This window comes from Oncorhynchus kisutch, linkage group LG20, assembly GCF_002021735.2.
Source record: "Oncorhynchus kisutch isolate 150728-3 linkage group LG20, Okis_V2, whole genome shotgun sequence".
NCBI classification, from domain to species: Eukaryota; Metazoa; Chordata; class Actinopteri; order Salmoniformes; family Salmonidae; genus Oncorhynchus; species Oncorhynchus kisutch.
This window is the reverse complement of record NC_034193.2, coordinates 35,901,504-35,973,592: the sequence shown is the minus strand read 5'-3', so window position 1 is coordinate 35,973,592 and position 72,089 is coordinate 35,901,504. Positions and strand designations below refer to the sequence as shown.

General features: G+C 41.4%; 2 protein-coding genes across 2 annotated transcripts; one reads left to right on the top strand and one right to left on the bottom strand.

Moving 5' to 3' along the window:
* The first annotated feature begins 16,106 nt into the window (after positions 1 to 16,106).
* Positions 16,107 to 23,009, top strand: LOC109875503 (zinc finger protein 664-like). The gene is made up of 2 exons (XM_031798754.1): positions 16,107 to 16,686; positions 21,665 to 23,009. Exons 1-2 carry the CDS (start codon positions 16,389 to 16,391, stop codon positions 22,720 to 22,722), a joined length of 1,356 nt encoding a protein of 451 aa, XP_031654614.1. The 5' UTR covers positions 16,107 to 16,388; the 3' UTR covers positions 22,723 to 23,009.
* A 24,279-nt stretch (positions 23,010 to 47,288) lies between these two features.
* LOC109875484 (zinc finger protein 271-like) lies at positions 47,289 to 64,325 on the bottom strand. Its single transcript, XM_031798736.1, has 2 exons — positions 64,147 to 64,325; positions 47,289 to 49,637 (listed from the first exon to the last, which is right to left on the bottom strand). The coding sequence occupies exons 1-2, from the start codon at positions 64,295 to 64,297 to the stop codon at positions 47,995 to 47,997; spliced, it is 1,794 nt and encodes a 597-aa protein (XP_031654596.1). The 5' UTR covers positions 64,298 to 64,325; the 3' UTR covers positions 47,289 to 47,994.
* Between the last annotated feature and the right edge of the window lie 7,764 nt (positions 64,326 to 72,089).

Below are 72,089 nucleotides of genomic sequence, written 5' to 3'. Positions count from 1 at the left end.
GTGCTTTCTGGGCGATTTATCGAAATTCTTTTGATTTTATTTTGTCAATTAATCATGTGTAAGAACTGTATGAATATACATTTGTCAAATTTTAATATAATATTTTTTTTTAACTTGTGCATAAGTTTTGTCCATTTGCAATATGATTTCATAGGAAGTCAAAATATGAAAGATTTGAAAATGCGAAATCAGGATGTTATGTCCATTTGCCATGTACCATCACGAATTTGACATGCTCAAAAATCTTGCAGAAATGCAAAATTGACTGGCCTGATGAACACAGGATGGCCGGGCAGTGATAGTGGTTCCTCTCCATCGCTCGTTGTGTTGATTTCATCATGTCCATTTGGTGATGTTTTTTCACTGCTGCAAATGCACTGTGCATTTGCAATATGGTTCAATGGGCATTTACCATCATGGATTTGGCATGCTCAAAAATCCTGCAGGAATGCGAAATTGACTGGCCCGATGAACTCAGGATGGCTGGGCAGTGATTCTAGTTTCTCTCCATCGCTCGATGGGATTGATTTCAGAATGTCACTTTGGTGATGGTACCTCACTGTTTAAACATATTGCAAAGGTACAAAAGTCACCAGCAAGTCATCGTCCATCAGTCAATTAGATATCATTCTGACACCAAACTGATACAAACTGACACCACACCCACTTTTTCCAACTCGTTTAGAAGCCAACTATCACATACTTCAGAGCTGGCCCAAAATTCACAACGCCTTCTGTTCAAGCCCCCAAAAAACGTACAACACGTAGTTACATTCTAGCTGTGGGTTCTGACATTATGTGTAGGCCTAGCTGAGGCGACCCCGAATCCCAAGTTTCGGCTCAATAGGTCATTTGGTGCCCAAGCAAGACCTTAATTGGTGCTGAAAATCCACTTTTTTCCATGACATGCTACGGGGTCCTTGAATGAGCTATCGGACAGAAACGTTGGGGTCCGTCTATATGGGCCGAGGCGGTCGCAATGCACCTAGTCTTGCGACTCTGAGACATTTCTAAATGTCAGCATTTTCGTGATGTAAAAAACAAAAGTTATTGCAAATGTAGGAGGCTGTTTCTCGGTCCGAGAACCATCTAGAGCCACATAACTCACCACGCACTATCGACCTGAGCTCTATAACAGGTTTCTAAAGTTTCAGAACTCTAGCTCTGACGGTTCTTTAATAGTTCGAACAAAGTTAACTATTGCAGGCACTGTCTGTCTACCCCCATCCAATGTGTCCCTCCTTCCTTGCTGTGTGTGTGTGTGTGTGTGTGTGAGAGAGAGCTTTTCTTTGAAATCTGTTGGGAAAAATGATTGATTTACAGTTCATGAGGGTTGCCTAATCACACATATGAAGTTTTAAAAAGATCTGACCTTTTAAACCCTTCGAAACAGCACCTATGACACCATTTAAGGAACTTTCGGTTGGCACAGGAAGCTATAAGTAAACACATATTTTGCTTCGGGTATGCTCTTACAGAATCCTGAGTTTTAAGTCTTTATGTTAAGAATTGACTGATCGACACAGGGTTGAATGCAGTGATTATCATAATTGCTGGTTATGTCTTTCAAAACACTTTTAGGGTGAATTTAATCACTTGTGGTTGCTTCAGGAAGCTTAGAATCAACACAGGTAGACCTTATATTGGCCTGATGGATTGTCATCGAACACAGATTATTAACCCACATAGGCTCTCGGTTGAATTTAGGGGAGCAGGCAATGTATTCCTATTGGGAGAGATGTCATTGTAATCTGTGAGATCAAAAAACCCTGTTTTACTGTTAAGGGTTAATGCCACACGGTCAAGGTTAGGTTTGCACGGATCGGGATGACCTCAGGAACGCTCCTGAAGTCAAATTGTGCTTCTCACCCTAAAGGTTCTCCCACTGTCACCCAAAAGCAAATGAAAATTAGGGCCAGGCTTCATTATGGGCCTACTTTTTCTCATGGTCGCTGCGCTTAGACCGAGCGAGCTACGGTCAAGCGGGGCATCTCGTTGAACTCGGCACAGCCTAGAGATTATGGTAATGCCATTGCAGGCTCTGAGTGTCTTTAAGCACTGCACTTTGTCACTCCATCCTTGCTGTGTGTGTGTGTGTGTGAGAGCTTTTCTTTGACAACTGTTGGGAGAAATTACTGATTTACACTTCATGGGGGTTGCCTAATAACACATATGAAGTTTTGAAAAGATCAGACCTTTTTAAACCTTCAAAACAGCACCTATGACACCCTTTTAGGGCACTTCCGGTTTACACAGGAAGCTGAAAGTGAACAGATATCCTCCTTGGGGTAGGCACTTATTGAATTTTGAGTTAAGTCTTTACGTTAAGAACTGACTTATTTACGGAGGGTTGAATAAGTGTGTGTTATTTCAGAAAATCACAGATATCTCGCAGAGCTTCGAAGCACACTTTAAAAAGATTCGTATGAACACACTGCAACTGGATCTGTAACTTTTCAACAAATAAACCCACCTATTTTTGAACATCACCAATTTGACATTGTACGATTTCTCTTATATGACGATAGATAAATGGCTGGTTCTTTTTTTATTGACACCGTAGGTTCACTTACTTTGAGGTGAAGCGGTCAAATTATTTGTCTATTTTCATTTTTGACCTTTAATCCCAGAAAAATGGTCATAACTCAATAACCATTGAGGCCTAGACTCCATCTTGTTCGGGGCCAACTGCCCATTATGCCAAACCTATGCTCACCAAGTTTCGTCTTCGAAGTCTTTTCCGTTTAGGAGATAAGGCCATGTCGTGATTCGTGATGTTTTGTACATTTGCAATATGATTCCATTCGCCCTCTTGTGGGATTTACCGGGACAGCGGAAAAATGACCAAAATGTGAATATTTTATAAAACGGAAACCGAATGTCCGAGAGAGTTCGTTTGATGACTTCCTGGAAGATCCGGCCCCTTCCGCACGGCCCGACTCGATCCGTGAATTTTAGAAACATTTTCGGACGTCTAGTAAGGGACCGTACATTTGCAATATGGACTTTCTCACTAACCATATGGCAAGCGTCAAAATGTTCCCTTAAGGTATGAAAATTAACTTTTGGTTCCTCAACTGTGTTACCCACTCCAGTCAGCAGATGGCGATGTGCGTATTTTAGGTTCAGGCAATGCTGCCAGTGTGACGTATAATCTAGTGGACGGGACGCTCCTTCAACAACAACAGCTAGTCAGACACCTCGGTAGCTTTCTAGCAAACATAGCTACAACATTCATGCTCTTTACACTGTTTTGGTGTATATTAGTCGCTGTGTATTAAACACACGTCTTCGTATGTACCTGTTGGCCCATTTAATTATATATTTACATTGTTTGTCAGCTAGCTGGTTTGCTAAGTTAGTATAGAACTAGGCTAGTCGCTAATGCTAGCTAGCTAACATCTCCGAACATGAGTTTACTAAGCTACTCTCCTCCTGCTAAGGAAGAGAAGGTCTGCTGGACGGAGGAAGAAGCTCTCATTTCAATACAAAAACAAGTGGAGGGTGAAGCTGTTACCGTGAAAGAAGAAGAGAAAGATGTTTCAGTGAAAGAAGAGGAAGAAGGGTTCAGAGTGAAAGAGGAGGATGTTACAGTAAAAGAAGAGGAGGCAGAGAAAGAAGAGGATGCAGTTTTGGGAGTGAAAGAGGAGGAGGGGGAGATTACTGTCACATTGGAGGAAGAAGAGGAGGTTGGAGATCTGTTTAACACCAGTAAGTACCATCTCTGCAGTCATTGAACCAATATGCAGTAAAGGGGTTCTACGCTTTAATGTTGTTCTGTAGGAACGGCTGAAGCTACACTGTAACGTGTAGAACATCAAGAGTGGACCATCAACAAAACGTTAACAATTGATCAAATGCATCCAATGACAATTTCTGAAATACTGTAGTCCTCAATATCTCCTATTAGATTAGCCCAATACAGTGGGGCATGGAGAAATAGGCCAAAATACCAGCAACAGTGTGTGAAAACCTTGTGAAGACTTACAGAAAACGTTTGACCTCTGTCATTGCCAACAAAGGGTATATAACAAAGTATTGAGATAAACTTTTGTTATTGACCAAATACTTATTTTCCACCATAATTTGCAAATAAATTCATTAAAAATCCTACAATGTGATTTTCTGGATTTTTTCCCCCTCATTTTGTCTGTCATAGTTGAAGTGTACCTATGATGAAAATTACAGGCCTCTCACATCTTTTTAAGTGGGAGAACTTGCACAATTGGTGGCTGACTAAATACTTTTTTGCCCCACTGTATATACAGGGGGCACCGGTACCGAGTCAGTGTGGAGGCTATATACAGGGAGCACTGGTATCGAATCAGTGTGGAGGCTATATACAGGGGGCACCGGTACTGAGTCAGTGTGGAGGCTATATACAGGGGGCACCGGTACCGAGTCAGTGTGCGGGGGTACAGGCTAGTTGAGGTAATCTGTACGTGAAGGTGGGGGCGTAGTGACTATGCATAGGTAACAAACAACCAGTAGGTAGTAGCAGTGCACAAAAGGGAGGGGGGTGGGGAGGTCAATGTAAATTGTCCGGTGGTGATTTTATGAATTTTTCAGCAGTCTTATGGCTTGGGGGTAGAAGCTGTTGAGGAGGCTTTTGGTCCTAGACTTGGCACTCCGGTACCGCTTGCCGTGCGTTAGCAGAGAAAACGGTCTATGACAGGGTGACTGGAGTCTCTGACAATTTTGTTGTCTTTCCTCTGACACCGCCTATTATATAGGTCCTGGATGGCAGGAAGCTTGGCCACAGTGATGTACTGGGCAGTAAGCACTACAATCTGTAGTGCCTTAGGGTCAGATGCCGAGCAGTTGCCATACCAGGCGGTGATGCAACCGGTCAGGATGCTCTCGATGGTGGAGCTGTATTACCTTTTGAGGATCTGGGGACCCACGCAAAATCTTTTCAGTCTCCTGAGGGGGAAAAGGTTTTGTTGTGCCCTCTTCCCAACTGTCTTGGTATATACCCACGTGGCTGATTAAAAGATGAACTGAGGTCCACACTCCAGTCCAGATGATAGTGGTAATGCACCTTAAAGTTGGTTGCCAACCTCCATATAAAGTCCAAAGTTGAAAAAGAAGCCCGAAGGAAGGAGAAATTACGAGAAACTAATTTGGTTTACCGTTTGGGGCATCACGACTGGTTACCTATTTTGATGTGATATGAAAGTATTATTTGAAATGATTTTGATGTGATATGAAAGTACAGCGATTTATGTTTCTAGAAACGTATCGCAATTGAGAATCAATTCACATTTAGATGTTATATTGGACTATTTTAGTTGCCAGAGCCAGTCTATCTCTGAAAATAACATACAGTCCTCGGACCTAGAGGAGTAACGGGGGCAGCAATCAGCAGTAGAAACAATAACAAAGCGTACTTCATGCCCGTTTTGGTAAAAAGCTGAGGGATGGTGCTGGAGAAATTCAACCATCCATGATATCAACATTATAGCTTTAACCATGTTTTGAGGATATACAGTGTTTGTTAATATGTTCTCAAAAACATTGGAGTAAAAAAAAGCTTATATTTTGGTTTCTGGTGGGGTACGACAGTTGAACAAATCTCATGAGGCATTTATAAGGGATTTCTTCAAGAAACAATGGGTTCATATCATTAATGTATAAGTCCCAAAATGGACGTAACAACTGCTGATTGCCCCTTTAAGACTACATATTGGGCTAATCTAAAAAGAGATATTGAGGATTAGAGTATTTCAGGTATTGTCATTGGATGCATTTGATCAATTGTTAATGTTTTGGTGATGGTCCACTCTTGATGTTCTACACGTTACAGTGTAGCTTCAGCCATTCCTACAGAACAACATTAAAGTGTAGAACCCCTTTACTGCATATTGGTTCAACGACTGCAGAGACGGTACTTACTGGTGTTAAACAGATCTCCAACCTCCTCTTCTTCCTCCTTCTCCTCTTTCAATGTGACAGTCATCTCCCCCTCTTTCACTCCAAAAACTGCATCCTCTTCCTCCTCTTTCACTCTGAACGAGTCTTCCTCTTCTTTCACTGAAACGTCCTCTTCTTTCACGGTAACAGCCTCACCCTCTACTTGTTTTTATATTGTAACATCCTTCTCTCTCCCCTCCTCTTTCAAAAAAGCTTCTTTCTCCGTCCAGCAGACCACCTCTTTGTAGTATCTGGAATCTACATCTGTTTATATTAGTTACTGTGCTGTTACTAAGCAGTAATGCATTACGGCAGTGTTACGTTACTACACCTAATAGGAAATGCACATGTGCACTGGGGTGCCGGGAACTGTAGAGCATGAGGGGTTTTGACTAAACGAAAACTAACTGTACTCCCGTCTCCTGGATTACAGTGGCGACGAGGTGATTAAACTACATAAACGGACATTGCTTGAAGGGAAGAATGTTGCGTGAGTATTGAAACTTAAAATAATTATGTAATTCGTCAGTTATTTTTTATTTTCTTTCGCCAGTATAAAAGGCTAACCACTGCTAGCACTGCTAGTACAGTATTCAGGAGCTGCCAAGTAGCAAGACTATTGGAGTCCAGAATAGCGACACTGCCCTCTGGTGGTTAAATTTAAAAAACTCTCATTGAACCCATTGAAATTAGGTGATCTCAGTGGAGAAATATTGGCAAGAAAAAAAAAGGAAGAAGGAACGTAACACGGTGTGTACATTATTACAAATGAGTGCAGTGAATGAAGTAATTGCAGAAACTTCTGAAGTGAAGAATTAGATGAAAATGAAGGAATAAGGAAACTGAACAATTAACTGTGAAAATGGCAACCATTGGTCGAGTACCAGAGTTTGAGGCTACAAAAGAGGATTTTGATTCCTATTTGGAGCGTTTTGAGCGTTGGCTGGCTGCAAATTAAATCAAAGATGGAAAGAAAGCAGACGTATTTCTCAGTGTTTTGGGTCCAACTGAGTATGAATTGCTGAAAGGTCTCATTGAACCAATGAAAGCAGTGGAGTTGAACTATGCAGAACTGACTGAAACTCTTTCAAGGTATTTCAAGCCTAAGCCAATTCTCATTGCAGAACGTTTCAGATTTTACCAACGTCACCAGAGTCAAGGGGAAACCGTGGCTGACTACATCCTTGCTTTGAAAAGGCTGGCAAGTACATGTGAGTTTGCACGATTTCTTGATGATGCTCTCCGAGACAAGTTTGTATGTGGTCTCACAGGTGAAGCATATCACAAAAGGCTCCTGTCAGAGAAGGACCTGACCTTTAAGAAAGCCTGTGATATAGCACTTGGACTCGAGCTTGCCCACAGGGATACTATTGAGCTATCGGGACATGCAGAACGTCAGAAAGGTGTTCACAAGGTCAGTGATGCACGTGGTGAAAAAAGCTCACAAAAGTCACACTTTTTTCAGTCCCGTCCTCAAGATTACACAAGAACAAAGCAGCCCACATCTCAAAGGTTTAAGCCAAGTTGTGTCAGATGTGGGGGAGATAATCATCAGCACAGTGAATGTCGATTCCAAAAGGAAAAGTGCCACAATTGTGGAAAGGTTGGACATTTACAGAGTGTGTGTAAAGCCTCAAAACGCACAGCAAGAGCGCACAAAGTGTCAGACGCAGCACAAGAAGAGGAAGGTACAACTGAAACAGTATTGGAACTGTTCACAGTGTACACAGCTCAACAACTAAAAGATGGAATCTATCTCAACATGGAGTTAGCGGGAAAACCAGTAAAAATGCAGCTGGACACCGGAGTGTCTGTATCTCTGGTTCCAGAGAGACTCTACAAAGCCCGCGTCCATCCGCCTTTCTTCATACACTGGTGACACTATTCCTGTGTTAGGGCAGATCCAGGTACCAGTCCGGTATGAGGGAAAGGAGTGGACGCTACCGCTTGTCATTGTTAAAGGAGAAAAATCAGCCTTGCTTGGCAGAAACTGGCTACAAAAGATCAAGTTGAACTGGGGAGAAATCTTCAGTCTCAGAAATGACAAACCAGTGAGTCAGGCTACACTCACTAACATGCTGGAGACGTACAAAGAACTTTTCAAAGATGGCTACGGTGAAATACAAGACTTCACAGCAAAAGTCAGAGTGCAAGAAGGAACCAAGCCTATCTTTCACAAACCATGTCCGGTTCCCTATGCTCTTAAGGAAGCAGTAGAGAAGGAACTGGAACACCTACAGAAGAATAACATAATCACGAAAGTAGCGAGGAGCGACTGGGCCGCTCCGATTGTTGTAGTCCCAAAGAAAGACAAGACCGTCAGAATGTGCGGTGACTACAAGGTCACAGTAAATCGCTGCATACTACCAGAGGAATATCCACTACCAAACGCTGAAGATCTGTTTGCCACTCTAGCTGGTGGGAAGGTTTTCAGTAAGCTGGACCTGGCATTCGCTTATCAGCAACTGAAACTGGATCCGGAGTCAGAACAGTATCTGACCATCAATACACACAAGGGGCTATTCAGATTCAATCGCTTGGCCTATGGAATTTCGACAGCTCCAGCGATATTCCAACAAACAATGGATCAGATCTTGGACGGTATAGACCATGTTGTGTGCTTCATGGACGACATCCTCGTGTCAGCACCAACCATTAGAGAGCACCTTGTAGTGCTGGACAAAGTGATGTCAAGACTGAAGAAATACGGAGTGAGAATGAAACGCAGCAAGTGTGAGTTCCTCCAGGACTCAGTGGAGTATCTCGGATACAAGATTGATGACCAAGGCCTGCACCCAACCAACAGCAAGGTGGAAGCAATCGTAAACGCACCAGCACCCACAAATATCTCAGAGCTGAGGTCATTTTTGGGGCTCCTGAACTATTACGGAAAGTTTGTGTCAAACATGTCCACATTGTTGCATCCGCTTCACCAACTGCTGCAGGCCAATACAAAGTGGAATTGGTCCCCACAATGCGAAGAAGCATTCAAGACTTGCAACCAGCGTCTGCTAAAGAGCAAGTGGCTTGCCCACTATAACACAGAGATGAAGCTGAGACTCGCGTGTGATGCATCACATGTTCTACCGTCAGGTGAAGAACACCCTATTGCATTTGCATCACGGACTCTGTCACCAAGTGAGAAAAATTATGCTCAAATTGAGAAGGAAGCCCTGAGCATAATATTCGGAGTGAAGAAGTTTCACAAATACCTCTATGGAAGGAAGTTCCAACTGCTGACAGATCACAAGCCTCTGTTGGCCATCCTTGGACCAAAATCAGCTATACCAACCCTTGCTGCACTTCGAATGCAACGTAGGGCTCTGATATTGTTAGCCTACGACTACGAGATTGAGTACAGACAATCCAGAGATCACGCAAATGCCGATGCACTATCAAGACTACCATGCAATAGTGACTCCGACAGTGAAGATGATAGAGCAGTCTTCCAGATCTCTCTCATTGATGAACTGCCCATATCTGCTTCTGACATAGCAGAGGAAACAAGGAAAGACCCAGTGCTTTCCAAAGTCTTGGACTTAACATCAGGCGGTTGGCCAACCTTCGTAAATGACGATAACCTTTGTCCATTCATCGACAAGAAAGACCAGTTGTCCACTGATCAAGGGTGTGTTCTGTGGGGATCAAGGGTGGTGGTACCTCACAAATTCAAAGAGGAAGAGAGGGTGATGGTACGTGATTTCAGACACCCTAAGCGCCTGTGGAACTCAGGTGTGATCTTGCAACGCAGAGGACCTTTAACTTACCAAGTCCAAATTGGTCACCGCCAAATGTGGATCATCTGCTACGGTCCAACGCCCCAGCAGAGACATGCCAAGAGAACAAGAACAATAACGACCCCCAGGACTATTCTCTTGACTGTCGACGTACGGGAGGGACAGAGCCTGACCTTCCACCCGAACCTGGCCCACCACAGGAAGCCCAGGAGGAGCGGAGATATCCTATTCGACAGCGAAGGGCACCTCAAAAGCTTGACCTGTGAGTTGAGCTGGTTAAGGAGGTAACAGACAGTAAAACAAACACTTGAATATGTCCTAGATAAAAGGAAAGAAAAAGGACATTACCTGGGTTAGTTATTAGGACACAAACTCCATCTTTGGGGCAGAATAATCCCCTGGATTTGTGCTGGGCTATGAAAAGTCTGCTTCAACCCAGTAGTTGAAAAATGTTTAAGAATGCATTGTGCAGATATTGCATTAGTAGTTACCTAACATATTTACCATGTTCTCTGGGAGTTAAACACTATGGGGGAGGAGTGTATTTTGTACATAAATAAGCTGCACATGTATATAAGCCACAGGTGCCTACCGGTACATTGAAACAAATGAACTTGGTCACTATCTTCCTCCTCCTGTCCACTGAAACCACTGAAGTCATCTCCTTCGGTGTCGGAGTTGAATAGCCTCAGAATTGCTTCATCTGATGTTGGATCGTTTTCATTGTCGCTCTCGTCACTTTCATCCGGAGGCAAATACCCCGCTGAGCTCATGCTGCCCCTTCAACACGCAGCAGTCCAGCCTTTCGAAACCCGTTGATGATAGTGGATTTTTTGACAATGCTCCACGCTGTCAGGACCCACTGGCAGACTTGACCATAAGTTGCTCTTCGCATGCGGCCCGTTTTAGTGAAGGATTTCTCCCCACTTGTCATCCAAGTCTCCCACTGAACAAGGAGTGCCACCTTAAATGCACGATTTACACTGATGTCGAGTGGCTGCAAATACTTTGGGCCATCTGCTTTTCTTTCCTCTGAAAGCTTTTTGAGTCAGTTCCTCACGCTGCTGTTTCCAACGTCTTATCATCGACTCATTTAGGTCAAGCTCCCGTGCAGCAGCTCTATTTCCTTTTCCAACAGCCAGATCGATCGCCTTCAACTTGAAAGCTGCATCATATGCATTTCTCAGTGTCTTTGCCATGATGAGGGTGACAAAATTACTACCGTAATCAGAATGATGGAAAGTTTGAGCGCGCTCGATTTACGTCACATTATGTGACGGTGCTCAGATTTTTGGCGGCATGAATCTTGTGAAAGCGGGAAAAATCCATAAATTAGCCGCGTCATTGTATAAACCGCGAGGTTCAATGCGTGGGAATAAAGTAGCGGTTTATAGTCCGGAAATTACGGTAGTTACTGTGCTGTTACTAAGCAGTAATGCATTACGGCAGTGTTACGTTACTACACCTAATAGGAAATGCACATGCGCACTGGGGTGCTGGGAACTGTAGAGCACGAGGGGTTTTGACTAAACGAAAACTAACTGTACTCCCGTCTCCTGCCTGGTCATTTCTCCACAACACAAATGTTATACTCTTCTTTATCAGGATGAGAGTAGCTTAGTGAACTCACAGGCGGGGTCGTTAGCTAGCTAGCATTAGCGACTAGCCTAGCTCTAAGCTAACTTAGCAAACCAGCTAGCTGACAAAGTAAATATATAATTAAATGGGTCAACAAGTACATATGACAGAAGTGCGTTTAATACACAGCGACTAATATACACCAAAAACAGTGTAAAGAGCGTGAATGTTGTAGCTGTGTTTGCTAGAAAGCTACCGAGGTGTCTGACTCGCTGTTGTTGTTGATGGAGCGTCCCGTCCACTAGATTATACGTCACACTGGCAGCGTCGCCGGAACCTAAAAGAAGCACATTTTTCATTTATTTCATAAAAGTTTATTATATTAAGTCGTTCAAAAATAAGCATGTGTTGCTTGATTCGTGTTTAATGAGTGATAATCTAAAACAAATTTTACACACCACTATATATTTGAATTGAACCATACTTCTGACATGAATAATTTTGACCCCAAAAGGCATATCTTTTATCATAGTCATGGTTTATTAAAATCTTCAAATGTTTAATTACTTTGTCAATCAACTTGTTCTTAATAAATCTAAATCATGGTTTAGTGTTTCTGTACCAATATGGACTTTTAACAAATTCAAATCCTTTGGAGTCATTTTGACCCCAGCCAAAAGCACCTTTGATAAATAGGAAATTTATTTCAAATCAAAATCTCATTTTATTGGTCACATACACGTGTTTAGCAGATGTTATTGAGGGTGTTGTGAAATGCTTGTGGTTCTACCTCCGACAGTGCAGTAATATCTAACAAGTAATATCTAACAATTTCACAACATATACCCAATACACACAAATCTAAGTATTCAAATCTAGGTTTCTCTGTAGACATGATCCATCCCACCATAGGGTGGATGGGCACCTGTAACAGTGGTTTTGAACAAATAGACACCTGAATATATAGTGCCTCCCATGTACTCTCCCAAGATTGGATTTTTCTATACCACGGACACAAAACTGCCAATTGTAGAAAACTCTGCCAGCGGTAGAAAACTCTGCCAACACTCTGCCAACAGTATAAAACTCTCCCAGTGGTAGAAAAGTCTACCAGGAGTATACAGTGCATTCGTAATGTATTCAGACCCCTTCACATTTTCCACATTTTGTTACGTTACAGCCTTATTCTAAAATGGAAGATTTTTCCCCTCATCAATCTACACACAATACCCCATGATGACATCATAATACCCCATAATGGCATCACAATACCCCATAATGACATCACAATACCCCATAATGACAAACCAAAAATAGGGTTTTTAGACATTTTTGCACATTTATTTACTTTTACTATGAGACTCGAAATTGAGCTCAGATGCGTCCTGATTCCATTGATCATCCATGAGATGTTTCTACAACTTGATTGGAGTCAACCTGTGGTAAATTCAATTGATTGGACATGATTTGCAAAGGCACACACCTGTCTATATAAAGTCCCACAGGTAACCAAGCAAGGAATTGTCCGTAGAGCTCTGAGACAGGATTGTGTAGAGTTCCCCAAGAACACAGTTGCCTCCATCATACGTAACGGAATAATTTTATTATTATTTGTAGTCTTGCATGTCATCTACTTTGATGCTAATAAGCATGTTTAAATAAGGTTTATCAAGGATCCCCATTAGTTCCTGCCAAGGCAGCAGCTACTCTTCCTGGGATTTATGAAACCCGACCTTCCACCAGACCGACCACTCAAGAAAATGAAGTACTCCAACTGAACACGCAATTCAGTTTTGACCATTATTGCAATGTTTTATTTCAATTGTACTACTTCTCCTCTGGGCCATGGATGGGCCTTTGTCGTTGGTCAAGGGTTTCATTGCCTTTGTCTGTGTGGTGCGTTGTTTCTAAACAAAAGTCTAATTTCAGTACTATTATATATATATTTTTGTACTTTTACCCCTTTTCGTGATTACCACTCCCCTACGGACTCGGGGGCGAAGGTCAAGAGCCATGCGTCCACTGAAACACGACCATGCCAAGCCACACTTTACTTCTTGACACACTTAACCTGGAAGCGTGTCAGAGAAAACAGTCCAGCTGGCCACGGAAGTCAGCGTGCATGCACCTGGTAAAAACATGTCACAGTTAAGCAATAAGGCCAGAGGAAGTGTGATATATGGCCAATAGAGCAGTAAAAATACATGTTTTGTCATACACATGGTACACAGCCTGATATACCACGGCTGTCAGCCAATCCGCATTCAGGGCTTTAACCATCCATTTTAAAATGTAGCTTTAACATTATAATATAACAAATTCGTATAGTACAGAACAAAAATGTAAGTATAGAATTTCAGTAGCATGCTGCTTAAAAACGACACATTCGTTCAAAACATTTGGAAAGTTAGTGCCCGTTATTAAGACAGTACTTACTGGTGGTAATCAGATCTCCTGACTCCTCTGTCATTATGACCGTTCTCTCCCTCTTTCTCCTTCACTCCAAAAACTGCACCCTCCTCTTTCTCTTCCTCTTCTTTTACTGTAACATCCTCCTCCTCTTTCACTCTGAACGCGTCTTCCTCTTCTTTCACTGTAACGTATTTTTCTTATTTCACGGTAACAGCCTCACCCTCTACTTATTTGAACAGTGACATCCACCTCCTCTTTCACGACAATGTTCAGCCCAAGAGCTTCTTTCTCCGTCCAGCAGACCTCTTTAACATCAGTGAGCTCATGGTCGGGGATGTTAGCCAGTTAGCATGAGCGACTAGTTTAGTGCTAGGCAAACTTATGAAGCCAGCTAGTTGACTAACAATGTACCTATAACATTTAAATGGGAGCAATTAACTAGATGTCAGACGCATATTTAAAACACAGAGGCAAATATGCACAGAAACAGCCTAAATGTTTTGGCTTTGTTGGCTACAAAGGTGGCTGACTCGTTGTTGATCCATTCCGTCCACTAGATTATACATTACGCTCGCAGCATCGCCTGAAAGACGCACATCGCTGTCTGCTGATTGGTGTGGGAAACGCAGTTAAGATACTTTTTTTGTTGCACACAAATGTATTTTTCATTCCTTTCATGAAATATTATATTGAGATGTTCAAATTGAGCAGTGCATATTTTGAGTGAGAATTTAAAACGTACTGTCCTTCACATCTGTATTTAAGGCAGTTTCATATTCACACACTGGTTGATTTATCTGTCAAACTAGGAATGCTCTGCAGCCTAGTTTAACAGTGATCTATGATCTATGAAAGCAGCTGGGAGCAAACTGGAGAATAGTTAGAGAAAAAGAAACCTAACTGCATCCCCAGTTCCTGGTATATCATCAGACTGCATACAAACCTAACTACATCACCAGTCCCTGGTATATCACCAGACTGCATACAAACCTAACTGCATCACCAGGCCCTGGTTTGTCATCAGACTGCATACAAACCTAACTGCATGCATAGTCCCTGGTATATCATCAAACTGCTGTGACGACCCTCCCACTCTGTCTGCCGAATTCTTTCTCTTTGCTCTTGTTTTCCTTAATAGGATGTCAGTGGGCGGAGCCGGGAGGGTAATCAGTGAAATGCCATTTTTTTGTTGCAATTTTGGTTGTTTGCGTTGGCACCTTTCAACACCCCTCATTATCACATGTATACACGCGACCACTTACACTACTGACTAAACACACACCAGTGTTAATTGTATTTACTTGACTTCCGTTAATAAATATATTTTGTTCTTCTTTATCTCCACGTTGTCTCACTTTTTGTTACGGTCTTCGAATGGAGACCAGTTAGAACCCAACTAAAACATGACTGCAGATCAGAAGAGCAGAGATATACAGAATGATGGCAGAGAAAATCCCCAACATCCAAAATAGATAAGATTCCATGATGGGTAAACAAAGATTCCTGAAGCATTGACGCGTTACAGCCAATTGTCTCAAAAATAGGTTCATTACTCAAGGCTTTGGGCAACACAGAATTTAGAACAGCCAAATTATTTTAAATGACACCCCACACCGTAGCACGTAGCAGCATAGCCTTTGTGACATTATTATAGATGACATCCCACACCGTAGCAGCATAGCCTTTGTGACATTATTATAGATGACATCCCACACCGTAGTACGTAGCAGCATAGCCTTTGTATCATTATTATAGATGACATCCCACACCGTAGCAGCATAGCCTTTATGTCATTATTATAGATGACATCACACACCGTAGCAGCATAGCCTTTATGTCATTATTATAGATGACATCCCACACCGTAGCACGTAGCAGCATAGCCTTTATGTCATTATTATAGATGACATCCCACACCGTAGCACGTAGCAGCATAGCCTTTATGTCATTATTAGAGATGACATCCCACACCGTAGCACATAGCAGCATAGCCTTTATGTCATTATTATAGATGAGATCCCACACCGTAGCAGCATAGCCTTTATGTCATTTACTAAACCACTGGCCGTGTTCGAGAGCATCAAATCCATGCTGCATTGTGGGTAAATGGTGACTGGCTGACTGATTTATAAATCATAATGAGTGGTTATTTATCATGCGAGGTGATTTGTAGATCAATCAGTCGCCTGCAGTGTCGAACCAGCCCAATACCAAACCAATCAGGTGGTTGTTCGATTAAATGAATCTTCAGACGTCGTTGATGACGTGCTGCTGATAAAGTGATACAGGCATCAGCACACTGCTTTGAAGTTTACTGCTTAGAGATTTGGACGCATGCCTCGTAGCTCCAGTATCAAACGTAACATCCCTACCGAAACGTTGACAAAACAAAAAGGAGCAAGCTGGTATGATTTTCAAAACTCATCTGAAAATTAAATATACTTTTTACTCAACTGCGTTACACACTCCAGTCAGCAGATGGCGGTTTGGGAATTTAAGGTTGTGGACGGAACGCTTCTTTCAGCAGCAGCAACAGTTAGTCAGCCACCTCGGTAGCTTGCTAGACAAAATAGCCGAACCAATAAAGCTCTTCAGACGCTTTAGTGTATATTAGCCACTGTGTTTTAAACCCATTTCTGTCGTCTAGTTAGTTATCCGCTTTAATTTCATATTTACGGTGTTGTTGTTATTAGTCAGCTAGCGGGCTGGTTAAGTTCGCATTAGCCTAGCTAGCTAACATCTCCGACCATGTGGCCAGTAAGCTACTCTCCTAATGAAGAGGAGGATATCACAATAAAACAAGAAGTAGAGGGTGAGGCCGTTATTGTGAAAGAAGAGAAAGACGCGTTCAGAGTGAAAGAGGAGGAGGATGCAGTTTATGGATTGAAAGAGGAGGAGGGGGAGTTGACTGTCCCGTCCAAAAAGGACGAGGAGGACCCTGGATATCTGGGTCCGGTTTCCCAAACGCATCTTAAGGTGTCCGATGGTTCTAACGGTGCAGTTAGCCATAAGATGGTTTTGAGAAACCGTTCCCTGATTAACACTAGTAAGTGCTGTCTTAAAAACAGAGGCTCAAACTCTGCAGTTGAACTGATGTTTGGTGTTAAAGTGGAAATCTGCATTTGCTACATCCATATTGTGACTTTTAAATTATTTATTTATAGCTATTGATTCTTGAAGAGTATAACATGCCTCATGAGCTTAGGTCAACTGTTGTACTCCATCAGATCCCCAAATAAGCTTTTTTTTTACTCTAATGTTTAGAAACAATGTAAATCAACACTGTATAGCCTCAACATGTTTAAAACTATAATGTTGATGGTCAGTCCTTGCATCCATAGGTCTGTCTATGAATTTTGAAAGTAGTTATATTTCTCCAACCCCATAATCATTTTATTACCAAAACAGTGGTGGAATGACAGATTTGTTATTGTTTGAACTGCAGATTGCTGGGTTGTGTGGGTTTTTTAAAAGCAACAAAATGGCTGTCCAGAGGCTTGGTTTGGTAAACAGCTGAGGGATGGGGGAAGGAGAAGTGTAACCACTCTCAAATTCATAGAGATCGATATTGTAGCAACCGTAACCTAACACTAAGCGACCTCGTCAATAAGTTCAGAAATCTTGGCGTAACAGTTATAAGTTGTTGGCTTGACAGTCACTGGACCCTGGTTTGAGTTCAGCTCGGGGCTACCCCCAGAATTCACAACACGATGAATACAGTGACTGGCCATCCACGAGGTCAAAATTATTGTTTTAAACAGATTGCGGCTATATAGTATATTCTATAATTGCCAGTGTAGATTTCCTGTGGGGGCAAATTATTAGCGCTGTTAAGTCATTGTGTAATATTCAGCCAATTTTTTTCATGCCATTACATTAAAGGCAAGACATACCTAGATTCAATTACATTCATGAATTGGCTTGAAACCTTTGTTTTAAACCTTCCTCAAAGTTGGTGCCTTGACAGATTTGTAAAAAATGGTTGGTCATTAAACACTTTTTTTATTTATTTAAATGTAACCTTTATTTAACTAAGCAAGTCCGTTAAGAACAACATCTTATTTACAATGACTACCTACCCCGGACGACGCTGGGCCAATTGTGCGCCACCCTATGGGACTACAAATCACTGCCGGTTGTGATACATCCTGGATTTGATCCAGGGTGTCTGTAGTGACTCCTCAAGCACTGATATGCAGTGTCCGCTGCGCCACTCGGGAGCCCCAAAATCGTGTTCTAGTGTTGTCCCCAACTAAAATACATCTTGGTCAACCAAGAGTCATCTGTAATTTCTACCAATCGCCCCATGTGTTTTTATAAAATCTATATGTACTGAACGTATGATGCTTTAAGCACGCTGTTTGATTAAATAAATAAGACACACAAATGACTAGAGGGAGCCAGTCATCAATATAACCTGACTAGGTGGAGCCGGCTAAGAACACATTCTTATTTTCAATGACGGCTTAGGAACAGTGGGTTAACTGCCTTGTTCAGGGGCAGAACGACAGATTTGTACTTTGTCAGCTCGGGGATCCGATCTTGAAACCTTTCGGTTACTAGTCCAACGCTCTAACCACTAGGCTACGCTGCCACCCCAACCTAACCAGAATAACTCCCTCTCCCCCCCCCCCCCCCCCCCCCCCCCCCCCCCCCCTATGCTGGACTTTGTCAATTCTGCCGTTCTTGTGGGGTCCTCCTCTAACGTATCTTGTAGGGTCAGGTCTGGGTGGTCTGCCAGGGGCCGTTTCATTTAGTATCCGTTTAGGTCTGCATGGGGAATGATTGTATTTTCCCATAGTATGTTTTACTGAAGTTGACCAACTGAAAGGGGGTGTAACTTTATGACTGTTGGATTCTAAACTTTGAAAATTGAGATATTAAAGACATGATAGGTCAGACGCAGAGTATATAAAGGAGTGAGATCTGTGGAATGTGCTGGGTGGACAGGAGGAGATCACAGGATTGCTATAGGGGAAGCGGATGGACATCTGTGGATTAGGCGAAGGAGGGATTGAGGTCAGGTCAGATCCCCTGAATGGATCTGTAACGACCCTTAGGGATGAACTAAAGTTGTTTAAACACTTCTGCAAGCAGGCCTTTCTAATCGACCTGGCCCGGGTATCCTGGAAGGATATTGACCTCATCCCGTAAGTAGAGGATGCCTGGTTGTTCTTTAAAAGTAATTTCCTCTCCACCTTAAATAAGCATGCCCCTTTCAAAAAATGTAGAACTAAGAACAGATATAGCCCCTGGTTCACTCCAGACCTGACTGCCCTTGACCAGCACAAAAACATCCTGTGGCATACTGCACTAGAATCGAATAGTCCCCGCGATATGCAATTTTTCAGAGAAGTCAGGAACCAATACACACACTCAGTTAGGAAAGCAAAGGCTAGGTTTTTCACACAGAAATGTGCATCCTGTAGCTCTAACTCCAAAAAGTTTTGGGACACTGTAAAGTCTATGGAGAATAAGAGCACCTCCTCCCAGCTGCCCACTGCACTGAGGCTAGGAAACACTAACACCACCGATAAATCCATGATAATCGATAATTTCAATAAGCTTTTCTCTACGGCTGGCCATGCTTTCCTCCTGGCTACCCCAACCCTGGCCAACAGCTCTGCACCCCCCGCAGCTACTTGCCCAAGCCTCCAAGGGTCTCCTTCACCCAAATCCAGATAGCTGATGTTCTGGAAGAGCTGCAAAACCTTGACCCGTACAAATCAGCTGGGCTAGACAATCTGGGCCCTCTCTTTCTAAAATTATCCGCAACCATTGTTGCAACCCCTATTACTAGTCTGTTCAACCTCTTTCGTATCGTCCAAGATTGTTGAAGATTGGAAAGCTTCAAACGGGGTGACACTCTAGACCCAAACTGTTAGACCTATATCCATCCTGTCCTTCCTTTCTAAAGTCTTCGAAAGCCAAGTTAATAAAGAGATCACCATTTCGAATCCCACCGTAACTTCTCTGCTGTGCAATCCGGTTTCTGAGCTGGTCATGGGTGCACCTCAGCCACGCTCCAGGTACTAAACGATATCATAACTGCCATCGATAAAAGACAGTACTGTGCAGCCGTCTTCATCGACCTGGCCTGTTGTCCAGACCTCTTGCAGTCTCTATGGGGGTACCACTGGGTTCAATTCTCGGGCCAACTCTTTTCTCTGTATATATCAGCAATGTCGCTCTTGCTGCGGATAATTTCTTGATCCACCTCTACGCAGACGACACCATTCTGTATACATCTGGCCCTTCGTTGGACACTGTGTTAACAAACCTCCAAATGAGCTTCAATGCCATACAACACTCTTTCGGGGGCCTCCAACTGCTCTTAAACACAAGAAAAACTAAATGCATGCTCTTCAACCTATCGCTGCCCGTCCAGCACCACTACTCTGGAAGGTTCTGACAGAATATGTGAACAACTTAAATAACTAGGTGTCTGGTTAGACTGTAAACTCTCCTTCCAGACTCAAATAAAGCATCTCCAATCCAAAATGAAATCTAGAATCGGCTTCCTATTTTGCAACAAAGCCTCCTTCGCTCACGCTGCCAAACATACCCTTGTAAAACTGACTATCCTACCGATCCTTAACTTCGGCGATGTCAAATACAATATAGCCTCCAACACTCTACTCAGCAAACTGGATGCAGTTTATCACAGTGCAATCCGTTTTCTCACCAATACCCCATATACCACCCACCACTGCGACCTGTATGCTCTCATTGGCTGGCCCTCGCTAAATATTCTTCACCAACCCACTGGCTCCAGGTCATCTATAAGTCTTTGCTAGGTAAAGCTCCACCTTAACTCAGCTCACTGGTCAGCATAACAACACCCACGCGTAGCACGAGCTCCAGCAGGTATATCTCACTGGTCATCCCCAAAGCCAACACCTCCTTTGGCCGCCTTTCTTTCCAGTTCTCTGCTGCCAAGGACTGGAACGAATTGCAAAAATCGCTGAAGTTGGAGACATTTATCTCCCTCACTAACTTTAAGCATCAGCTATCTGAGCAGCTTACCGATCGCTGCAGTTGGTACACAGCCCATCTGTAAATTGCCCACCCAATCTACCTACCTCATCCCCATGTTTTATTTACTTTTTTTGCTCTTTTGCACACCAGTATTTCTACTTGCACATCATCATCTGCACATCCATCATTCCAGTGTTCATTTGCTAATTTGTAATTACTTCGCTACTATGGCCTATTTATTGCCTTTCCTCCTTACTCCATTTGCACACACTGTATATAGATTTTTATATTGTGTTATTGACTGTACGTTTGTTTATCCCACGTGTAACTCTGTTGTTTTTTTGTCACACTGCTTTGCTTTGTCTTGGCAAGGTCGCAGTTGTAAATGAGAACTTGTTCTCGACTGGCCTACCTGGTTAAATAAAATTTAAAAAATAAATATCTTAACTTTATTGACAACACCCAAATGGATACTGTCATTAACGCGGTTTTTCAATAATTACACATCTTAATACTGTAAGCAAACAGGACATTCAAACTAGCCTTACAATTATAATCCAATGTGAAATGTACTCATAAGCAACCTGGAAATGGAGGTTACCCCCCTGAGTTTTCCCACATTCACATTCAGAATACATTGTAAAAAAGTCAAATCTTTGCTCACCATTTTTGCTCCAGGCAGATATAGTACATCCATAACTATCGGTTTCCTCAATAGCAGGGAGAGGTTTCTGCAATCAAATTGCCATCGTGCCGCAATTTTAGCAAACACAAAGGGGCCTATATTGGAGACCAAAAGACTTCTGGCACACTGCTTAGTTTCAACAACATGAATATCTTACTTCTAGCCTACAATCTTCGATGTCACTACTTATGTGAAAACAAGACAAAATATGACTATTCTTGCTCATTTTGTCAAATAATTTTAACATCCATTACAGACTTCAATTGTTGTCGAACATTATGGCTACGCTGTTGGCATCATCTTTTACAGTGGATTACCGCTGTTGTGGGCCTTTAATCATCCATCTTTGTTGTTCACACAGGAGAGATACAGGACTATCGTGGATCCTCTGGGGAGCCTGAACAACCTCATGATGCTGATGAGGCAGAGAAGAGTCTCTCCACATCAGGACATGTCAAGAAACACCTGCAGAGACCCACTGGGAAGAGAACTCACTGCTGCTCTGACTGTGGGAAGAGATTCACCTCCTCATCAGGCATTAAAATTCATCATAGAACACACACAGGAGAGAAACCTTATAGCTGTGACCAATGTGGGAAGAGTTTTACTTCATCTATCAGTCTTATTGTACACCAGAGAACACACACAGGAGAGAAATCTTACAGTTGTGATCAATGTGGGAAGAGTTTTACTTCATCTAGTGGTCTTATTGTACACCAGAGAACACACACAGGAGAGAAATGTTATAGCTGTGATCAATGTGGGAAGAGTTTTAATTCATCTAGCAGTCTTATTGTACACCAGAGAACACACACAGGAGAGAAACCTTACAGTTGTGATCAATGTGGGAAGAGTTTTACTTCATCTAGTGGTCTTATTGTACACCAGAGAACACACACAGGAGAGAAACCTTATAGCTGTGGTCAATGTGGGAAGAGTTTTGCTAGATCAAACATTCTGACATTCCACCAGAGAATACACACAGGAGAGAAACCTTATAGCTGTGACCAATGTGGGAAGAGTTTTACTTCATCTAGCAGTCTTATTGTACACCAGAGAACACACACAGGAGAGAAATCTTACAGTTGTGATCAATGTGGGAAGAGTTTTACTTCATCTAGTGGTCTTATTGTACACCAGAGAACACACACAGGAGAGAAACCTTATAGCTGTGATCAATGTGGGAAGAGTTTTAATTCATCTAGCTGTCTTACTGTACACCAGAGAACACACACAGGAGAGAAACCTTTTAGCTGTGGTCAATGTGGGAATAGATTTACGACATCTGGTTCTCTGACTGTACACCAAAGAACACACACAGGAGAGAAACCTCATAGCTGTAATCAATGTGGGAAGAGATACTCTGATAAAAGATCTCTGATTAAACATCAGAAAATACATGAAGGAGTTGTTTCATGATATCAATGAATTAATGTCACAATGTAGATTGTTTTAACATTGTAGGAGTATTTTTATGATGTCACAATGAAGCTTAAATATTTTCCCCCTTATCAATTGATTTTAACATGATATGGATATTAGCCCCAGGGGCTAAATACAGGCTCTGAAATGAAATAGTTACTATTTATGAGATTTAATAAAAAGTGACTAACAAAAAAAAAGTTTGTTAGCACGTATAGCTCGTTAGTCAGTATGTGTTACACCTGTGCTGGCTTGTCCATCTCGTTAGTGGGAACGTGTTTCACCTGAGCTGGTCCAGGTTCTATTTAAGAGTGTCTGGCCCAGTGCTCCAGTTGTCTTGATAGATGTGGAGAGTCAACACCTTTAGCTGCTCAACTTTTTTGGTTTGCTTCCTGTCTTTCAATTTGTTTTGGGTTTTTCTTTTGTTTGCCTCTTGGGCAGATTTAGTGGGTCTCATAGTGGGTGTCTTTTAGGTCCCAGTTGTTGTTAGTAGTCAACTTTCAGTGAACACCATAGTGTCTATCGGAACCCCTCCTAAAAAACAAGTTATGTTTTGGGTTGGATGTAAGCATCATATTGTTCATATTTTAATCAATGGCATTTCCTTACAATGCTCATTAGTCTTTCAGTTGTTAGTCTCCTGTTTTTATTCTCAATATTTCTGTTTATTTTCATTGTTTTTCCCTGTGAAGCCATTGTGTTGCATCCATGTCTGAAATGTGCTGTATAAATAAAGCTTGATATGATTTGAACATATTGCAAAACAAATGAACCCAATGAATGATCAATCAACAGACTCTTGGTCCATCTTAGTATGAAAAACAGTATATTCCCACTTTTCCAGCCTGCTAACGGCGAGGTTGAGTGGTAAGCATGAGGTGGTTGCCCACAGCTCTGCTTATGTCATGTTCTGTGGCTTTGCCGTTCCATTTCTTGACTGCAGCTGCAACACGGAGAGAAACACATTTAGTCATATTAAATAAAACAAGTTATGGATATGGAGCATCTATGGCCTCAGTTACCCCTGGCACCTAAATGTGACTTCTGTCATCTGATCATTCCAAGCTGCATTAGGTCTGGATGCACAAAAGTCACAATATGCTGCATTAGGTTTAGATCAGCCAGGATGGGCATTGTGTTCCAAATTTGAGTCTGGCCACCAAATATGCATTAACAATGTAAAAGATGGGGGGAATGAGTGGGGAAAAGTATATTTTACACAAATTACCTTCATAATATCAAAGTACAAATGCATGTGCCTGACGGTAAATTAACTTTCATACAGCCGAAAGGGGTGAGAAATTACACCAATATCAGTGGACAATTTGCACAAATGTAAATAAACATGGATGATGGAACATATTACCTTTTGCTTACGTGATGAACCGCTAATGGGACATAAATATTTACCATCTAAATGTGTGAATGGTTAAGGTAGGGGTTATGGTCAGGGTTTAGGGTAGAGATTTCCCAAGGATCCCTGATAGCATTGACCATTATGCATTCTTCTGTCTCTTTTACATAGCAGGTGTAAAATAAACAGACACGGCAAGTAGACACGCAGTGCATTATGGTCATTGTAGTGTAAAAATAGCATCTAATTTTGCCAATTTGTTTGTGGGGTTGTTTGAGAATAATGTGATTGTCAGCCCTAACAACCATTCTATCACCTCACCAGGCTCTGTAAATGGCTTCCTTTGATGAAGTGTTCCTTCTATTCCAGGGGACTGCAGAGGAACTTCATTAATTCCACTCCTTCATCACTACAAGCAATGAACATCTGAAATTCACCCTTACCTTTGATGGCATGAAACAAGTTATCTGGACAATTTGATTAAAAGGGAGGGGGGTGGCTTTAGCACAGACTATTACAGGAAGCCGACGGGCATAAATTCCCTGTTACGCCGGGACAGCTTCCACCCTAAACCCCTAAAAAAGATCCTCCCCATCAGCCAATACAGTCGCATACACAGGATTTGTAGTACACATCGTGACTATGACAAACAAGCCGACTGTCTGGATGAGTGTTTCAGTCAGTTGGGTTACCCAGAGGAATGGCTGGATGAGTGTTTCAGATACCGGGGTTACCCAGAGGAATGGCTGGATGAGTGTTTCAGACAGCGGGGTTACCTAGAGGAATGGCAGGAGGAGTGTTTCAGACAGCGGGGTTACCCAGAGGAATGGCTGGATGAGTGTTTCAGACAGCGGGGTTACTCAGAGGAATGGCTGCATGACGCAAGTGATCGTTATAAAAATACAGTGGTGGAAAAAGTACCCAATTCTCAAACTTGTCATTTTAATTTTGTAAGTATTAAACAAAAACATAACTGTTTGTACTCATATGTAACCAAATCGTGGCTACGACTAAGTTAATAGGTCTTTAACCACACTGTGTTGTTACACTGGTGAGTAAAAACTCATGCTTCCTACACTTTAACTTTTTGTCTGAAAATAAAATATACATTTTACTCACCTGCGTCCAGTCAGCAGATGGACTTTAGGCCGCCCGTTGTGACTCCTTCAAGAATTCAGCAGAGCAAGTTTGTATGAAGGTCTGGTTATTAAACGGGTACATAGTTCAATAGTAATATCCTCTAAAACGCTCTGGTGACAAACTTTGCTGCCCTGTTTCCAGTTGTCCACATTGCTGGGAGAACCTATTCAAGTAACTAAGTAAATAGATTTTGGAAATGTAAAAAAAAAAAAACACGATGTATTATTAGCTAACTAGCTACCGTCCGGGCTAACTCAAATGAGCTGCTAAATTAGCTATCTAGACAACTTCACATACTGTATAGATAGATAGCTAGCTAAGTGAATTAAATATCAGCAACTACCTAACTTCATATTAGCTAGCTATCTATTTATCACTGTAAAATACAAACTCCAAATGCATTTGTAGGTAGCTAGCTAACAGCCATGGAGGAGGGTGAAAGGATAGCAGCCCCAACTGTCAGTGAGAGAGGAGGCTATTCTGGATAGGGCAGGTACTTTTGTTTTGTTCCTGTCCCTAGAAGTAAGGACGGAGATAATAGTAACATAATATTCCGTGTGGTGTAATTTGACTATAATGAAGTCTGTTTCTTGTGAGGTTTTCTGTCCTCAGATAAAGAGCGCTATGAAAGCCAATCTACATATGAAGAGGTCCCAATGAAGAGCAGAGGTTCTCAGTCCTGGGGACTCAAAGAGGCACATTGTTGTTTTTGCCTCAGCACTGCACAGCTGATTCAAATGATTAACTCATTATCAAGCTTCAAGTGGTATTTATGTATTTATTTGTGATGCCATCCTTGATATGATCCTCTTATTGTCAAATGCTACACATGCATATATGTGTGCTCATGTGTCTATCAATCCAATGTCATGATTTGTTTGTACACCATAGACTACACTATGCACAACCAGAGGCTCTTTTAAGAGCCATTCACATTGCAATAAGAGTTTTCTTCCATTTACTTAGCTATGCCAACTGCAGTTATTCAATTCCCAATTTCTCTCCCTTTGATTTCTACGTCTCATGTGAGGTTGCTGTTCAGGTAAGGGTGTGATGTCTGTGCAAAAACAATACAGGCTATTTTAAATCACCCATATTGAAAATATGTAGAACAATTAGACACCCTATAACCCACACCTACACACTCATGTATCAATCTGATTGATGGATTGTGTTGTGCATTAAGCAGGTACAGTAAGCAGGATTGTGTGGCCCCTTCCACCTTCAAAGAATAGGCAAGAGGGCCAACCATGGAGAATAGTAAGACACTTCATTATTTCTATAACTACGCTATATTGTTTGTCCGTTCATGTTTTTCAGCATAAAGTCCTCTGCAGCCACTTAGTGTGGTGTGGACACCAGGTGAGGCCACACACAGATTCCTGTTGAACACTGTCACTTTAACTACCTTATTTTCTCAATAACAGTCTCTCTCCTTCACTTCATCCCTCTCTCCCCTTCTTCCTAAATCCTCTAGGTTATATCAGCTGTGTCGGTGAACCCCTCCTGCATCTGAACTGGCTACATAGAGGACACAGCATGATCAGAGGTGAGAGGTCACTTGGTCAGGTAAACAGGAAGTATTATTAAAGAGATGCTTTACATTGAAATACAGATAGAGATGCAGTAGTCCCAGAGTTAATGATCCAAGGTCAGTTTTGGATTTCACCTCCTGATTGATGACTAACAATGTCAGAATAAAAAATTAAAACACAAGGCTCTTTCTCATCTGCAGATATGTTTTGATGTGAGAGGATGCCAACCCCCAGTCCCATCATCACCACCTCATCTGCTTTTAAGATAACCTTTGGGCCGACTAGAGACACTATTATGTAATTGTGATGAACTGAGAGACTATTTAGGTAGCACTGTGATTCATTAATCATGTGCTGCCTTCCCTGCTCCTATGTGCTTACCTCTTTCTTTTACACCTCTCTCTCCGCCTCCTCTTTCTTCCTCTGTTTTTATAATGCACAACAGATGTGCATTGAAGGACATATTGAACTTGTATTTTTTTACACTTTTTAATTGTTTTATTTTACTAGGCAAGTCAGTTAAGAACAAATTCTTATTTTCAATGTCAGCCTAGGAACAGTGGGTTAACTCCGTGTTCAGGGGCAGAACGACAGATTTGTACCTTGTCAGCTCAGGGATTCGAACTTGCAACCTTTCGGTTACTAGTCCAACGCTCTAACCACTAGGCTACCCTGCCGCCCCACACTTGGATAATGAACTTTTCAATAAAGCGTTTCACATTCTCTACTGGTTGAAATGAAGTGTAATGTGATGAAATACTCCACCTATCCTGTGTTTATCAGATCAATGCAGATGAAGGGCATTAGATGTTGCGATGAACCGGTGTTAGAGTATTTACATGATACATAGGAAGTGTAGTGTTTTTTTAACATTACATTTCTGTATATATGAATTAACTAGTTAAATCCTGTTTTTAGTCTATTAGTTACAATGTGTAACCATTGATGTCCCAGAACCAAGATTGGTAAAGTGTATAATTGTAATACATACATGCAGGAATTTGATGCTCCTGGTATTGGATATGACTGAAAAATAATCTCAAAGACATTCAAACCTAAACTGCACATTAATTTTCCAAGGTAGAGTACATGATCAGTGAATATGTTAAATGTACAGGCTACAATGTGGGGATCTCATGGTAATAACTCCATGTATATACGACTTGAATCCTTGGCACAACATGATATTATATTCTACTCAATCCATAGGTTTAATTAATGTCATTCAGGCTGTTTTGAAGTTGATACAACTGGTTATGATAGCTGAGGTTCATAGCTAGGTTCTGAACTAATATATATATATATCAAATGTTTGGGTCCATACATCGATTGGCTAGATAGCTAGCTACACATCCATAGGCATACAGGGATTTTAATCATCCACTCCACACAATAAGCAAGAACATAGCTAGCTACGTTATTTCATCTATCTGCATGGCAAATATCAGCAAGGCAAGCTTACAAAAATGTACATTTAATTTGCTGTAAATTCTTCAGCTAGCTAGATTCTATACATCCACTGTTTAAAAATGACAGCCTGGTTTGCTGGTTGTTTCAGGAGTTCCTAAAACAACCAGATGTACAATTTCATACTCATGTCACAACACCCATAATGCTATCTGGCTAATGTTAGCTAGTCAGCTAGCTGGCTAATGTTAGCTAGTCAGCTAGCTGGCTAATGTTAGCTAGTCAGCTATCTGGCTAATGTTAGCTAGTCAGCTAGCTTGCTAAATCGCGATTTTCATAAATTAACTTTATGCAAAAAAAAAAAGCATAATCGTTTGTCTCTACATTAACTAACATTCCTGTCAACTGTACATGTTTTTTGCATGATTCGTTATGACGTTATACTCCCTTACATTTGCTTCCATCCTAGTATTTCTGTCTGCCATCTTTGATCCAGTTCAGTTCTGTGTAGCGGTACCCCTCTCTCCTAGTATTTCTGTCCGCCATCTTTGATCCAGTTCAGTTCTGTGTAGGGGTACCCCTCTCTCCTAGTATTTCTGTCCGCAATCTTTGATCCAGTTCAGTTCTGTGTCGGGGTACCCCTCTCAAAATATTGACTGGAATTTATTTATTTAGGGTTGCTAATTAATATTTTCGGCCTAGTGACGTCTCTGATTCGTCACCGAACAAATTAACCTCTTTAAACGCTTTAGTGTATATTAGCCTCTGTGTTTTAAACCCACTTCTGTCGTCTAGTTTGTTATCCGATTTAATTTAATATTTACGGTGTTGTTATTATTCAGCTAGCGGGCTGGTTAAGTTAGCATTAGCCTAGCTAGCTAGCTAACACCCCTGACTATGCGGTCACTAAGCTACTCTCCTTCTAAAGATGGAGGAAGAGGGTCTGTAGCTAAAGAGGGTCTATGGCTAAATGTTGTCGTGAAAGAGGAGGCAGAGAAGGATGTCCCAATACATAAACAAGTAGAGGATGAGGCTGTTAGAGTGAAAGAAGAAGAGAAAGACGTTTCGGATAAAGAAGAGGAAAACGCGTTCAGAGTGAAAGAGGAGGATGTTACAGTAAAAGAAGAGGAGGAAGAGAAAGAGGAGGCTGCTGTTTTTGGAGTGAAAGAGGAGGAGGGGGAGATTACTGACACATTGGAAGAAGAGGAGGATGAAGAGGAGGAAACTGGATATCTGGACCCGGTTTCCCAAAGGCATGTTAAGGCATCCAATAGTTCTAATGATGAACGGGCCCTGGTTAACACTAGTAAGTACTGTCTTAAAAACAGAGGCACAAACTCTGCAGTTGTTGAACTGGTGTTTGGTGTTCAAGGGGAAATATGCATTATCTACAACCATATTTAGACTTATTTATTTATAGCAATTGATTCTTGAAGAATATAACACATGCCTCGTGAGCTTAGTTCTACTGTTGTACCCCATCAGAACACCAAATAAGCTTTTTTTACTCCAATGTTTGGAAACAATGTAAACCAACACTGTATAGCCTCAACTTGGTTAAAACTATAATTGATAGTTGATATCATGGATGGTCAGTCCTTTCATCCATAGGTCTGTCTATGAATTTGAAAGTAGTTACATTTCTCCATCCCCATCATCATCTTATTACCAAAACAGTGGTAGAATTACAGCTTTGTTATTGTTTAAACTGCAGATTTTAACAGCAACAAAATGGCTGCCCAGAGACTTGGTTTGGCGAACAGCTGAGGGATGGGTGAAGGAGAAATGTAACCACTCTCAAATTCATAGAGAAAGCTATTGTATCAACCGTAACCTAAAACCTAGCGACCTTGTCAAGAGGTTCAGACATCTTGGCGTAACAGTTATAAGGTGTTGGCTTGACAGTCGCTGGACCCAGGTTTGAGTCCAGCTCAGGGCTACCCCCAGAATTCACTACACTATGAATACAAGGACTGGCCATCCATAAGGTCAAAATGATAGTTTTACGCATATGTCAAGGCTATACCGTGCTTGTTTCTCAAACAGTGGCATAATACGGGCTTATTTTTTGGTTTCTGGTGGGGTAATACAGTTGAAACATTTGAGTCTGAATACTGTAGCTGTTTTGTTAGTCACATGTTCAACTATCATCAGCTGATACAGATACAGTCACATGACAAACATCACAACATGCAGCCACCACCAAAGTGCTTCTTCATTCATTACACCGGAAAAGACCGTTATGCCGTGCTCAAGTATGTCTGTAGTTATTGTGGGTTGGTGAAGTTATGGGTCCTACAGTAGGTCTATATTATTGTTAGGTGAAGTTATGGGTCCAACAGTAGGTCTATGTTATTGTTAGGTAAAGTTATGGGTCCTACAGTAGGTCTATGTTGTTGTTAGGTGAAGTTATGGGTCCTACAGTAGATCTATGTTATTTTTAGGTGAAGTTATGGGTGAAGTTATGGGTCAAAAAATATGACTATAGTTTCTGACTTGACTGTCAAATAATTTTAACATTCATTACAGACGTCAATTGTTTGTACAACATCATGTTTACGCTGTTGGCATCACCTTTTACAGTGGATTTCCGCTTAAACCATCTGTGTGACTTGTTCACACAGGAGAGAGAGGTGACTATCGTGGATCCTCAACAACATCATGATGCTGACGAGGCAGAGCAGAGTCTCTCCATATCAGAACACCTCAAGAAACACCAGCAGAGACCCACAGGGAAGAAATCTATTTGCTGCTCTGACTGGGAAAGGTTGCAATCTTCAACAGAACTTCAAATACACCAGCAAGTACACACAGGAGAGAAACCGTACTGCTGCTCTGACTGCGGCAAACATTTCTCAAGATCAAATTCACTAAAAGTACACCTGAAAATGTACACTGGAGAGAAATCTCACCACTGTTTTGATTGTGGGAAGAGTTACTTAAGATTAAAATCACTAAAAGTACACATGAGAATTCACACTGGAAAGAAACCTTACAACTGTGATCAATGTGGGAAGAGTTTTACTATATCTAGCTGTCTGACTATACATCAGAGAACGCATACAGGAGAGAAACCATATAGCTGTACTCAATTTTGGAAGAGTTTCACTACATCGGAGCCAATGGATTGTACACCAGAGAACACATACAGGAAAGAAACCTCATAGCCTGGTTCCTCTCTAGGTTTCTTCCTAGGTTTTGGCCTTTCTAGGGAGTTTTTCCTAGCCACCGTGCTTCTACACCTGCATTGCTTGCTGTTTGGAGTTTTAGGCTGGGTTTCTGTACAGCACTTTGAGATATCAGCTGATGTACGAAGGGCTATATAAATAAATTTGATTTGATTTAGCTGTGATCAATGTGTCAAGAGATTGCTGATCAAACATCAGAAAATACATACATGAAGGAGTTGTTTCATGATATCAATTAAATAATTTTACAATGTAGAATGTTTTAACATTGTAGTAGGAGTATTTGAATGATGTCACAATGTAGAATGTTTAAACAATTGTAGTAGGAGTATTTGAATGATGTCACACTGTAGAATGTTTAAACAATTGTAGTAGGAGTATTTTAATGATGTCACAATGTAGAATGTTTTAACATTGTAGAGGGAGTATTTTAATTATGTCAATGTAGACCCCTGAACGTTTCCCCCTGTTCTATTGATTTCAGAGTGATATGGATATGAGCTTCATCTTTTTCATCTTTGTACTTTGCTCTGTTCATCTTTCCCCCGATCTTGACTAGTCTGCCAGTCCCTGCCATTGAAACACATCCCCACAGCATGATGCTGCCACCACCATGGTTCACCGTAGGGATGGTGCCTGGTTTCCTCCAGACGTGATGCTTGGCATTCAGGCCAAAGAGTTCAATCTTGGTTTCCTCAGACTAGAGAATCTTGTTTCTCATGGTCTGGAGTGACTTCCACCTGGCCACATAAAGGCCTGATTGGTGGAGTGCTGTATAGATGGTTGTCCTTCTTGAAGATTCTCCCATCTCCACAGAGGAACTCTGGAGCTCTGTCATAGTGACCAGAGAGTTCTTGGTCACATCCTTGAACAAAGCCCTTATCCCCTGATTGCTCTGTTTGAAGAGTCTTGGTGGTTCCAAACATCTTCCATTTAAGAATGATGGAGGCCACTGTGTTCTTGTGGACCTTCAATACTTCAGCCATTTTTTGGTACCCTTCCCCAACTCTGTGCCTCGACACAATCCTGTCTCGGAGCTCTACAGACATTTCTTTCGACGTCATGACTTGGTTTTTGTTCTGACATGCACTGTCAACTGTGGGACCTTATATAGACAGGTGTGTGCGCAAATCATGTCCAATCAATTGAATTTATCGCAGGTGGACTCCAATCAAGTTCAATCAAGGATGATCAATGGAAACAGGATGCACCTGAGATCAATATCGAGTCTCATAGCAAAGGGTCTGAATACTTATGTAAATAAGGTATTTCTGTTTTTCACTTTGTCATTATGGGGTATTGTGATGTCATTATGGGATATTGTGTGTAGATTGATGAGGAAAACATTATTTAATCCATTTTAGAATAAGACTGTAACGTAACAAAATGTGTAAAAAGTCAAGGGGTCTGAATACTTATTAAATGCTCTGAATATGCTGTTGGTTTACTGTTAGAATAAGTTGTATGACTACACCAATACTGTTAAAGCAACGATTCACAGACCTAGAAAATACATGGCCAACCTTGCTGCTACAGATCTATCTAATGGATGTGCAGGTTTCTGTTCCAGTCCTGCACTAACACCTGACATTGTGCTGATTATTTGGATTAGACACTATTCAACTATTCAATCATGTCTTGTTTTGGAGTCAGATGGATGTCTAAATCCACTGCCCATTTCCACAGGTGTTCTTCATGATATGAAATGAAGTGGTGATTCACAGAATTAAGTATAGTGTGTTTTGGGGTCATTGAACATTCCCTTTTTGTCTGTTTTATTTGGTTGTTACTCTAATTTAGTCTGATATTGCACAATCAATGTCTGGCTGACAGTCTGTGAACTGAGCCAATCTAGTACCCACAGAATTAATGTTGTGGATATTTAATTCTGCTTCATTTAAAATGTATGTCATCTTTATTTAACTAGGCAAGACAGTTTTAAGAAAAAATTCTTATTTACAATCACGGCCTACCGGGGAACAGTGTGTTAACTGCCTTGTTCAGGGGCAGAACACCAGATTTGTACTTTGTCAGCTCGGGATTCGATCCACCAACCTTTTGGTTTCTGGACCAATGCTCTAACCACTAGGCTACCTGCTGGCCCATAGGTGTGTCCATTGCAGACATGATGGATTAGTATTGACTTCATAGACATGTCCAATGCACTTGTTCATGTGGTTTGTAATTTCGATACTGAAACAGGATTTGTTAATCCTCCCACATTGTTTCCATGTTGTTGTTTTCTCCATTTGAAATGATACTGTTAGAAATAGGTAAAGACCTCACACATCTGAGAACTGAGAACAAAAGGCTGATTGATACTGATCAGTGTGAGTGTTTTCTTTTTCATCAGACAATTAATGAGGCTCATAATGAGGCATATCTAGAAGAAAAAGAAACACACACCTATTAAGACGAGGTGTTGGCTAGCGGAATAGAAACTTTAAAATAAAAGAGAGCCGCACACACTAGGAGCTCAGATGCAAAAATGTAATACCAACTTTTCGACAGCCAAGCTGTCTTCATCAGGGTATAATCACAAACACTGCGGGATGACTTGTTTATATAGTGTCAAAAGACACAGGTGTCTGTAATCATGGCCAAGAGTGGCCTAATATCATTGGTTAATAATCAAGTATTAAAATGTCATACAAAGAACAGCATACAAACAAATGGATAGCATACGATCATAGATTAATTTGACTACACAAGTTTACAAACAATTACAATGGCAAAGTCACAATAATCACAAGAATGGCTTAAGATCAAAGTCTACGTTGAGACCGAAGGGCGCAAGGGTCTTTAAATTAAAGACCCAGGCAGCCTCTCGTTTTAACAATAAATTATCAAGGTCACCCCCTCTCCTAGGGAGGGTGACATGTTCGATGCCAATATAACACAGAGACGAAATCGAGTGGCCTGCCTCCAAGAAGTGGGCCGCAACTGGATAAGTAAAGTTTTTACACCTAATGGTGCTACGATGCTCTGAGATACGTACTTTTAATTCGCGCTTTGTTTTACCTACATCATTTTTACCACAAGGACAAGTTATAAGATAAATAACTGCCTTAGTGGAGCACGTAATAACACCTTTCATTGGGATCGATTTCCCTGTTTGTGGGTGTTTGAAGGATCTACATTTCTAAGTGCCATTGCATTGAGCACAGCCATTACATTTGTAATTTCCATCCAGTAGGGGCGCAAATAGACGTTGTTCAGGAATATCTTGGGGTGGTAAATCAGAGTTTACCAATTGGTCTCTGAGATTTCTGCCCCGCGAGAATACGACCAAGGGAAGATCCGAAAACACATTACCGAGACTATCATCGGATTTTAGGATGTTCCAACGTTTGTGAACAATTCCCTTAATTTGTTCAGAGCACTTTGAATAGTGGGTAGTTAGAACGCAAGAATGCGTCTTTTTGCGAGACTGACCTTGAAAAAGGTCATGTCTCGTTTTGTTTAGAATTTTCTCAATGGCAATATTAATCTGATCATTCTTGTAGCCCCTCTCCTTGAACTTTCTTTGCGTCTCAGCCATATTTCTGTCGAAATTGTTTTTTGCAAATTCTTTTGAATGAGGTCAAAATTATCGTTTTAAACAGATTTTGAGGCTATATAGAAAATTCTAGAATTCATCCATGATTTCATAGGTTTATAGGATATATAGTATATTCTAGAATTGCCAGTGTAGATTTCCTGTGGGGGTCAAATTATTAGAGCTGTTGATAAGTCATTGTATAATATTCAGCCCATTTTTTTTATGCCATTACATTAAAGGCAAGACATACCTAGATTCAATTACATTCATGAATTGGTTTGAAACCTTTGTTTAAAACCCTTCTCAAAGTTGGTGCCTTGACGGATTTGTAAAAAATGGTTTGTCATAAAACAATCATTTTTATTTATTTAAATGTAACCTTTATTTAACTAGTCAAGTCAGTTAAGAACAAATTGTTATTTACAATGACTGCCTACCCCGGACGACGCTGGGCCAATTGTGCGCCACCCTATGGGACTCCCAATCACGGTCGGTTGTGATACAGCCTGGATTTGATCCAGGGTGTCTGTAGTGACGCCTCAAGCCCTGAGATGCAGTGTCCGCTGCGCCACCTGGGAGCCCCAAAATCATGTTCCAGTGCTGTCCCCAACTAAAATACATCTTGGTCAACCAAGAGTCATCTGTTCTTTCTACCAATCGCCCCATGTGTTTTTATAAAATCAAATATACGTACTGAACTTGTCTGATGCTTTAACCTGTCTGGCACCAGTGGGACAGTAGCGTCCCACCTCGTCAACAGCAAGTGAAAGTGCAGGGCGCCAAATTCAAAACAACGGAAATCCCATAATTAAAATTCCTCAAACATACAAGTATTATACACCATTTTAAAGATACAATCCTCGTTAATCCAGCCACAGTTTCCACCATAAATGTTTGATTTGTTTGATAATGTCCATTTATGTCCAAATAACTTATTTTGTTAGGGCGTTTAGTACACAAATCCAAATGGCGTTCAGGTCCAGCCGAACGTCGGACAAAAAGTTCAAAAAGTTGTATTACAGGTCGTAGAAACATTTCAAACTAAGTATAGAATCAATCTTTAGGATGTTTTTATCATAATTCTTCAATAACGTTCCAACTGGAGAATTCCTTTGTCTGAAGAAAAGCAATGGAACTTAGGTCGCTCTCATGTGAAATGCGCGTGACCAGCGCGTGACTCTCTGCCAGACACCTGACTCATTCAACGCTCATTCAGTCCCACTTCACAGTAGAAGCCTCAACCCAGTTTCTAAAGACGGTTGACATCTAGTGGAAGCCTTAGGAAGTGCAACATAACCAATATCCCACTGTGTCTCCAATAGACGCTGAGCTAAAAAAAACTACAAGCCTCAGATTTCCCACTTCCTGTTTGGATTTTTTCTCAGATTTTCGCCTGCCATATGAGTTCTGTTATACTCAGAGACCCCATTCAAACAGTTTTAGAAACTTCAGAGTGTTTTCTATCCAATACTAATAATAATATGCATATATTAGCATCTGGGACAGAGTAGCAGGCAGTTTACTCTGGGCACCCTATTCATCCAAGCTACTCAATACTGCCCTACTGTCAGTTTTAAAAAATCATAACTTTATTGACAACACCCAAATGGATACTGTCATTAACACGGTTCTTAATACTGTAGCAAATGTTATATTAAGCAGGACATTCAAGTTAGCCTTAAAATTATAATCCAAAGTAGTGTGAAATGCAGTCATAATCAACCTGGAAATGGAGGTTACTCCCCTGAGTGTTCCCCCATTCACATTCAGAATAGTTTGTGAAAATCAAAATCTTTGCTCACCATTTTTGCTCTAATCAGATATAGTACATCCTTAACGATCGGTTTCCTCATTAGCAGGGAGGAGTTTCTACAACAAGATATACTACATCCATAGCTAGTGGTTTCCTCATTATCAGATATACTACATCCATAACTAGTGGTTTCCCCATTACCAGATATACTACATCCATAACTAGTGGTTTCATCATTAGCAGATATACTTCTTCCATAACTAGTGGTTTCCTCATTAGCATGGAGGAGTTTCTATAACCAAATTGCCTGTGCATTGCCTTCGTGCCGCAATTTTAGGAAACACAGAAAGGGGCTTATATTGGAGACCAAAAGTCGTCTGGCACACTGCTTAGAGTTTCAACAACACAAATAACTTATTTCTAGCCTACAATCATCGATGTTTCTACTAAAATATGACTATTCTCGCTCATTTTAAGACAATTGTAACTTTCATTACAGACTTCAATTGTTGTACAACATCATGGCTACACTGTTGGCATCACCTTTTACACTGGATTTCTATTGTTGTGGGACTTTAACCATTTATCTGACTTTGTTGTTCACACAGGAGAGAGACGTGACTATCGTGGATCCTCTGGGGAGCCTCAACATCCTCATGATGCTGAAGAGGCAGAGAAGAGTCTCTCCAGATCAGAACACCTCAAGAAACACCTTCAGAGATCCACATGGAAGAGAACTCACTGCTGCTCTGACTGTGGGAAGAGATTCACCTCATCAGCCATTAAAATTAATCAGAGAATCCACACAGGAGAGAAACCTTATGCTGTGATCAATGTGGGAAGACTTTTACTACATCTGGCTCTCTGACTTTACACCAGAGAATACAAACAGGATAAATCTCATAGCTGTGATCAGAGATAAGCGATCTGTGATCAAATATCAGACAATCTACGCATGAAGGAACTGTTTCATGATATCAATGAATGAATGTCACAATGTAGAAGCCTAAACGTCACCCTGTTCTATGGGTTTCAGGGGGGGGGGGGGGGGGGTTAAATCCAAGCTCTGAAATGGAAGAGTACTATTTATGTGATTTATCAAAAAGTGACTAACAAAAGAAGAGTTGTCCTCTAACCAGGAATGTCCACATTATTCCCAGATTCCGTGTGGTTTTTGAGCTGTTAGTTTTAACAGGACATGCAACCTCATCTCCCTACTTTCGGCACAATTGATTTTAACATGATATCGATGAGTGATGACAAATAAGTGTTGTGTTCCTTTGTTTAGCGACCCCTACATTTAAATGCATCACTCCCAAATGTAGCTGACTGTCTTCTGCAGGTTGTCCTCTAACCAGTGAGGTGAAAGATATCTCCCATTTCCATGTATTTCTTTTAGTTGTGTTAATTTCAACAGCACGTACAACCTGATTTCCCCCCTAATCGATATCAGTGATGTATTGCTACTTGTTAAAACAACAGCATTTTTGGTGCTTGTGTCCGTGGTGAGGACCATTTGGTTTCTGATTGTCTCAAGGTAGGGCAGTCAAAAAGATTTGTGTTTTGTGTTTAGCGAGTGCGTTCCATGGATCACAAATTATTTTGACTTTCCATCTTGGAGATGAGTTTTGTTTGGGCTCGTTCCAAGGGGACGAGAGTTCTAGAAGCTAGTGAGGTTTGGGAAGACGACATGTAGGGAGAACCGATAAAAAATAAAAAATACACGTTATTCGTTCTTGTTTTTAATCGTTGACAGCCAGTAAACACCATGTTTATATTGTAGTTTATTATAATGTGAAATGGAAGTTGTTTTCTGTTGGTGGTGCGCATTCTCTTAAGGTGTTACAGTCTTTGGTTTTTCCATTTATGTTATAGGTTGGACTTTAGCACGTAGGACGCGCTGATTGGTGTCACCTCGTTAGTATGTGTTACACCTGTGCTGGCTTGTCCATCTCGTTAGTGGGAAGGTGTTTCACCTGAGCTGGTCCAGGTTCTATTTAAGAGTGTCTGGCCCAGTGCTCCAGTTGTCTTGATAGATATGGAATGTCAACACCTTTAGTTGATCCACTTTTTTGGTTAACTTCCGGTCTAAGTTTGGTGTGGGTTTTTCTTTTGTTTGCCTCTTCTTGGGCAGATTTAATGGGTCTCATGGTGGGTGTCTTATGTCCCAGTTGTTGTTACTAGTCAACTTTCAGTGGACACAGAGAGCAAAACTGCAACATTGTTATAATACTTTTATTTGATAAAATGGTTGTTTTTTGCAACAGAATAGAGGGTTCTTAGAACCATCTGTGTGTTCTACTGAGGATGGGCCTCTGGGAGATAATACTGACAGGAGAATTACAATGTCTTTTGGGTGATAAAACCTAAAGAGACCACATTCCAGAGCATGAGTTAATGTTCTATATGGTACCAGAGAGAGATGACCCCAGGGCCAGAACCTGGTCTCTACACAAAGAGGACTGTTTTTACATGAGATACTGTCTGCTGTGAATTATAAATTACATTTATTATAGTGTACAATTTTCAATAAAGCCAAGTTGGCTTTATGGAAACGATATACAATATATAGGAAAGAATATAGTTGAGGGAAATAATCCAAACCTAGTTGTGCCTAGTTAGGACATAACGTTATCTAGCTAGATAACGGTACTGTACTGTAGCTCATACAACGCCGACGGTCAAACCCGGCTTTCTAATATTTACGTTAATTAACTATAGTAACGTTATATTCACAGAAAACCATCATTGTCTTCGTTATTCATTATTAGTATGTTATATTATTATAATAAATTATTTCGAGACATATTCAGAGCCAAACATCCAAACTTGTCACCATCGTTTTCAGTTGTAATTGCAAAGTTCCCGGAAAAAGTCCAGCAACAACGGAGGTTCCTCGATGAACCCACCTTCTAACAAGTTCTTTGAAGAAACTTTTGGGGCTGTTTTTCATTGACCAAGAACCCTACGGTTCTTAGGGGATCTGAGAACAACTCCAGTTGAACCCTTCATTTTTAGAGTTGTAGTCGGATCCATTTACGCTCATATTCAAACATGCTGATTAGCATCAATGATCAAGTCAGGGGTTGCTGATCCAATACAATATCAGGTGAGACGGTGAACTGACGTTGAATCATAATAATTAAGTTAATTAAAATTAAGTGAAACTGTTAGTATATAGCATATTAAATATATTAGGCTATTGTTATCATATAGAAACATCATGGAATAATTGTACATCATATTTTTTAATTTTTTTTTTAATTTCACCTTTATTTAACCAGGTAGGCTAGTTGAGAACAAGTTCTCATTTACAACTGCGACCTGGCCAAGATAAAGCATAGCAGTGTGAACAGACAACACAGAGTTACACATGGAGTAAACAATTAACAAATCAATAACACAGTAGAAAAAAAGAGTCTATATACATTGTGTGCAAAAGGCATGAGGAGGTAGGCGAATGATTACAATTTTGCAAATTAACACTGGAGTGATAAATGATCAGATGGTCATGTACAGGTAGAGATACTGGTGTGCAAAAGAGCAGAAAACTAAATAAATATCAACAGTATGGGGATGAGGTAGGTAAAATTGGGTGGGCTATTTACCGATAGACCATGTACAGCTGCAGCGATCGATTAGCTGCTCAGATAGCAGATGTTTGAAGTTGGTGAGGGAGATAAAAGTCTCAAACTTCAGCGATTTTTGCAATTCGTTCCAGTCACAGGCAGCAGAGAACTGGAACGAAAGGCGGCCAAATGAGGTATTGGCTAAAGGGATGATCAGTGAGATACATCTGCTGAAGCGCGTGCTACGGGTGGGTGTTGCCATCGTGACCATTGAACTGAGATAAGGCGGAGCTTTACCTAGCATGGACTTGTAGATGACCTGGAGCCAGTGGGTCTGGCGACGAATATGTAGCGAGGGCCAGCCGACTAGAGCATACAGGTCGCAGTGGTGGGTGGTATAAGGTGCTTTAGTAACAAAACGGATGGCACTGTGATAAACTGCATCCAGTTTGCTGAGTAGAGTATTGGAAGCTATTTTGTAGATTACATCGCCGAAGTCGAGGATCGGTAGGGTACTAGGGTAAGTTTGGCGGCGTGAGTGAAGGAGGCTTTGTTGCGGAATAGACAGCCGACTCTAGATTTGATTTTAGATTGGAGATGTTTGATATGAGTCTGGAAGGAGAGTTTACAGTCTAGCCAGACACCTAGGTACTTATAGATGTCCACATATTCTAGGTCGGAACCATCCAGGGTGGTGCTGCTAGTCGGGCGTGCGGGTGCAGGCAGCGAACGGTTGAAAAGCATGCATTTGGTTTTACTAGCGTTTAAGAGCAGTTGGAGGCCACGGAAGGAGTGTTGTATGGAATTGAAGCTCATTTGGAGGTTAGATAGCACAGTGTCCAAGGAAGGGCCGGAAGTATACCGAATGGTGTCGCCTGCGTAGAGGTGGATCAGGGAATCGCCCGCAGCAAGAGCAACATCATTGATATATACAGAGAAAAGAGTCGGCCTGGGAATTTAACCCTGTGGCACCCCCATAGAGACTGCCAGAGGACCGGACAACATGCCCTCCAATTTGACACACTGAACTCTGTCTGCAAAGTAGTTGGTGAACCAGGCAAGGCAGTCATTAGAAAAACCGAGGCTACTGAGTCTGCCGATAAGAATATGGTGATTGACAGAGTCGAAAGCCTTGGCCAGGTCGATGAAGACGGCTGCAAAGTACTGTCTTTTATCGATGGCGGTTATGATATCGTTTAGTACCTTGAGCGTGGCTGAGGTGCACCCGTGACCGGCTCGGAAACCAGATTGCACAGTGGAGAAGCTACGGTGGGATTCGAGATGGTCAGTGACCTGTTTGTTGACTTGGCTTTCGAAGACCTTAGATAGGCAGGATGGATATAGGTCTGTAACAGTTTGGGTCCAGGATATCTCCCCCTTTGAAGAGGGGGATGACTGTGGCAGCTTTCCAATCCTTGGGGATCTCAGACGATATGAAAGAGAGGTTGAACAGGCTGGTAATAGGGGTTGCGACAATGGCGGCAGATAGTTTCAGAAATAGAGGGTCCAGATTATCAAGCCCAGCTGATTTGTACGGGTCCAGGTTTTACAGCTCTTTCAGAACATCTGCTATCTGGATTGGGTAAAGGAGAACCTGGAGAGGCTTGGGCAGTAGCTGCGGGGGGGGGGGGGGGGGGGGGGGGAGCTGTTGGCTGAGGTTGGAGTGGCCAGGAGGAAGGCATGGCCAGCCGTTGAGAAATGCTTGTTGAAGTTTTCGATAATCATGGATTTATCGGTGGTGACAGTGTTACCTAGCCTCAGTGCAGTGGGCAGCTGGGAGGAGGTACTCTTGTTCTCCATGGACTTTACAGTGTCCCAGAACTTTTTGGAGTTTCTGCCTGAAGAAGCTGGCATGTATTGCGTGTATTGGTTCCTGACTTCCCTGAACAGTTGCATATCGCAGGGACTATTCGATGCTATTGCAGTCCGCCACAGGATGTTTTTTTGCTGGTCGAGGGCAGTCAGGAGTGAACCAAGGGCTATATCTGTTCTTAGTTATGCATTTTTTGAACGGAGCATGCTTATCTAAAATTGTGAGGAAGTTACTTTAAAAGAATGACCAGGTATCCTCAACTGACGGGATGAGGTCAATGTCCTTCCAGGATACCCTGGCCAGGTCGATTAGAAAGGCCTGCTCGCAGAAGTGTTTTAGGGAGCGTTTGACAGTGATGAGGGGTGGTCGTTTGACTGCGGATCCGTAGCGGATACAGGCAATGAGGCAGTGATCGCTGAGATCCTGGTTGAAGACAGTGGAGGTGTATTTGGAGGGCCAGTTGGTCAGGATGACGTCTATGAGGGTGCCCTTGTTTACAGATTTAGGGTTGTACCTGGTGGGTTCCTTGATGATTTGTGTGAGATTGAGGGCATCTAGCTTAGATTGTAGGACTGCCGGGGTGTTAAGCATATCCCAGTTTAGGTCACCTAACAGAACAAACTCTGAAGCTAGATGGGGGGTGATCAATTCACAAATGGTGTCCAGGGCACAGCTGGGAGCTGAGGGGTGTCGGTAGCAGGCGGCAACAGTGAGAGACTTATTTCTGGAGAGAGTAATTTTTAAAATTAGTAGTTCGAACTGTTTGGGTATGGACCTGGAAAGTATGACATTACTTTGCCGGCTATCTCTGCAGTAGACTGCAACTCCTCCCCATTTGGCAGTTCTATCTTGATGGAAAATGTTATAGTTGGGTATGGAAATCTCAGAATTTGTGGTGGCCTTCCTAAGCCAGGATTCAGACACGGCAAGGACATCAGGGTTGGCAGAGTGTGCTAAAGCAGTGAATAAAACAAACTTCTGATGTTGACATGCATGAAACCATGGCTTTTTCGATCACAGAAGTCAACAAATGAGGGTGCCTGGAGACATGCAGGGCCTAGGTTTACCTCCACATCACCCGCGGAACAGAGGAGGAGTAGTATGAGGGTGCGGCTAAAGGCTATCAAAACTGGTCGCCTAGAGCGTTGGGGACAAAGAATAAAAGAAGCAGATTTCTGGGCATGGTAGAATATATTCAGGGCATAATGCACAGACAGTGGTATGGTGGGGTGCGGGTACAGCGGAGGTAAGCCCAGGCACTGGGTGACAATAAGAGAGGTTGTATCTCTGGACATGCTGTTTGTAATGGGTGAGGTCACTGCATGTGTGGGAGGTGGGACAAAGGAGGTATCAGAGGTATGAAGAGTGGAAATAGGGGCTCCATTGTAAACTAAAACAATGATAACTAACCTGAACAACAGTATACAAGGCATATTGACATTTGAGAGAAACATACAGCGAGGCATACAGTAATTGCAGGTGTTGATTGGGAGAGCTAGCTAAAACAGCAGGTGAGACAACAACAGCTAATCAGCTAGCACAACAACAGCAGGTAAAATGGCGTTGACTAGGCAGAGGGTCGGATTAACTACACACAGAACCTGAGTGCGGCTGGGGCCGACAGATAAAAACATAAACAAACAGAATGGAGTACCGTGATTAATGGACAGTCCAGCAGGCATCAGCTATGTAGCCAAGTGATCACAGCATCAACATACATTATTGTTTCATTCAATTTCACATAATAAGGATATTTCATATCTTCAAGTTCACAAGTCAGAACCCATCACCTGCTATGTAAAAGAGACAGAAGAATGCACAATGGTCAATGCTATCCAGGATCCTTGGGAAATCCCTACAATAACCCCAAACCTTAAACATTTGTCACCATGAACCATGTCAACTTCAATGGGCTAGGGACGTCCCAAGGATGTATCTCTACCTGAAAATACATGATCTAAGTGATTGATAGTTGGTATTCAGCAGTCATTCTGCCTTAATTACTTGAATGAACTACTAAAATAGTGATTTTGTCAGAAAGCAGCTTTACACTTTATTGAGTGACTGATCCGTTCATCCTTCCATCCCTCCTCAGCCCTCCTCTCCTCTGAAGACCCAGTGAGGGTGGAGCTCAGTCAGAGAGCTGGTTGAGGGACTGGTTACGAAGGACACTTCTACAGCCAGAGAGGTGAGAGGTCGCAGATGGTAAATATTTATGTCCCCTTAGCGGTTCATCACGTAAGAAAAAGGTAATATGTTCAATCAACCATGTTTATTTACATTAGTCCAAATTGTTCACTGATATTGGTGTAATTTCTCATCCCTTTTGGCTGTATGAAAGTTAATTTCCCCTCAGGCACACACATTTGTTATTTGATATTTTGAAGGTAATTTGTGTACAATTTACTTTCTCCCACATCTCTTTACATTGCTTATGCATATTTGGTGGCCTGACTGCATCCAGACTATGTCAAAGGCCCATCCTGTTAGATCTTAACCTAATGGAGCTTAGTGATCGGATGACAGAAATCACATTGAGGTGCCAGGTGTAACTGAGGCCATAGATGCTCCATATATAATATATAATATGACTAAATATATTTCATTCTGTGTTGCAGGGGCAGTCAAGAAATGGAACGGCAAGGCCACAGAACATGACATAAGCAGAGCTGTGGGAGACCACCTCAAGCCCCTGATAGAGCCGGGGGTGGTGTTTACCACTCCACCACACCTTCAGCAGGCTGGAAAAGTGGGATTGATCCATTTGTTTGCTTCTGTTTTCAGTAGTTGAATCCTTTGACGTATTGTTGATTTCAACATTTTTCATCTTCAACAAATGCACTGAATTTATACTGTTTTTCATACTAAGATGGAGCAAGAATCTGTTGATTGGTTGGTCATTGGGTTCATTTATTTTGCAATATGTTCAAACCAAGCTTTAATTAAACAGCACATTTCAGACATGGATGCAATGCAATTCACAGAAAAAAAAGGGAAAAAAACATACACAGCAAACAGAAGAATAACAACTGAAAGACTAATGAACATTTCAAGGAAATGCCTTTGATTAACAAGAACTGGATGCAAAACCCAAAATATAAGCTTGTTTTACTACATTGTTTGTTGTTACATTCCCCAGCAAGAAAACCAAAAATGTCCCTTTAATAGAAGAGGGAACGAACAAAGTCACTGACAACAACCACAACTAAACAGGTGGGTTTTAGGAGGGGTTCTGAATGACACTATGGTGTCCACTGGAAGTTGACTAGTAACAACAACTGGGACCTAAAAGACACCCACCATGAGACCCACTAAATCTGCCCAAGAAGAGGCAAACAAAAGAAAACCCACACCAAACTTAAAGACAGGAAGCAAACCAAAAAGGTGTTGACTCTCCACATCTATCAAGACAACTGGAGCACTGGGCCAGACACTCTTAAATAGAACCTGGACCAGCTCAGGTGAAACACCTTCCCACTAACGAGATGGACAAGCCAGCACAGGTGTAACACATACTGATACCAATATGTGCACCCAAGACACATTTCAGTTGTACAATCAATCAATCAAGTGTATTTATAAAGCCCTTCTTACATGATGTCACAGAGTGCTGTACAGAAACCCAGCCTAAAACCCCAAACAGCAAGCAATGCAGGTGTAGAAGCACAGTGTCTAGGAAAAACTCCCTAGAAAGACGAGAACCTAGGAAGAAACCAGGCTCTGAGGGGTGGCCAGTCCTCTTCTGGCTGTGCCGGGTGGGGATTATAACAGAACATGGCCAAGATGTCCAGCAGGGTCAAATAATAATAAACACAGTGGTTGTCGAGGGTGTTACAGATCAGCACCTCAGGAGTAAATGTCAGTTGGCTTTTCATAGCCAACCATTCAGAGTATCTCTACAACTTCCATTTCACATAATCATCTACAATATAAACATGGTGTCTTCACATACATTTAATTCTGTAATTGGTTACATTTTTACAATACATGTCAACAATTAAAAACACATATTTGTAAATAATAATATACAATCTATAATTTTTTTATGCTTTTTCTTTCCATAGAATCCTAAAACTCACTAGCTTCAAGATCTCTCATCTTCTTAAAACTCACTAGCTTCTAGCCCCAAACAAAACAAAACTCATACAACACTGGACGGCTTACACTACGAGCCCCTAACCAACAGTGCAGTTTTAAAAAATACAGAAAAGAATAAGAGATAAAACTAATCTCCAACACGGAAAAACGAGTCGAAATAAATTGTGATCCTGTGATACTGTACTCTATATCATCTACTGCATCTTTATGTAATACATGTATCACTAGCCACTTTAACTATGCCACTTTGTTTACATACTCATCTCATATGTATATACTGCACTCAATACCATCTACTGTATCTTGCCTATGCCGCTCTGTACCATCACTCATATCTTTATGTACATATTCTTTATCCCCTTACACTTGTGTCTATAAGGTAGTAGTTTTGGAATTGTTAGCTAGATTACTTGTTGGTTATTACTGCATTGTCGGAACTAGAAGCACAAGCATTTCGCTACACTCGCATTAACATCTGCTAACCATGTGTATGTGACAAATAAAATTTGATTTGTTTTGAACTCTCGTCTTCCTAAAACTCACTAGCTTCTAGCCCAAACAAAACAAAACTCAAATCAAATTGTATTAGTCACATGCACCGGATACAACACTGGAACTCTTACTTACGAGCCCCTAACAGCACAGATTCAAAAAAATACAGAAAAGAATGAGAGAACTCATCTCCAACACGGAATAACATGTCAAAATGAATTGTGATCCATGGTAACACACTGGCTAAATGCAAAACACAAATATTTTTGACTGCCAACCCTTGAGATAATCAGCAACCAAGTTGTCCTTACCACACACGTCTGATTTCAAGAGGAAACACCTGCGAAATACGTAGTAACTTTTCACCTCACTGCGGAGCTTCTCTCTCTTTTCAGGGTTCACTCGATAGGTACAGGGGGCAAAAAAAAGTATTTAGTCAGCCACCAATTGTGCAAGTTCTCCCACTTAAAAAGATGAGGCCTGTAATTTTCATCAAGAGGTACACTTCAATTATGACAGACAAAATGAGAAAAAAAATCCAGAAAAATCACATTGTAGGATATTTAATGATATTATTTGCAAATTATGGTGGAAAATAAGGGTTAGGGTTTGTTTATGTGTATTGGCAATAATTAACTTAATGGTGAGGCATGGAATAATAAATAAATAAATAATCCAATAAATAATCCATCAGACTGGATGTTTGAAATATGAGGTGATTTGAATCATGCTTCTTCAGTATTGGAATAAAGACAATTAGCACTTGAATGTTGTCAAGAAATTCTAGGGTGGTGTAAGATTGTTAATAAAATTGATTATAGGTGTATAGGCTGCAAGTACTTTGAAATTAAGCTGTTTTCAAGTCATTGAAAAAACGACCCGAAAATACATCTTTTCAACTTTCACTTTCAACTACAACCGAACATATATTGGATGTCGGGCATAGTCTTATTTTCAACGTCTTTTGAATGACATTTTGCTAAATGGGAATAGAGCAATGTCAAAACACAGTTTTGGCGTGTCCAAATCAATAACCAATATGCAGAAACAGTTTGGGATATATTGAAAACCTAAACATTTTGGAGTGTTTCATTGCGATTCCAGTGGGTCACCAACGTGGTAAACTGCTAGCTACATTGTGATTCATTTTGAAGTGTTGCATTTTGATTGAAGTGGGTCACCAACGTGGTAAGTGTAACAAACTCTTTTTTGTTAGTCACTTTTTGTTCAATCACATAAATAGTAACTCTTTCAATTCAGAGCCTGGATTATGAGGCTAAAATCAATTGAACAGGGGGCAAACATTTAGGGTTCTACATTGACATTTATTAAAATACTACTGTTAAAATAATCTACATTGTGACATTATTTCATTGATATCATGAAACAACTCCTTCATGTATTTTCTGATGTTTGATCAGAGATATTTTACCAGAGTATCTCTTCCCACATTGATCACAGCTATAAGATTTCTGCCCTGTGTGTGTTCTCTGGTATACAGTCAGTTGGCTAGATGTAGGAAAAGTCTTCCCACATTGATCAGAGCTAGAAGGTTTCTCTCCTGTGTGTCTTCTCTGGTGCACTGTCAGATTGCTAGATTGACCAAAACTCTTTCCACATTGACCACAGCTATAAGGTTTATCTCCTGTGTGTGTTCTCTGGTGTAATGTCAGCTGGCTATATTGACCAAAACTCTTCCCACATTGCCCACAGCTATAAGGTTTCTCTCCTGTGTGTGTTCTCTGGTGTACAGTCAGAGAGCCAGATGTAGTAAAACTCTTCCCACATTGATCACAGCTATAGGGTTTCTCTCCTGTGTGTATTCTCTGGTGTACTGTCAGCTGGTCAGATTTGACAAAACTCTTCCCACAATGATCACAACTATAGGATTTCTCTCCTGTGTGTCTTCTCTGGTGCACTGTCAGATTGCTAGATTGACAAAAACTCTTCCCACATTGACCACAGGTAAAAGGTTTCTCTCCTGTGTGTATTCTCTGGTGTAATGTCAGCTGGCTAGATTGACCAAAACTCTTCCCACATTGCCCACAGCTATAAGGTTTCTCTCCTGTGTGTGTTCTCCGGTGTAAAGTCAGAGAGCCAGATGTAGTAAAACTCTTCCCACATTGATCACAGCTATAAGGTTTCTCTCCTGTGTGTATTCTCTGGTGTAAAGTCAGCTGGTCAGATGTAACAAAACTCTTCCCACATTGATCACAACTGTAGAGTTTCTCTCCTGTGTGTCTTCTCTGGTGCACTTTCAGATTAACAGATTGACCAAAACTCTTCCCACATTGTCCACAGCTATAAGGTTTCTCTCCTGTGTGTGTTCTCTGGTGTAATGTCAGCTGGCTAGATTGACCAAAACTCTTCCCACATTGTCCACAGCTATAAGGTTTCTCTCCTGTGTGTGTTCTCCGGTGTAAAGTCAGATGACCAGATGTGGTAAAACTCTTCCCACATTGATCACAGCTATAAGGTTTCTCTCCTGTGTGTATTCTCTGGTGTATAGTCAGCTGGCAAGATGTAGTAAAACCCTTCCCACATTGATCACAGCTATAAGGTTTCTCTCCTGTGTGTGTTCTCTGGTGTAAAGTCAGAGAGCCAGATGTAGTAAAACTCTTCCCACATTGATCACAGCTATAAGGTTTCTCTCCTGTGTGTGTTCTCTGGTGTAAAGTCAGAGAGCCAGATGTAGTAAAACTCTTCCCACATTGATCACAGCTATAAGGTTTCTCTCCTTTGTGTGTTCTCTGGTGTAAAGTCAGAGAGCCAGATGTAGTAAAACTCTTCCCACATTGATCACAGCTAAAAGATTTCTCTCCTTTGTGTGTTCTCTGGTGTATTTGAAGTTTTACTGAAGAGTTGAATCTTTTCCCACAGTCAGAGCAGCAGTTAGATTTCTTCTCTGTGGGTCTCTGCTGGTGTTTCTCATGTTCTGATCTGAAGGGACTCTTCTCTGCCTCTTCAGCATCATGATGTTGTTGAGGCTCCACAGAGGATCCACGATTGTCACATCTCTCACCTGTGTGAATGACAAAGTCAGACAGATGGTTAAAGTCCCACAACAGCAGAAATCCAGTTTATATGAGGTAAAAGGTGATGCCCAGAGCATACCCATGAAGTTGTACAACAACTGAAGTCTGTTAAATTTGACAATTAAGACAGTCAATTTAGCAACAAGTCATATTTGGTCTTGTTTTCACATTGGTGGTAACTAGAAATGAGTTATTCAAGTTGTTGAAATCCGAAGCAGTGTGCCAATATAGGCCCCTTTCGGCGTTTGATAAAATTGCGGCACAAGGTCAATTTGATTGCAGAAACTCCTCCATGCAAATGAGGAAACCGCTAGTTATGGCTGTAGTATATCTGCCTGGAGCAAAAATGGTGAGCGAAGATTTTAGTTTTTCACAATGTATTCAGAATATTACAGGGCAAGATCAGGAGTGCTACTCAAGGAAACTCGCATTAAGCTCTGTGTCTATTCACTAATTCACCACCGTGGGGCAAAACTCAGTGGAGGTCTCATAGGCTGACAGCTAAAATAGCCTCCATTTACAGGTTGCTTATGAGTGCATTTCACATTACTTTTGGATTAAAATCGTAAGGCTTGTTTGAATCTCCTGCTTTATATGTTTGTGTTATCGTCGCAAATTAACAGCATACTTTAAAAACACTTCAACCAGTAAAATGCTCTTTGGCTAGCTTTGTACACTAAGTATTTAACAAATTGGCCCATAACTTCACCTAACAATAACAGAGACCTACTTTAGGACCCATAACTTCACCGAACCACAATAACTACAGACATACTAGAGCACGGCATAACGGTGTAATGAATGAAGAAGCACTTTGGTTGCTGTTGCATGTCGTGATGTTTTTCATTTGACTGTCATTCAGAAAATGATTTCCTGGATCAGCTAAAGATAGTTAACATGTGACTAACTAAACAGCTACAGTATTATGTGTATTTATTGAAGAACCATGTTAATGACAGTGTCCATTTAGGTGTTGTCTATAAAGTGAAGGTGACTCTCGGTTAGAACCATTGGATTCAGCAAACTCTGAAATTATTTAGGATTTCTGTGGCCATAAACTGTTTTCCCAGCTTAACATAAGGAGCCACTAAATGATACGTAGTTAGAGAGCATTTCAGAGATCTGAATACAAAAAACCTGTCCCACAGCAAGATCCAGTATTTAAGTTGAAGTTCATCATATGACAAGCTTAACGTTAGGACTATAACTATTGTTCTCTGAAGGAGGGAAACGAGGTACAACATCAAATTAAATCCACACGTTATGACTATAACTACTGTTCCCTTAATGAGGGAAACTAGGTACAAAGTACTATTAAATCCACACGTTATGACTATAACTACTGTTCCCTGAAGGAAGGAAAAATTAAATTCGTGCCTCGCTGGAAGCCACGCCTTCCACAGGTGATGCGCGTGAGGCTTAGATTTATTCCTTAAATGTAATATTGCTCTTCACTGACCCAGAAAGGGGAGGGGGAAAACAGGTGTTGTACCTCATTTCCCTCCTTCAGGGAACAGTCATTTTAGTCATAAAGTTATGCTCCCTTTCAGTCGGTCAACTTCAGTACAACATACTATGGGGAAATTCAATCATTCCCCATGCCGACCCAAGCAGGTACAAAATGAAATGGCCCATGGCAGACCACCCAGACCTTACCCCGCAAGATACGTCAGTTTTGTCAATTTAATAAGTCTTTTGTTTGAAACACTCCTGTCAATGTTGATTAAGGATGCACAGCTAATCACGCTTACAGAAGTAGGACTAGTCTACCTGACAACACATATAGTAGTAGGAGTAGTCTACCTGGTGACACAAATAGTAGGACTAGTCTACCTGATTATACATATAGAAGTAGCACTTGTCTACCTGATTACACATATAGTAGTAGGACTAGTCTACCTGATTACACATATAGTAGTAGGACTAGTCTACCTGGTTACACAAATAGTAGTAGGACTAGTCTACCTGGTTACACAAATAGTAGTAGAACTAGTCTACCTGCCTACACATATAGTAGTAGGATTGGTCTACCTGACAACACATATAGTAGTAGTACTAGTCTACCTGATTACACATATAGTAGTAGTACTAGTCTACCTGACTACACAAAAAGAAGTAGGACTGGTCTACCAGACAACACATATAGTAGTAGGAGTAGTCTACCTGGTTACACAAATAGTAGGACTAGTCTACCTGATTATACATATAGAAGTAGGACTTGTCTACCTGACAACACATATAGTAGTAGGACTAGTCTACCTGACAACACATATAGTAGTAGGACTAGTCTACCTGACAACACATATAGTAGTAGGACTAGTCTACCTGACAACACATATAGTAGTAGGACTAGTCTACCTGACAACACAAAAAGAAGTAGGACTGGTCTACCTAGTTACACAAATAGTAGAACTAGTCTACCTGATTACACATATAGTAGTAGGACTAGTCTACCTGACAACACATACAGTAGTAGGACTAGTCTACCTGACAACACAAAAAGAAGTAGGACTGGTCTACCTGACAACACATATAGCAGTAGGACTAGTCTACCTGACAACACATATAGCAGTAGGAGTAGTCTACCTGATTACACATATAGCAGTAGGACTAGTCTACCTGACAACACATATAGTAGTAGGACTAGTGTACCTGACAACACATATAGCAGTAGGACTAGTCTACCTGATTACACATATAGTAGTAGGACTAGTCTACCTGACAACACAAAAAGAAGTAGAACTAGTCTACCTGATTACACATATAGTAGTAGGACTAGTCTACCTGAATACACATATAGAAGTAGGACTTGTCTACCTGACTACACATATAGTAGTAGGACTAGTCTACCTGCCTACACATATAGTAATAGGACTAGTCTACCTGACAACACATATAGCAGTAGGAGTAGTCTGATTACACAATATAGTAGTAGGACTAGTCTACCTGACTACACATATAGAAGTAGGACTTGTCTACCTGACAACACATATAGCAGTAAGAGTAGTCTACCTGGTTACACATATAGTAGTAGGACTAGTCTACCTGACTACACATATAGTAGGACTAGTCTACCTGGTTACACATATAGAAGTAGGACTAGTCTACCTGGTTACACAAATAGTAGTAGAACTAGTCTACCTGACAACACATATAGTAGTAGGAGTAGTCTACCTGACTACACATATAGTAGTAGTACTAGTCTACCTGATTACACATATAGTAGTAGGACTAGTGTACCTGACAACACATATAGAAGTAGGACTAGTGTAACTGACAACACATATAGTAGTAGGACTAGTCTACCTGACAACACATATAGTAGTAGGACTAGTCTACCTGACAACACATATAGTAGTAGGACTAGTGTACCTGATAACACATATAGTAGTAGGACTAGTCTACCTGACTACACAAAAAGAAGTAGGACTGGTCTACGTGACAACACATATAGTAGTGGGACTAGTCTACCTGACAACACAAAAAGAAGTAGGACTGGTCTACCAGACAACACATATAGTAGTAGGAGTAGTCTACCTGGTTACACAAATAGTAGGACTAGTCTACCTGACAACACATATAGAAGTAGGACTAGTGTACCTGACAACACATATAGTAGTAGGACTAGTCTACCTGACAACACATATAGTAGTAGGACTAGTCTACCTGACAACACATATAGTAGTAGGACTAGTCTACCTGACAACACAAAAAGAAGTAGGACTGGTCTACCTAGTTACACAAATAGTAGAACTAGTCTACCTGATTACACATATAGTAGTAGGACTAGTCTACCTGACAACACATACAGTAGTAGGACTAGTCTACCTGACAACACAAAAAGAAGTAGGACTGGTCTACCTGACAACACATATAGCAGTAGGACTAGTCTACCTGACAACACATATAGCAGTAGGAGTAGTCTACCTGATTACACATATAGCAGTAGGACTAGTCTACCTGACAACACATATAGTAGTAGGACTAGTGTACCTGACAACACATATAGCAGTAGGAGTAGTCTACCTGATTACACATATAGTAGTAGGACTAGTCTACCTGACAACACAAAAAGAAGTAGGACTGGTCTACCTAGTTACACAAATAGTAGAACTAGTCTACCTGATTACACATATAGTAGTAGGACTAGTCTACCTGAATACACATATAGAAGTAGGACTTGTCTACCTGACTACACATATAGTAGTAGGACTAGTCTACCTGCCTACACATATAGTAATAGGACTAGTCTACCTGACAACACATATAGCAGTAGGAGTAGTCTGATTACACAATATAGTAGTAGGACTAGTCTACCTGACTACACATATAGAAGTAGGACTTGTCTACCTGACAACACATATAGCAGTAAGAGTAGTCTACCTGGTTACACATATAGTAGTAGGACTAGTCTACCTGACTACACATATAGTAGGACTAGTCTACCTGGTTACACATATAGAAGTAGGACTAGTCTACCTGGTTACACAAATAGTAGTAGAACTAGTCTACCTGACAACACATATAGTAGTAGGAGTAGTCTACCTGACTACACATATAGTAGTAGTACTAGTCTACCTGATTACACATATAGTAGTAGGACTAGTGTACCTGACAACACATATAGAAGTAGGACTAGTGTAACTGACAACACATATAGTAGTAGGACTAGTCTACCTGACAACACATATAGTAGTAGGACTAGTCTACCTGACAACACATATAGTAGTAGGACTAGTGTACCTGATAACACATATAGTAGTAGGACTAGTCTACCTGACAACACAAAAAGAAGTAGGACTAGTCTACGTGACAACACATATAGTAGTAGGACTAGTCTACCTGACAACACAAAAAGAAGTAGGACTGGTCTACCTAGTTACACAAATAGTAGAACTAGTCTACCTGATTACACATATAGTAGTAGGACTAGTCTACCTGAATACACATATAGAAGTAGGACTTGTCTACCTGACTACACATATAGTAGTAGGACTAGTCTACCTGCCTACACATATAGTAATAGGACTAGTCTACCTGACAACACATATAGCAGTAGGAGTAGTCTGATTACACAATATAGTAGTAGGACTAGTCTACCTGACTACACATATAGAAGTAGGACTTGTCTACCTGACAACACATATAGCAGTAAGAGTAGTCTACCTGGTTACACATATAGTAGTAGGACTAGTCTACCTGACTACACATATAGTAGGACTAGTCTACCTGGTTACACATATAGAAGTAGGACTAGTCTACCTGGTTACACAAATAGTAGTAGAACTAGTCTACCTGACAACACATATAGTAGTAGGAGTAGTCTACCTGACTACACATATAGTAGTAGTACTAGTCTACCTGATTACACATATAGTAGTAGGACTAGTGTACCTGACAACACATATAGAAGTAGGACTAGTGTAACTGACAACACATATAGTAGTAGGACTAGTCTACCTGACAACACATATAGTAGTAGGACTAGTCTACCTGACAACACATATAGTAGTAGGACTAGTGTACCTGATAACACATATAGTAGTAGGACTAGTCTACCTGACAACACAAAAAGAAGTAGGACTAGTCTACGTGACAACACATATAGTAGTAGGACTAGTCTACCTGACAACACAAAAAGAAGTAGGACTAGTCTACCTAGTTACACAAATAGTAGAACTAGTCTACCTGATTACACATATAGTAGTAGGACTAGTCTACCTGACAACACATACAGTAGTAGGACTAGTCTACCTGACAACACAAAAAGAAGTAGGACTGGTCTACCTGACAACACATATAGCAGTAGGACTAGTCTACCTGACAACACATATAGCAGTAGGAGTAGTCTACCTGATTACACATATAGCAGTAGGACTAGTCTACCTGACAACACATATAGTAGTAGGACTAGTGTACCTGACAACACATATAGCAGTAGGAGTAGTCTACCTGATTACACATATAGTAGTAGGACTAGTCTACCTGACAACACAAAAAGAAGTAGGACTGGTCTACCTAGTTACACAAATAGTAGAACTAGTCTACCTGATTACACATATAGTAGTAGGACTAGTCTACCTGAATACACATATAGAAGTAGGACTTGTCTACCTGACTACACATATAGTCGTAGGACTAGTCTACCTGCCTACACATATAGTAATAGGACTAGTCTACCTGACAACACATATAGCAGTAGGAGTAGTCTGATTACACAATATAGTAGTAGGACTAGTCTACCTGACTACACATATAGAAGTAGGACTTGTCTACCTGACAACACATATAGCAGTAAGAGTAGTCTACCTGGTTACACATATAGTAGTAGGACTAGTCTACCTGACTACACATATAGTAGGACTAGTCTACCTGGTTACACATATAGAAGTAGGACTAGTCTACCTGGTTACACAAATAGTAGTAGAACTAGTCTACCTGACAACACATATAGTAGTAGGAGTAGTCTACCTGACTACACATATAGTAGTAGTACTAGTCTACCTGATTACACATATAGTAGTAGGACTAGTGTACCTGACAACACATATAGAAGTAGGACTAGTGTAACTGACAACACATATAGTAGTAGGACTAGTCTACCTGACAACACATATAGTAGTAGGACTAGTCTACCTGACAACACATATAGTAGTAGGACTAGTGTACCTGATAACACATATAGTAGTAGGACTAGTCTACCTGACAACACAAAAAGAAGTAGGACTAGTCTACGTGACAACACATATAGTAGTAGGACTAGTCTACCTGACAACACAAAAAGAAGTAGGACTGGTCTACCTAGTTACACAAATAGTAGAACTAGTCTACCTGATTACACATATAGTAGTAGGACTAGTCTACCTGACAACACATACAGTAGTAGGACTAGTCTACCTGACAACACAAAAAGAAGTAGGACTGGTCTACCTGACAACACATATAGCAGTAGGACTAGTCTACCTGACAACACATATAGCAGTAGGAGTAGTCTACCTGATTACACATATAGCAGTAGGACTAGTCTACCTGACAACACATATAGTAGTAGGACTAGTGTACCTGACAACACATATAGCAGTAGGAGTAGTCTACCTGATTACACATATAGTAGTAGAACTAGTCTACCTGACAACACAAAAAGAAGTAGGACTGGTCTACCTAGTTACACAAATAGTAGAACTAGTCTACCTGATTACACATATAGTAGTAGGACTAGTCTACCTGAATACACATATAGAAGTAGGACTTGTCTACCTGACTACACATATAGTAGTAGGACTAGTCTACCTGCCTACACATATAGTAATAGGACTAGTCTACCTGACAACACATATAGCAGTAGGAGTAGTCTGATTACACAATATAGTAGTAGGACTAGTCTACCTGACTACACATATAGAAGTAGGACTTGTCTACCTGACAACACATATAGCAGTAAGAGTAGTCTACCTGGTTACACATATAGTAGTAGGACTAGTCTACCTGACTACACATATAGTAGGACTAGTCTACCTGGTTACACATATAGAAGTAGGACTAGTCTACCTGGTTACACAAATAGTAGTAGAACTAGTCTACCTGACAACACATATAGTAGTAGGAGTAGTCTACCTGACTACACATATAGTAGTAGTACTAGTCTACCGGATTACACATATAGTAGTAGGACTAGTGTACCTGACAACACATATAGAAGTAGGACTAGTGTAACTGACAACACATATAGTAGTAGGACTAGTCTACCTGACAACACATATAGTAGTAGGACTAGTGTACCTGACAACACATATAGTAGTAGGACTAGTGTACCTGATAACACATATAGTAGTAGGACTAGTCTACCTGACAACACAAAAAGAAGTAGGACTAGTCTACGTGACAACACATATAGTAGTAGGACTAGTCTACCTGACAACACAAAAAGAAGTAGGACTGGTCTACCTAGTTACACAAATAGTAGAACTAGTCTACCTGATTACACATATAGTAGTAGGACTAGTCTACCTGAATACACATATAGAAGTAGGACTTGTCTACCTGACTACACATATAGTAGTAGGACTAGTCTACCTGCCTACACATATAGTAATAGGACTAGTCTACCTGACAACACATATAGCAGTAGGAGTAGTCTGATTACACAATATAGTAGTAGGACTAGTCTACCTGACTACACATATAGAAGTAGGACTTGTCTACCTGACAACACATATAGCAGTAAGAGTAGTCTACCTGGTTACACATATAGTAGTAGGACTAGTCTACCTGACTACACATATAGTAGGACTAGTCTACCTGGTTACACATATAGAAGTAGGACTAGTCTACCTGGTTACACAAATAGTAGTAGAACTAGTCTACCTGACAACACATATAGTAGTAGGAGTAGTCTACCTGACTACACATATAGTAGTAGTACTAGTCTACCTGATTACACATATAGTAGTAGGACTAGTGTACCTGACAACACATATAGAAGTAGGACTAGTGTAACTGACAACACATATAGTAGTAGGACTAGTCTACCTGACAACACATATAGTAGTAGGACTAGTCTACCTGACAACACATATAGTAGTAGGACTAGTGTACCTGATAACACATATAGTAGTAGGACTAGTCTACCTGACAACACAAAAAGAAGTAGGACTAGTCTACGTGACAACACATATAGTAGTAGGACTAGTCTACCTGACAACACAAAAAGAAGTAGGACTGGTCTACCTAGTTACACAAATAGTAGAACTAGTCTACCTGATTACACATATAGTAGTAGGACTAGTCTACCTGACAACACATACAGTAGTAGGACTAGTCTACCTGACAACACAAAAAGAAGTAGGACTGGTCTACCTGACAACACATATAGCAGTAGGACTAGTCTACCTGACAACACATATAGCAGTAGGAGTAGTCTACCTGATTACACATATAGCAGTAGGACTAGTCTACCTGACAACACATATAGTAGTAGGACTAGTGTACCTGACAACACATATAGCAGTAGGAGTAGTCTACCTGATTACACATATAGTAGTAGGACTAGTCTACCTGACAACACAAAAAGAAGTAGGACTGGTCTACCTAGTTACACAAATAGTAGAACTAGTCTACCTGATTACACATATAGTAGTAGGACTAGTCTACCTGAATACACATATAGAAGTAGGACTTGTCTACCTGACTACACATATAGTAGTAGGACTAGTCTACCTGCCTACACATATAGTAATAGGACTAGTCTACCTGACAACACATATAGCAGTAGGAGTAGTCTGATTACACAATATAGTAGTAGGACTAGTCTACCTGACTACACATATAGAAGTAGGACTTGTCTACCTGACAACACATATAGCAGTAAGAGTAGTCTACCTGGTTACACATATAGTAGTAGGACTAGTCTACCTGACTACACATATAGTAGGACTAGTCTACCTGGTTACACATATAGAAGTAGGACTAGTCTACCTGGTTACACAAATAGTAGTAGAACTAGTCTACCTGACAACACATATAGTAGTAGGAGTAGTCTACCTGACTACACATATAGTAGTAGTACTAGTCTACCGGATTACACATATAGTAGTAGGACTAGTGTACCTGACAACACATATAGAAGTAGGACTAGTGTAACTGACAACACATATAGTAGTAGGACTAGTCTACCTGACAACACATATAGTAGTAGGACTAGTCTACCTGACAACACATATAGTAGTAGGACTAGTGTACCTGATAACACATATAGTAGTAGGACTAGTCTACCTGACAACACAAAAAGAAGTAGGACTAGTCTACGTGACAACACATATAGTAGTAGGACTAGTCTACCTGACAACACAAAAAGAAGTAGGACTGGTCTACCTGACAACACATATAGTAGTAGGAGTTGTCTACCTGGTTACACAAATAGTAGGACTAGTCTACCTGATTACACATATAGTAGTAGGACTAGTCCACCTGGTTACACAAATAGTAGTAGGACTAGTCTACCTGGTTACACAAATAGTAGTAGAACTAGTCTACCTGCCTACACATATAGTAGTAGGACTAGTCTACCTGACAACACATATAGTAGTAGGAGTAGTCTACCTGACTACACATATAGTAGTAGTACTAGTCTACCCGATTACACATATAGAAGGACTAGTCTACATGACAACACATAGTAGTAGGACTAGTGTACCTGACTACACATATAGTAGTAGGACTAGTCCACCTGGTTACACAAATAGTAGTAGGACTAGTCTACCTGGTTACACAAATAGTAGTAGAACTAGTCTACCTGCCTACACATATAGTAGTAGGACTAGTCTACCTGACAACACATATAGTAGTAGGAGTAGTCTACCTGACTACACATATAGTAGTAGTACTAGTCTACCCGATTACACATATAGAAGGACTAGTCTACATGACAACACATAGTAGTAGGACTAGTGTACCTGACTACACATATAGTAGTAGGACTAGTGTACCTGATTACACATATAGTAGTACGACTAGTGTACCTGACAACACATATAGAAGTAGGACTAGTGTACCTGACAACACATATAGCAGTAGGAGTAGTCTACCCGATTACACATATAGTAGTAGGACTAGTCTACCTGACAACACATACAGTAGTAGGACTAGTTTACCTGACAACACATACAGTAGTAGGACTAGTCTACCTGACAACACATATTGTAGTAAGACTAGTGTACCTGACTACACATATAGTAGTAGGACTAGTCTACCTGACAACACAAAAAGAAGTAGGACTGGTCTACCTAGTTACACAAATAGTAGAACTAGTCTACCTGATTACACATATAGTAGTAGGACTAGTCTACCTGAATACACATATAGAAGTAGGACTTGTCTACCTGACTACACATATAGTAGTAGGACTAGTCTACCTGACAACACATATAGCAGTGGGACTTGTCTACCTGGTTACACATATAGTAGTAGGACTAGTCTACCTGACTACACATATAGAAGTAGGACTTGTCTACCTGACTACACATAGTAGTAGAACTAGTCTACCTGACTACACATATAGTAGTAGTACTTGTCTACCTGCCTACACATAGTAGTAGGACTAGTATACCTGGTTACACATATCGTAGTAGGACTAGTCTACCTGGTTACACAAATAGTAGTAGAACTAGTCTACCTGACAACACATATTGTAGTAAGACTAGTCTACCTGACAACACATACAGTAGTAGGACTAGTGTACCTGACAACACAAAAAGAAGTAGGACTGGTCTACCTGGTTACACATATAGTAGTATGACTAGTCTACCTGATTACACATATAGTAGTACGAATAGAATACCTGAAAACATATAGAAGTAGGACAAGTCTACCTGGTTACACATATACATGACTAGAGCACAACTAACTGCCGTGAGGGGGAACGTGGAGTGATTGATTGAGTGCTCCCTCAGTAAGACTAGTCCTACCTGACAACACAAAAAGAAGTAGGACTGGTCTACCTGGTTACACATATAGAAGTAGGACTAGTCTACCTGCCTACACATATAGTAGGACTCGTCTACCTGACAACACAAAAATAAGTAGGACTAGTCTACCTGGTTACACATATAGTAGTAGGACTAGTCTACCTGGTTACACATATAGTAGTAGGACTAGTCTACCTGGTTACACATAGTAGTAGGACTAGTCTACCTGACTACACATATAGTAGTAGGACTAGTCTACCTGACTACACATATAGTAGGACTCGTCTACCTGACAACACAAAAATAAGTAGGACTAGTCTACCTGGTTACACATATAGTAGTAGGACTAGTCTACCTGGTTACACATATAGTAGTAGGACTAGTCTACCTGGTTACACATAGTAGTAGGACTAGTCTACCTGACTACACATATAGTAGTAGGACTAGTCTACCTGACTACACATATAGTAGTAGGACTAGTCTACCTGGCATGCACACAAATGTGACTATAAATGTTCCCATTTTGGAATGTCTGATAGTATTTCTCATTGTCTTAACGCACCACCACTAATGAGTTCTGGAGCTTCTCAAAGTAATTTTTCTTCACCTCCAAACAGCAAGTAAACAAAGTCTAATCAAAAGCAATTGCGAATGACAAGTTCCTCAAAGTATTTTCGTAAAATATTTCCAGCCATCACCCTTTCAATAACCACTCAGCAGAAAATGTAAAAATGTAATGCTCTGATCCAGTGGAAATGTCATAAAAGACCCGATTTACTGTCCAGAACTCACTGGAGCAAGAAACTGAGGGCATAGAATTTTTTTATACAATGTTGCAAGCTTGCTACCTGAGTTTCCTGACCCAGTTGATAGTTAATAGAATGTTTAAAGTTTGTTGTAGACAGGCCATGTGCAGCCAATGTGATTTCTAGGATATTTATTTTTATCCTGATATTTTCTACCTGCAGAATACAATGTTTTCATTTTTTGGCTTTATGTAGGCTATATTATTTAACATAGTTGGCAATGGCAATAAAAGTTACTTTTAGATATCTATAATTTTCGTTTAGATTTAGATAGAATGTAGATTAATCACAGACAATGATTTTGAGATACTATTATAATTTAAATGAAACTGTTCTATGAAAATGTGCATTTGAAAATCATTACTGGCACACAGATTGGTAGAAATGGACAGATAAATTGGCACTCCAACTGGAAAAGGTTGCAGACTGCTGGTGTAGTCTATTACTGAAAATTTCAGGAGCAAAACGGCAGAATTTACGAAGTCCAGCAGCAGAGGGGGCTCCCTCTGGTCAGGCCGTGCCTTGACGACCGGCTCCCCCTGGTCAGGCCGTGCCTTGACGACCGGCTCCCCCTGGTCAGGCCGTGCCTTGCTGACCGGCTCCCTCTGGTCAGGCCGTGCCTTGACGACCGGCTCCCCCTGGTCAGGCCGTGCCTTGACGACCGGCTCCCCCTGGTCAGGCCGTGCCTTGACGACCTCCCCCCCCTGGTCAGGCCGTGCCTTGCCGACCGGCTCCCCCTGGTCAGGCCGTGCCTTGCCGACCGGCTCCCCCTGGTCAGGCCGTGCCTTGCCGACCGGCTCCCCCTGGTCAGGCCGTGCCTTGCCGACCGGCTCCCCCTGGTCAGGCCGTGCCTTGCCGACCGGCTCCCCCTGGTCAGGCCGTGCCTTGCCGACCGGCTCCCCCTGGTCAGGCCGTGCCTTGCCGACCGGCTCCCCCTGGTCAGGCCGTGCCTTGCCGACCGGCTCCCCCTGGTCAGGCCGTGCCTTGCCGACCGGCTCCCCCTGGTCAGGCCGTGCCTTGCCGACCGGCTCCCCCTGGTCAGGCCGTGCCTTGCCGACCGGCTCCCTCTGGTCAGGCCGTGCCTTGCCGACCGGCTCCCTCTGGTCAGGCCGTGTCTCTTGCCGACCGGCTCCCTCTGGTCAGGCCGTGCCTTGACGACCGGCTCCTTCTGGTCAGGCCGTGCCTTGACGACCGGCTCCCTCTGGTCAGGTTGTGTTGTAGTGATTGTGATTAATGACAAACTATTTTTTACAAATTCACCAAGGCACCAACTTTGAGAAGGGTTTAAAACAAAGGTTTCAAACCAATTCATGAATGTAATTGAATCTAGGTATGTTTTGCCTTTAATGTAAGGGCATGAAAAAAAATTGGCTGAATATTATACGATGACTTATGAACAGCTCTAATAATTTGACCCACACAGGAAATCTACACTGGCAATTCTAGAATATCCTTTATATCCTAGAAACCTGGTTAAACCATCATTATGACATCACGGATTAATTCTAGAATATACTATATAGCCTAGAAACCTGGTTAAATTATCATTACGACCTCATGGATGGCCAGTCGTTGTATTCATCGTGTATTGAATTCAGGGGGTAGCCCTGAGCTGAACTCAAACCTGGGTCCAGCAACTGTTATAACTGTTACGTCTATTCTTCTTGACGAGGTCGCTAGGTGTTGGGTTAAGGTTTCTACAATATCGTTCTTTATGAATTTGAGAGTGGTTACACTTCTCCTTCCCCCATCCCTTAGCTGTTTACCAAACCAAAGCCTCTGGGCAGTCATTTTGTTTCTGTTTATAAAAAAACACAACCCGGGAATCTGCAGTTCAAACAATAACAATTCTGTCATTCCACCACTGTCTTGGTAATAAAATGATTATGGGGTTGGAGAAATGTAACTACAGACAGACAGACCTATGGACACAAGGACTGACCATCCATGATATCAACATTATAGTGTTTACCATGTTGAGGCCATACAGTGTTGATTTACATTGTATCTAAACATTATAGTATAAAAGCTTATTTGGTGTTCAGGCGGGGTACAACAGCTGAACTAAGCTCATGAGGCATGTGTTATATTCTTCAAGAATCAATGGCTATAAATAAATAATTTTAAAGTCACAATATGGATGTAACAATTGCAGATTTTCCCTTTAACACCAAACATCAGTTCAACAACTGCAGAGTTTGTGCCTCTGTTTGTAAGACAGTACTTACGAGTGTTAATCAGGGAACGGTTTCTCAAAACCATCTTATGGCTAAATTCATCATTAGAACCATTGGATGCTTTAAGATGCGTTTGGGAAACCGGGCCCAGATATCCAGTTTCCTCCTCTTCTTCCTCCTCTTTTTTCGATATAACAGTCATCTCTCCATCCTCCTCTTTCAATCCATAAACTGCACCCTCCTCTCCTTTTACTGTAACATCCTCCTCCTCTTTCACTCTGAACGCGTCTTTTTCTTCTTTCACAGTAACAGCCTCACTCTCAACTTCTTGTTTTACTGTGATATCCTCCTCTTCCTCCATCCAGCAGACCTCACCTTCTATAGCAGGAGAAGAGAAGCTTAGTGACCGCATGGTCGGGGACGTTAGCTAGCTAGGCTAATGCTAACTTAACCAGACCGCTAGCTGACTAATAACAACAACACCGTAAATATGAAATTAAATCGGATAACTAACTAGACGACAGACGTGGGTTTAAAACACAGTGGCTAATATGCACTAAAGCGTCTAAAGAGCTTTATTGGTTCAGCTATTTTGTCTGGCAAGGTACCGAGGTGTCTGACTAACTGTGTTGCTGTTGAAAGAAGCGTTCCGTCCACTAGAATACACGTCACAGTAGGAGCATTGCCTTAAATTCCCAGTCCGCCCTCTGTTGACTGGAGTGGGTAACGCAGTTGAGTAAAATGTATATTTAATTTTCAGACAACAAGCTAAAGTGTAGGAAGCGTGTAGGGATGTTACGTAGGGACGTTTGATTTCGGGACTACGAGGCATGCGTCCAAATCGCTAAGCAGTATACTTCATAGCAGTGTGATGATGCCTGTATCATTTTATCAGCAGCACGTCATCAATGACGTCTGAAGCTTCATTGCATCGAATAACCACCTGATTGTTTTGGTTTTGGGCTGGTTCATTTCGTTTCGTTTTAAAATAATCTTTGTCTGAAAATAAAATATGATCCTCAACTGCGTTCCCCCTCCAGTCAGCAGACGGCGATGTGCGTGTTTCAGGCGACGCTTCCAGAGTGACGTATAATCTAGTGGACGGTTCTTCAGAAACAGCTCGTCAACCATCTTGGTAGCTTGCTAGCCAACATAGCCGAAAGATTCAAGCTATTTATACGCTTTCGATGTATATTAGCTACTGTGTTTTAGACACACTTCTGTCGTATCTACTTGTTAACCTATTTAATGTTACATTATTTTGTGATAGTCAGCTATAGTACCAGCAGTCGTTATGCTCCTATAGTTTCTGGTAAAAGGCTACACCAGCAGTCGTTATGCTCCTATAGTTTCTGGTAATAGGCTACACCAGCAGTCGTTATGCTCCTATAGTTTCTGGTAATAGGCTACACCAGCAGTCAGCAACCTTTTCCCTTTGGTGTGTCAATTTATCTGACCATTTCTACTGATCTGGTGCCAGTTATGATTTTCATATTGACATTTTATTGGAACAGTTTCCTTACATTTATAATAGTAATAATAATTATTAGAGTCTTTATCTCAACATCATTCTCTGTGGATACTCTACATTCTATTTAAATGAAATTATAAATATTTTTTATTGCCATTGCTAAGTTTTAAAAAATTGTATAACCTACATGAAGCTCAAAAATTAACATTGCAGCCTGCAGGTAGAAAATATCCTGAAAAAAGTAAAAATCATATAAATCACATTGGCTGCACATGGCCTGTCTACAACAAACTTGAAAACATTGTATCAACTATCAACTGGGTTTGCCCAAAACTCAAGATGGCCCAGAAGCTTGCTCTCAGTTTCCCGCGCCAGTAAGTTCTCAACCGACACAGCTGTAGGCAATTTGTGAAAGGGATAAGAAGTAATCAGGTATTTTAACATTTCCACTGGATCAGCACATTACGTTTTTCCCTTTCCTGCCAAGTGGTTATCGATAGTGCGAGAGCTGGAAATATTTTTCAAATACTTTGAGGAACTATTCTCATTTGATTTTGATTCTGATAAGACTTTGTTTATTTGCTGTTTGAGGTGAATAAAACATTACTTTACTTTAAGAAGCTCCAGAACTTATTAGTGGTGGTGCGTTAAGACAATCAGAAATACTATCAGACATCCCCAAATGGGCACATTTATAGGCCTACATTTGCGCTCAGGCCAGGTAGACTAGTCCTACTACTATATGCATAATCAGGTGGGTGTCCTTACTCCACATTGACAGGAGTGTTTCAAACAAAATACAATAAATAAATTGACAAAACTGACGCATCTTGCTGGGTCAGGTCTGGGTGGTCTGCCAGGGGCCGTTTCATTTAGTATTCGTTTAGGTCGGCTTGGGGAATGATTGTATTTTCCCATAGTATGTTTTACCGAAGTTGACCGACTGAAAGGGAGTGTAACTTTGACTATTGTTGGAATCGGGCTAAACTTTGAACATTGAGATATTAAAGACGTGATAGGTCAGACGCAGAGTATATAAAGGAGTGAGATGTGTAGAAAGACAGAGTGGCTGTGGAATGTGCTGGGTGGACGGGAGGAGAATACAGGATTGCTATAAGGGAAGCGGATGGACATCTGTGGATTAGGCGAAGGAGGGGTTGAGGTCAGGTCAGATCCCCTGAAGGGAGTTATAGGAGTTCCTTCCTGGGTCGGTGAAGAGTGGTATTACATTTAAGTAAGAAACCCGAGCCTCACGCTCATCACCTGTGGAAGGTGGGGCTTCCAGCGAGGCGTGAATTTAATATCATGTTCTAATCAAATTTATTTATATACAGTATATCACAAAAGTGAGTACACCCCTCACATTTTTGTAAATATTTGAGTATATCTTTTCATGTGACAACACTGAAGAAATGACACTTTGCTACAATGTAAAGTAGTGAGTGTACAGCTTGTATAACAGTGTAAATTTGCTGTCCCCTCAAAATAACTCAACACACAGCCGTTAATGTCTAAACCGCTGGCAACAAAAGTGAGTACACCCCTAAGTGAAAATGTCCAAATTGGCCCCAAAGTGTCAATATTTTGTGTTGCCACCATCATTTTCCAGCACTGCCTTAACCCTCTTGGGCATAGAGTTCACCAGAGTTTCACAGATTGCCACTGGAGTCCTCTTCCACTGGTGGATGTTAGAGACCTTGCACTCCTCCACCTTCCGTTTGAGGATGCCCCACAGATGCTCAATAGGGTTTAGGTCTGGAGACATGCTTGGCCAGTCCATCACCTTTACCCTCAGCTTCTTTAGCAAGGCAGTTGTCGTCTTGGAGGTGTATTTGGGGTGGTTATCATGTTGGAATACTGCCCTGCGGCCCAGTCTCCGAAGCGAGGGGATCATGCTCTGCTTCAGTATGTCACGTCTCAATGAACTGTAGCTCCCAAGTGCCGGCAGCACTCATGCAGCCCCAGACCATGACACTCCCACCACCATGCTTGACTGTAGGCAAGACACACTTGTCTTTGTACTCCTCACCTGGTTGCCGCCACACACGTTTGACACCATCTGAACCAAATACGTTTATTTTGGTCTCGTCAGACCACAGGACATGGTTCCAGTAATCCATGTCCTTAGTCTGCTTGTCTTCAGCAAACTGTTTGCGGGCTTTCTTGTGCATCATCTTTAGAAGAGGCTTCCTTCTGGGACGACAGCCATGCAGACCAATTTGATGCAGTGTACGGCGTATGGTCTGAGCACTGACAGGCTGACCCCCCACCCCTTCAACCTCTGCAGCAATGCTGGCAGCACTCATACGTCTATTTCCCAAAGACAACCTCTGGATATGACGCTGAGCACATGCACTCAACTTCTTTGTTCGACCATGGCGAGGCCTGTTCTGAGTGGAACCTGTCCAGTTAAACCGCTGTATGGTCTTGGCCACCGTGCTGCAGCTCAGTTTCAGGGTCTTGGCAATCTTCTTATAGCCCAGGCCATCTTTATGTAGAGCAACAATTCTTTTTTTCGGATCCTCAGAGTCCTTTGCCATGAGGTGCCATGTTGAACTACCAGTGACCAGTCCGTATGAAGGAATGTGAGAGCGATGACACCAAATTTAACACACCTGCTCCCCATTCACACCTGAGACCTTGTAACACTAATGAGTCACATGACACCGGGGAGGGAAAATGGCTAATTGGACCCAATTTGGACATTTTCACTTAGGGGTGTACTCACTTTTGTTGCCAGCGGTTTAGACATTAATGGCTATGTGTTGAGTTATTTTGAGGGGACAGCAAATTTACACTGTTATACAAGCTGTACACTCACTACTTTACATTGTAGCAGTGTCATTTCTTCAGTGTTGTCACATGAAAAGATATACTCAAATATTTACAAAAATGTGAGGGGTGTACTCACTTTTGTGATATACTGTAGTTCTTCGTACATCAGCTGATATCTCAAAGTGCTGTACAGAAACCCAGCCTAAAACCCCAAACCGCAAGCAATGCAGGTGTAGAAGCACGGTGGCTAGGAAAAACTCCCTAGAAAGGCCAAAACCTAGGAAGAAACCTAGAGAGGAACCAGGCTATGAGGGGTGGCCAGTCCTCTTCTGGCTGTGCCGGGTGGAGATTATAACAGAACATGGCCAAGATGTTCAAATGTTCATAAATGACCAGCATGGTCAAATAATAATAATCACTGTAGTTCTCGAGGCTGCAGCAAGTCAGCACCTCAGACGTAAATGTCAGTTGGCTTTTCATAGCCGATCATTAAGAGTATCTCTACCACTCCTGCTGTCTCTAGAGAGTTGAAAACAGCAGGTCTGGGACCGGTAGCATGTCCGGTGAACAGGTCAGGATTCCATAGCCGCAGGCAGAACAGTTGAAACTGGAGCAGCAGCACAGCCAGGTGGACTGAGGACAGCAATGTTGTACCTAGTTTCCCTCCTTCAGGGAATAGTAGTTAGTCATAAATACAAGTAAAACTAAATGCATGCTCTTCAACCGATCGCTACCTGCACCTACCCGCCTGTCCAACATCACTACTCTGGACGGCTCTGACTTAGAATACGTGGACAACTACAAATACTTAGGTGTCTGGTTAGACTGTAAACTCTCCTTCCAGACCCATATCAAACATCTCCAATCCAAAGTTAAATCTAGAATTGGCTTCCTATTTCGCAACAAAGCATCCTTCACTCATGCTGCCAAACATACCCTTGTAAAACTGACCATCCTACCAATCCTCGACTTTGGCGATGTCATTTACAAAATAGCCTCCAATACCCTACTCAACAAATTGGATGCAGTCTATCACAGTGCAATCCGTTTTATCACCAAAGCCCCATATACTACCCACCATTGCGACCTGTACGCTCTCGTTGGCTGGCCCTCGCTTCATACTCGTCGCCAAACCCACTGGCTCCATGTCATCTACAAGACCCTGCTAGGTAAAGTCCCCCCTTATCTCAGCTCGCTGGTCACCATAGCATCTCCCACCTGTAGCACACGCTCCAGCAGGTATATCTCTCTAGTCACCCCCAAGACCAATTCTTTCTTTGGCCGCCTCTCCTTCCAGTTCTCTGCTGCCAATGACTGGAACGAACTACAAAAATCTCTGAAACTGGAAACACTTATCTCCCTCACTAGCTTTAAGCACCAACTGTCAGAGCAGCTCACAGATTACTGCACCTGTACATAGCCCACCTAAAATTTAGCCCAAACAACTACCTCTTTCCCAACTGTATTTAATTTTTATTTATTTATTTATTTTGCTCCTTTGCACCCCATTATTTTTTTATTTCTACTTTGCACATTCTTCCATTGCAAAACTACCATTCCAGTATTTTACTTGCTATATTGTATTTACTTTGCCATCATGGCCTTTTTTTGCCTTTACCTCCCTTCTCACCTCATTTGCTCACATTGTATATAGACTTGTTTATACTGCATTATTGACTGTATGTTTGTTTTTACTCCATGTGTAACTCTGTGTCGTTTTATCTGTCGAACTGCTTTGCTTTATCTTGGCCAGGTCGCAATTGTAAATGAGAACTTGTTCTCAACTTGCCTACCTGGTTAAATAAAGGTAAAATAAATAAAATAAAATAAATAAATAAATAAATAACGTTACGCTTGTCATATGATGAACTTCAATTTAAATACTGGATCTTGCTGTTGGACATTTTTTTTTGTATTCTGAAATGCACTCGGCCTACGTATTTTTTAGTGGCTCCTTATGTTACCCTGTGAAAACAGTTTTTGGGGGCACAGAAATACAAAATCATTTCAGAGTTTGCTACATTCAATGGTTTTTAACTGAGTCATCTTGTAATCCAAGATGGCGTAGCAGTAAGACGTGCTTGTTGTTGTACATTTTTTGTTGTTGTATATATTGCAATATATTTCAATCTCTTTATCCATTTTTAAATTAAATATAGCATCTGGCAACACGCCTCACCCAATGTGATACGGATCTGCTATTTTTTAGACCTTATAGCTAGAACCTCCATCAGAAGCTAATTAGCTACTAGCTATTAGTCATTGTTAGCCACTGCTAGCGGCCTACCTTTTTAGCTCAGACACCAGCCTCTTTTAGCCTGGATAATATCTGCCAGTCTGCACAGCGCAATATCAACCCTGAACATATCGGTCTGTTTTTCTCCACTACATCACCGTATTCCTGCCGCAAGCTCCTGACCATTAAACCAGATAATCGCAGCTAGCTAGCTGCTACCGAGTGGCCCAACCCCGAAACTAGCCTTTTGCCAGGCCCATCTCCCGGCCTGCTCAGTGGACTCGGCTACACAGCTGATGCTTCCCGGACTCTTCACTAACTTGTCTAGAAGCCACGACATCACCGGATTTCTGGCTTAAGCTCTGGACCTTTGCACCGGATACACCGGAGTGGCTATAGTGGCTAACGCCCTTGTCCTGATGCTAGCACCAGTTAGCCTCGAGTCAGGTGCGCCTCCCGGCTAGCAAACAAAATTACTCCAGCTACAATACCTATTTTGCCAAATGGCCTGGACCCTTTGTCAACACGGAGGCCCGCCGATCCATCGCGACTGGTCTGCCGACGTAATTCCGTCCGATGTGCCCTCAACCGGCCTTTGCAGGACGTCGGTGACGCCCTTGTCCCGAACCTAGCACCAGTTAGCCTTGAGTCAGGTGCATCTCCCGGCTAGCATAGTAATGACTACCTAACGGCTTCCCTGGTTCATACAGTTCATGTCGGAAGTTTACATACACTTAGGTTGGAGTCATTAAAACTCGTTTTTCAACCACTCCACAAATTTCTTGTTAACTAAGTATAGTTTTGGCAAATCGGTTAGGACAGGGTCTTTGTGCATGACACAAGTCATTTTTCCAACAATTGTTTACAGACAGATTATTTCACTTATAATTCACGGTCAGAAGTTACACTAATTTGACTGTGCATTTAAACAGGTTTTGAAGCTTCTGATAGGCAAATTGACATAATTTGAGTCAATTGGAAGTGTACCTGTGGATGTATTTCAAGGCCTACCTTCAAACTCAGTGTCTCTTTGCTTACCATTATGGGGAAAATCAAAAGAAATCAGCGAAGACCTCAGATAGAAAATTGTAGATCTCCACAAGTCTAGTTCATCCTTGGGAGCAATTTCCAAACACCAGAAGGTACCACGTTCATCTGTACAAACATGCAAGTATAAACACCATGGGACCATGCAGCCGTCATACTACCGCTCAGGAAGGAGACGCGTTCTGTCTCTTAGAGATTAACGTACTTTGGTACGAAAAGTGCAAATTAATCCCAGAACAACAGCAAAGGACCTTGTACCTGTTTCCTCCAGCATCTTCACAAAAGTATCGATATCCACAGTAAAATGAGTCCTATATCGACATAACCAGAAAGGCCGCTCAGCAAGCAAGAAGCCACTGCTCTAAATCCGCCATAAAAAAGCCAGACTACGGTATGCAACTGCACATGGCGACATAAATTGTACTTTTTGGAGAAATGTCCTCTGGTCTGATGAAACAAAAATAG

What these genes read in the sequence shown, in the direction of transcription:
- LOC109875503 (XM_031798754.1), top strand. Translation starts at nt 16,389, where the DNA reads ATGTGGCCAGTAAGCTACTCTCCTAATGAAGAGGAGGATATCACAATA. An exon ending in CCGTTCCCTGATTAACACTA is followed by an intron (nt 16,687 to 21,664) that starts GTAAGTGCTGTC and finishes TTGTTCACACAG; the next exon opens with GAGAGATACAGGACTATCGT.
- LOC109875484 (XM_031798736.1), bottom strand. Translation starts at nt 64,297, where the DNA reads ATGACTGTTATATCGAAAAAAGAGGAGGAAGAAGAGGAGGAAACTGGA. An exon ending in CCGTTCCCTGATTAACACTC is followed by an intron (nt 49,638 to 64,146) that starts GTAAGTACTGTC and finishes TCATTCACACAG; the next exon opens with GTGAGAGATGTGACAATCGT.